This window comes from Xenopus laevis, chromosome 2L, assembly GCF_017654675.1.
Source record: "Xenopus laevis strain J_2021 chromosome 2L, Xenopus_laevis_v10.1, whole genome shotgun sequence".
Taxonomy (NCBI): Eukaryota; Metazoa; Chordata; class Amphibia; order Anura; family Pipidae; genus Xenopus; species Xenopus laevis.
In genome coordinates this window covers 142,188,884-142,260,972 of record NC_054373.1, presented here as the reverse complement: position 1 = coordinate 142,260,972, position 72,089 = coordinate 142,188,884, and the positions used below count along the sequence as shown (strand labels likewise).

General features: G+C 40.6%; 3 protein-coding genes and 2 non-coding genes across 8 annotated transcripts; all 5 read left to right on the top strand.

Annotated features, from left to right (window-relative positions):
- Window positions 1–5,713: 5,713 nt before the first annotated feature.
- Window positions 5,714–22,588, top strand: ccnt1.L (cyclin T1 L homeolog). 3 transcript variants are annotated; one of them, XM_018245344.2, is made up of 9 exons: window positions 5,714–5,896; window positions 8,104–8,185; window positions 8,673–8,801; window positions 10,490–10,550; window positions 11,392–11,454; window positions 11,875–11,920; window positions 12,052–12,215; window positions 14,810–14,880; window positions 15,166–15,496. In XM_018245344.2, the coding sequence occupies exons 1-9, from the start codon at window positions 5,751–5,753 to the stop codon at window positions 15,256–15,258; spliced, it is 855 nt and encodes a 284-aa protein (XP_018100833.1). In that variant the 5' UTR covers window positions 5,714–5,750; the 3' UTR covers window positions 15,259–15,496.
- An 8,829-nt stretch (window positions 22,589–31,417) lies between these two features.
- kansl2.L (KAT8 regulatory NSL complex subunit 2 L homeolog) lies at window positions 31,418–51,124 on the top strand. 2 transcript variants are annotated; one of them, NM_001096903.1, is given in 10 exon segments: window positions 31,418–31,480; window positions 39,100–39,352; window positions 42,152–42,330; window positions 42,763–42,877; window positions 43,911–44,074; window positions 44,718–44,884; window positions 45,530–45,626; window positions 47,490–47,743; window positions 47,847–48,017; window positions 50,790–51,124. In NM_001096903.1, coding segments are annotated over 9 exon segments (1,482 nt in total). In that variant the 5' UTR covers window positions 31,418–31,480; window positions 39,100–39,101; the 3' UTR covers window positions 50,874–51,124.
- Window positions 31,674–34,409, top strand: LOC121399733 (lamina-associated polypeptide 2-like). Its single transcript, XM_041581289.1, has 2 exons — window positions 31,674–33,033; window positions 33,107–34,409. Exons 1-2 carry the CDS (start codon window positions 32,999–33,001, stop codon window positions 34,407–34,409), a joined length of 1,338 nt encoding a protein of 445 aa, XP_041437223.1. The 5' UTR covers window positions 31,674–32,998.
- LOC121400252 lies at window positions 45,712–45,845 on the top strand. The gene has a single exon (XR_005965659.1). It is a non-coding gene; the product is annotated as a small nucleolar RNA SNORA2/SNORA34 family (small nucleolar RNA).
- On the top strand, window positions 50,606–50,742 carry LOC121400251. Its single transcript, XR_005965658.1, has one exon. It is a non-coding gene; the product is annotated as a small nucleolar RNA SNORA2/SNORA34 family (small nucleolar RNA).
- Window positions 51,125–72,089: the final 20,965 nt, after the last annotated feature.

The window sequence follows — 72,089 nt, the reverse complement described above, 5'->3', positions numbered from 1 at the left end:
ATCATGTTTTACATACTGTTTGATAGACATTTTTTAAGGGTATATTCTGTCTGTTGGTAGAAGTGTATAGTGTAAAGACAGGTATTTGTTCTTGACACGTTATACTCCCTTTAAGTAGTTGCTTTTGACTGGATGTATAATTTATGATTATATTTGATTTTGTGCAAATTGTGCATTAGACCTGTTTACAGAGCCAGGCAACCTGGCTGGTGGCGTTCTCTTTGGCTGTTTGTGGATTAACAGATTTGCCTGCTACCCGTTAATTGTCAGCTCTTGTGCACCAACATATTTTCTAGCGATCCTCCTACAGCAAATGGGGTATGGTTACCCCAGGGACACTTATAATGTCTGCCGGCTGCTTGAATTACTTGTAAATGAAATGTCGCCAATTCTAGTCGGGTTTTCTAAAAGTGTGCCTGAAATTCATAGCAGGGCCCAACTCTGTGTCTCATGTGTGGCTTGTGCTGCTCCTTAGACTGCCATTCCTAGGGAGAACCCCAATTTATTTGTCGCACATCTGCTTTAGTGATATCTATAAAAAAAACTTATTTCCAACACAAAAATTACATAGTGCCTAAACTCCTAAATAAAAAGCAAGCGAAAAAATAGTTAGTCTAGATCCAATTGATCTTTTGGTTTCAGGCTCATGTAGTTCAGGAAGATGGCTTTAGATGTATTTCCTTTTTCTGCCTGGCTTATACATTTCTTTTTTCAGCCTACAAGCAACTATATATTAAGGTAACCAGAGTTTTGTGTGGGAAAGTACACATTTAAAAAAGGTGGTGTGCTAGGGTTGCCCCCTTTCCCCCCCGGTGAACTCGAAGGAAGGCGGGGTCATGACATAGCAGGACGGGGCAGTGATGTGGTGGGGGCGTGACTGTGACGTGGCGATTGGCTGCTCACCGTGTCAGTCTCAGGAAATCCTGCCCGGATTTCCTAATTCGGACCTGAAGAGCCCTTCAAACAAACCAGGCTGTCCGGGTCAGACAGATGGCAACCCTATTGTTCCTGTCCCCATAAACCACTCTCCATTCTTCAGCTAAACATAAATAAACTTGGTGATCCGTACAGATCACTGATCAACAGCCCTTATATAGTGAATAAAGTACCCCCTCTTGTAAAATATAAGGATATTATAAGTTACCGAGGAGTTTCATGACCATATAAAAACACGAGGCCGAAGGCCATGAAATTATGGCTGCATAGGTATCCCCCTGTACTAAGCACAATTCAGCAAAAACAGCCCCTAAGTTTGCTAATAGCATGTACAGAGAGATACCATCAAACTATGACTGCAAAGGTATTCCCCTGTACTAAGCACAATACAGAAGGAACAACCCCTAAGTTTGCGCATAGCCTGTACAGAGAGATACCATAAAACTATGGCAGCATAGGTATTCCCCTATACTAAGCACAATTCAGCAGGAACAGCCCCTAAGTTTGCTAATAGCATGTACAGAGAGATACCATCAAACTATGACTGCATAGGTATTCCCCTGTACTAAGCACAATTCAGCAAAAACAGCCCATAAGTTTGCTCATAGCTTGTACAGAGAGCTACCATAAAAATATGGCAGCATAGGTATTCCCCTGTACTAAGCACAATTCAGCAGGGACAGCCACTAAGTTTGCTCATAACCTGTACAGAGAGATACCATCAAACTATGACAGAATAGGTATTCCCCTGTACTAAACACAATTCAGCAGGAACAATTTCCTAAGTATGTTCATAGTCTGTACAGAGAGATCCCATAAAACTATGGCAGCATAGGTATTCCCCTGTACTAAGTACAATTCAGCAGGATCAGTTCCTAAACTTGCTCATAACCTGTACAGAGAGATACCATCAAACTATGACAGAATAGGTATTCCCCTGTACTAATCACAATTCAGCAGGAACAATTTCCTAAGTATGTTCATAGTCTGTACAGAGAGATCCCATCTAACTATGACAGCATAGGTATTCCCCTGTACTTAGCACAATTAAGCAGGAATAGCCCCTAAGTTTGCTTATAGCCTGTTCAATATGTATAGGTTTACTTAAGCATGTGGCATATAGGGGCCCCAAAATGTAGACTCCCCATTTGAGCTTCTTTCTGTAATTCCCCATACTGCAAAACACATTTACATCATTTTGGGGTAGGAAAAAGTAGAAAATAGTACGTACACCCCAGAAAACCATATATTTTCGGAAAGAACACATTCCAATCCAAATTGGGTATGCATGGCTTTCTACTCCAAAGCACCAAGCAGCAAACCTTTTAAATTTGGCGATTTTGGGGACATTTCCAAAAATCACCTCAATATTTGCACCCTGCAGCGTCATATTTCCACACATATTTTAGGTATCAAGATAAACCACCCTAAATATGAAAGTCTGGGGTCCTCTGAACAGTTTTATGCCTAAAACGTATAGGTTTACCTAAGCACATGGCATATAGGGGCCTCAAAATAAAGACCCCCATATGGTCTGTCATTTCAGGTACTGCAAAATCAACACATTTACATAGTTTTGTGGGGGCAAAGGTAGAAAATGTACGTTCACCCCAGAAAACCATATATTTTCTGAAAGTACACATTCCCCTGAATCCAAATTGGGTATGCATGTCTTTCTACTCCAAAACATCAACCTTTACTAAATTTGGCGATAAAGGCAGCTTAAAATCGCCTAAAAATATTGCAATTGGTCAGATTTATCTCACCCAATTTCTTATATACAATTGGAAAACACCCTAAATATTGAAGCCAAGGGTCTACTGAACAGTTTGATGCCCAATATGCATAGATATACCAAAGCAGCTGACATGTGTGGACCCCAAATAAAAATAGTACATGAATTTTCTCAGCTGCCGATTCGCCTTTTGTGAACAAAGGCCCCTGACTCTGTATTATGTGCCACAAGACCACCTAACAGCACAAAGGCCCCCCAAAACCATATATTTTTTTTATAAAGTACACATTCTGACGAATCAAAAATAGATAATTATGTCTTTCTACTCCAAACTACCATACTGCAAAATGCAGCAGATTTTATGACATTTCTGAAAATCGCCTAAAAATATTGCAATTGGCCGCATTTATCCGCATCATACTATTGTAAAACACTGAACATTTTTTGCCCAATATGCATAGAAATACCAAAGCAGCTGACATGTGTGGACCCCAAATAAAAATAGTGCATATGAATTGTCTCGGCTGACAGCCCCCCAGTCTCGTTGCCCAGGGGGCTGTCAATCCTGCGAAGGCTCTGCAGAGGTGGCTACAGCCGCCGATGCAGAGTACATCGCTGACTTTGCCCAGTATGTACGGCGTACATGCTGGGCAGGCAAAGGGTTTAAGAATGCACTATGTTTACGTATACTATGAAATGGAATAAATGTTCTGTCTACGCACTTGAACTCCATAAGCGTAAAACTGAGTAAAGAGAGTAATGTATTCATTTCTTATGTATAATAATCCATAGTGCTGTGCACACATTTTTACACTGGTCAACGAAGTAAAAATATTTTGTAGTGTAGGACATCGTTCCTAGTCTGCCCACCAACCTCGATTGGCAGCAGCGATAGAGGGTATGGCAGGCACCCAGCCCTATTGTTTTTATAGTCAGCACTCCACCTCTTATTGTCAGGCGGTGTACGTGTCCAGCAGTCCACTCTCCGACCGTTTTAGTCAAACTACAACATATGACACAGCTCTGTTCAATTGTGAAAGTTTAAAAAGCCTTTATTGTATACATGGCCCTCTTGATCCGCACAATACAACGTTTCAGGCCTGCTTCCAGCCCTGTTTTCACCCAGCCCTGAAACCCTGTGCAAGACAGCAAAACTCCCAGTTGTTCATGAAGGAAAGGCCTAGTAGAACTGTTTACATGGCTTCACAATCAGCAAGGAAACAGATCCGCGTATCTGCCATGCTAGAAGTTTTATTTGTAATCTGCCTGGTGTCTGCAGTCATGTGTTGATTGTCAATTATTAAAATCATGGAGGTTAGAGAGTCTCTTATTCGAATCAGTGCATGGTTACTAGGTTAATTTGTACACTAGCAACCAGACTGCTAAAATTACTGTAGAGCTGCTGAATAAAAAGCTAAATAACTCAAAAAACACAAATAAAAAATGAAAACCAATTGCAAATTGTCTCAGAATATTACTCTCTACAATCATACTAACATTACCTCAAAGGTGAACAATCCCTTTAGGGGGGGGGCCCATTTGTAAATTGCTGTACCAGGGCCCTTAGCGGTCTAGTTACGCCACTGTGTATCATCCTTGAGAAAGGTCCTAATGAGGACCAAAACGTTGGACTCTTGTACTAGGCCCAAACTGGCATTCTGTAGGTGCTGGCAAATGCCAGAGGGGCTGCTGTAAGTTGCCATATACAGTCACTATTTCATACCTCCCAACTGTCCCTTTTTGACAGCTGGAGTCCTGGATTGTTGAAAATGTCCTGACTTTCTCTTTCATCTCCTTCACTGAACAGATATAAAAAGATACAGTTTCTGAAAAGTTTCTGAAACGTAATTGTCTACAATAGTGGCAGGGGCACATGGATAATTTTGTAAAAATTTTAGATAAGCAAAGAAGCAATTGTAACAATTTCAGATAAACAGGTCTCTTGGGGGAAACTGTGACTTGCAACTGAAAGGGCGATTCACCTTCATTAACAAAACTGTAATAACACATAAAAACCACAGAAATGTGTTCAAACTTCCATAATCTGCCAAGTTTTGTAAAATGAACATGGTAATTAGGGGGTGTGGCCATACCTCACAACTGTCCCGTTTTGAGCAGGACAGTCCCGCTTTTGACAGCTCAGCCCGCTGTCACGGATTTGTACTGATAAGTTTCTCTTTGATCTACTGCACTGAACAGCCAGAAACAGATACAAAGTTCTAACTTAATTGCATCTTGGCAGACAGCCCAGAATAGATACTTGACATACTTTTCTGACAGTTTGCTAAGATAAGAATGAAGACTCACAGCTGAAAGGGCAATTCACGTTCATTTGCAAAGCAGTAATAACATATAAAAACACAGAAATTAGGGATGCACCGAATCCACTATTTTGGATTTGGCCGAACCCCCGAATCCTCCGCGAAAGATTCAGCCGAATACCGAACCCTAATTTGCATATTCCTTGTTTTGTGACAAAAAGTCATGCAATTTCCCTCCCCGCCCCTAATTTGCATATGCAAATTAGGATTTGGATTTGATTCGTCCATATCCGAATCTTGCTGAAAGAGGCCGAATCCCGAACCGAATCCTGGATTTGGTGCATCCCTAACAGAAATGTGTTGAAACTTCCATAACCTGCCAAATGATGTAAAATGAACATGGTATTTAGGGGGTGTGGCCACAAAAATGGGCATGTCCGAAAAAAATTCGCCACTACGCACGCCAAATCTTTGTCTCTCTTTCTGTTTCCTAAATGTTGAGAGGTATGCTATTTATTGGGCTGGTAGGGGCTGCAGGGTCTCTGTTAGGGTTGCCTTTACCTGGCTGGTAAAAATGATGGCTGATCCCAATGTTATTAATAGGGAAAAAAAGATAAATATATATCTTTTAGCCCTCAAAATACAGTTTATATCCTTTGAAATGGTGCTTGCTATTTGGACTTCATAAACACTCGGAAAAAAAAAAATAAACATTCTATAAACGCTACTACGCATGCGCCAAACCGAATTCGCTCCCCACGCAAACGTGCTTTACGCCATTACGTTTGTCATGCGTACTGCTCCTTGCCCGTACAGTCATGGCGCCACTGAGCCGCTGGTATTTCACCCGGGAGCAACTAGAACGGAGTCCGTCCCGGCGAGCTGGACTGGATGCCGATAAGGAGCTCTCGTATCGGCAGCAGGCGGCAAACCTCCTGCAAGATATGGGCCAGCGGCTCAACGTGTATCCTTCCCCAGTCCGCAGCGACGGCCTAGGCGGAAGGGAGGCCTAGAATACATGGGCTTCCTGCTACATGAGGGAGATAAAGCAAGACCCCGGCGGGAGCTATTTGGGTCACGTGTCATGAAGTAGATTATGTGCAGAGCCTTAGTAGGGAGAGAGGAGTGTTTTCATCCACTTCTTTTTCTTGCGTGTGTTTTCGGCATTGGTGTGTCGTATGCTTCAGTCGTTTGTCACGAATAGTTTATTACAGACACGCCAGGTGAATCAGCAACGCCAAGTCAAGGGCACATGAAATAATGAAGTATGTTTGTATTAGGCGAGTTCAGTGAGCCAGTGCAATTCTGCTTAGAAGCCCTATAGGAAGGATCTACTAGACTACTGCTTACTGTCACATCTCATAAGTCCTATCAACGTGCTTTTTAAAACATATTGCTGCCTTCATACCCTGGACCTAATGCTTCACTAGAAAAGAAGCAGCAGGACTAGTTGTTCATGTATTACCTGTGGTTCAACTCCTGTGTTCGGCCTGGTCTCCTTTCTTCTTGAATATTGAAATAATGTTAAGAAATATGTCACGTATAATATATGCAATGTTACACAAGGACTTTGACTAGTTTATGTATTAGACATATAAAGTGGCCGTTACGAGGAACCATATTACTTCATGCAAGTACAAAAACGAAACAAAATGTTGTTGATACATTAATGCATGCCGGATATATTTCTAGTAGCAGAAAATAAATCCACTTTATGTGGTGCCTATAGGGCTTGTGTAATAGTTCAGGTGCTAAATTGCATAAATGCAGTTACTAATGGCAGCCATGCAGGTCTCTGCTTTTACTTTAGTGTTCAAAACTATTTCCTGGTTAGTTGCTTTTGGACTCTGCGCTTGTTCAGTTTAGCACCTATCTTTGTAAATTAGAGCCTATATCATTGAAATAGAGCAGTGATCCCCAACCAGTAGCTCGTGAGCGACATGTTGCTCCCCAACCCCTTGGATGTTGCTCTCAGTGGCCACAGAGCAGGTGCTTATTTTTGAATTCCAGGCTTGGAGGCAAATTTTGGTTGCATAAAAACAGGTGTTCTACCAAACAGCGGCTCCTGTAGGCAGCCAGTCCACATAGGAGCTACCAATAGTCAATCACAACCCTTACTTGGCACTAACTAGGAACATTTTTCATGCTTGTGTTGCTCCCCAACTCTTTTTACATCTGAATGTTGCTCACGGGTGGAAAAAGGTTGGGGACCCCTGAAATAGAGGATCTAAACCTAAATCACTTAACTTATTACGCTTGATACCTTCAAATTTGCACTCTAAAAACACCCCATAGAAGGATTTGTTGTCACCTTTGTGGAGATTGTGCTTTAGCATTAAAAACAAGAGTGTCTTCTAAGCGTACAAGGCATCCTTGAATAATCTGAGACAAATAAAATTGGGCTCTGCGGTGCATTGTGTATTTTATTCAATAAAGCATGTTTTTTGGTGTTTCCTGTGTTTTTGAAGAGATTTCATGTTTTTGTGTCGGCACATAGATGTGGAGCATCTAACCATATAACATATTGCTTTATAATTTGTTCATATCTTTCTGCATGGGTGGCTGTCTAGGTCCTGTTAAACTAAAACTTCCTCTGACAGCTGGAGACTGGGGTATTTGGGAGTCACACACATTAACAGAACATGGAAGTCTCTAGGTTGAGCATACATGATTTTAAGTACAATGTCAATGAAGTACATGCTGAAGATATAATCTTGTGTTTTGCAGTCTTGTTTACAGCAAGCATCTTAAAAATGATACAAAACATGCAATATAGTCAAGGGTGGAAGTTTCCATCTGGTTTGTTATCTTAAACTGGGACTGATTTACTTACATAAGTACTAGTTATACCAGAATGCTAGCAATGTTAGTAGATCAGTCCAAGGGTCTCATTTTAAATATCAGTTGATGTAAAACCATATAATATAGCTATCAATTTTTTTCATAACTCCAAGAGGGATTATGGGGGAATATTTGCGGTATAGTGGAGTTAATTTACAATCTAGTAAAAGAAAAAAAAAGCTGTTCTTGCAATCTACCATGTTGCACTAGCAAATCCGTAACATAATTAGACAGCAAGCAATGTAATTTGCAGGCATATGTGTTAGAAAATGTTCTGCATTTACTTTACCTCTATGCTAAGTTAATGTTTCCTTAGCCTCAATCATACAGATCACAGCTGACCATCAATACAGCTATTGTATACATGCATCGTTTCTATATGGTTCAATCCTTCACTCGATTTCACCGTAACGTAAGTGTAAACTTTCCATTATTCCTTCGCTATTCGTTCCTGCTTTGATAAATTATTTGTTGAGTAACCAGAAGTTTGTCATACAAATTACTCTCCATCAAAATATTACATGTCTTTAGAAACATTATACTTTACTTCAGTTGTATTCTCAAATTGAGCTGCCATTAGTGATTGGCTGGAAATCAGAAAGAATAAATGGAGTTTTTGCAAATTAGATGAATTTATCATCAACCTATTTAATAGTAAAGTGACTTTTCCTAAAATTATCTCAAAGTTATCCTGTAAGGAATTTTGGTTGTCTATTCAAAACACATTAGCAGTCAAAAAGGCATAAACTACTTACAAACTCAAATTTAGGAAACCTTTAGGGATACTATGTTATGACCCTACTATAATTGTATTTTCTCACCTCTTGGTGGAAAAAAAATACAAGATTCTAAAAGTTTAGTGGATTTGTGTGTTTATAACTTTATTTTGTCTTTTGTAGTCTGTGGCACCAGCTGCACTTTTTTTGGCAGCAAAGGTGGAAGAGCAGCCTCGGAAGTTGGAGCATGTAATCAGGGTGGCACATGCATGTCTGAATCCACTAGAACCTGCACCTGATACCCGAAGTGAGGTAAGTTGCTTTACACTTGCTTAGTTCACAACAAAGCCTAAAGTGTGAGTTCCTCCAAAAATAGATCAAGCAGCAGATAAAAAAATACAAAAAGTTTGACATATTAGGACATGGCCTAACGCGTTTTGTGCCTGTTAGGGCACTTACTCATAGGCTAAATGGCACACCCATGTACAAGGCTTTATATAGGGGTTGTAACCAATCAACAGCATCACATGTATCGACCAATCACAATCAGTAAAGACAAATTGCCTATTAAAGGGCTGATTTACAAACAGGCTACTTACTGATGGATTGCAGTATATTTACACAAGAGCTACAAAAACACAACACTCAAAAGAAAATGAAAAAACCCCAAAACTATAATTAACAAAATAAAAATTAATAAATAAAGAATGGGAAATAAAGCAAATTTAGTTCCTTTTTTTTTTTTCATATAGTACCGGACAGAGTGTCTTTTTACTTTGAGATTTTTCTCCTTCCAAAACGGTTTCATGTCAGAAAACTTTAGGTTCTGATGTCAGCCATAATTATACTTCTATCTAACAATCCATATGGTATTGAAGTTGTGTTAATGTAATAGTTTAGTAAGTTCTGTCATGGAATCATTTGCCCAAACTGATCAGACTAGCTAAATTGGCAATAACTCTCAACTAACCATGTTCAAACTAAGGGTTTGTAGGAATCATCTTAGCAAATCTGAATTCTGGTTTCCGCTGATTTTATTTCCCAAGTCACATGGACTCCAACAATACTCCCTTCTCATAGCCGAATAAACAGATCACTACATTTTGGTTTTGATAGTTTAGCTGAATCACTAACCTGTTTGACATTTCTAGAGGATTTGGAATCCACCAAACCCTAAACTGTGGATCTTGTGTACTCAAGGCAAAGTTACATTATAAAAACACATTAACCCTCCGTGTGCTGAATGGGATTATATTATATACACCAAGTCTCAACATTTAAAAAGGTTATAACACAAATCTGGTACTTATGGTTCTGTTGGTGATTTAAATGTTTATGGAAAGTTGTTCCATGTGTTCTTAACTCATTTATTTATATATATATATATATATATATATAAAGTTGCTTTGTAGAATATGGAGGGGCAGGAGATCTGTAGTGTACTCCTATCGTATTGCATATTATTGACCATCCCTTAAAATAACCTAATATATTTGCAGTTTGTAAATAATAGATAAGTAAATTAAATTGCATAACAGTGGATATAACTGGATTTATCACACCAGATGTTTACAGCAAGAATCCAGTAGCTGCATGCTCTGTTTGCATTACTGGCATTAGCTATATTTATGCCTGCAGTTTTTTTAATTAGTATATATAAAATCAAGAGTTTGTTTCAAGGGAATCATGTATATTTTTCTCATCAAAGGGTACATTAACTTTTTTGCATTTTTTTTCTTGTTTTTTTTTTACTATGTGTGGATTTTTTTGCTTCTGCTAAATTTGAATGTAGCAAGGTTGCTAATCTGTGCAGATTAGTGTATCAAGTATTTTTGTTTTGCAAATGTTCATAATTAAATGAAGTGGCACATATGCTACAAGAAACCAGGCATGCAGATCTGTGGCCAGATCATTGCCAAAATGGCAAGAACACATTGGTTTCTTAAAACATTGTACCGAGAGCCTCACAGTGAGTAATTTGCCTGTCCTCTCAACAACAGGCATACCTGCAACAAGCCCAAGACTTGGTCATTCTTGAGAGCATTATACTGCAGACCCTGGGTAAGTCTTCCACATCAGCTGCAAAAGGGAAAGAGTGGACAGCTTTTTAAAAAAGATTTACAGCTGTGGAACATGACTGACCTGAAGGAAGAGTCTGCAAAATAACGCTGTGTGCTGTTGGAATATGTCAACTTCATATGTATTTTAAGCTATATGTTTTCTAACAATGTCCATCTTTACTCAGGACCCACTAATGTTGTATTGTTTTGTTTAAAGAACATTTATAAAACACTGACTGTCTTTTGCTGCTGTGTTTGCAATGGTTTATAACACTGCATAAAACTGTGTTTTATTAAAATAATCACTATATAAAAACAAAATAGCTGGATCACATTTGGGGCCTTTTTTTTTTAGACCTCAAATTTTTTGTGATACATTATACCCCAAAGCTGCTAAAAATTTGAATCCGAAAACACTCCAACTAAAACCTGTCGAGGTCTTGTAGAAGTCAATGGCAGATGTCCCTGAAGATGTAACTTGACATGGCTATCTGATCTGTTTTTCATACGATAATCAGAAAAAGCGGGGTTTTCTTGATAAATAGGTTACATTCGTGGATGGTTGTTAGATTTATACAATTAACAATTTTGTATTAATAAAAAAAAATTAGATAAATTTGAGTTTTAGTAAATACCACATTAAATGTAAAAAAAAAATATTGATCGGCAGACAATTTCAGACTAGTAGAAGCAGAATTTTTTTAGGGAGAATAAATTACAGGGATGTGGTAAATGTGTTTTTTTTTTTTGTTTTAAAGAAAAAACTTTTTTTTTTAACAAAGTATTTTCTTTTTTGGATTACATAGTAATGGACAGGTTATAACAACGTATTTCTTTTTCAGGCTTTGAAATTACAATTGATCATCCACACACACATGTTGTAAAGTGTACCCAGCTTGTAAGAGGTAAGACTTTTATTTAGCTTATAATTAATGTCTAGTTATTATGTATGATTGTGAATTTATACAAAACTTACTCTCCCAAGAAATAACTGACCTTTGTAAACCTTACTTGAGCTCTGTCACTTAGGTAGAGGCTATTGATTTCAGGTACAGTATTGTGTTTTGGTCCTGAAAGAAGCCTTTTGAGCCATGGAAGTATTGAACAATTCAGTCCCGATGGAAGTGACCGAAAAACAATATATTTTGTAAGGAAGATACACTGATCATGTAATCATTTTCAGCACATTTATATATGTGTTTACCTTTTTCCTGTTATTCAGTTATTTATCTTGTTTTCAAGCATTACACATGGTGAGGATGCATTTCTGCATGCTATTATAAAAAATTATGGTAACTTATTCAGAGTTTTGTGCTTCTCTACAGCAAGCAAGGACTTGGCACAGACATCATACTTTATGGCAACAAACAGGTTAGTAAAGTAATTTGCCAGGATTTGTGTACATAGATTGGAATCATTAAATGGGGATGATCAGATATTGGCAAGTATATGTCTAGGATCTTGAATAAACAGCTGCTGAAATGTATTCTGTTTTCTTTTAGCTTACATTTGACCACTTTCAGCCTCCAATACACTCCACCTGTGGTGGCTTGTGTCTGTATTCACCTGGCATGTAAGTGGTCTAATTGGGAGATCCCTGTATCGACCGATGGGAAGCCTTGGTGGGAGTATGTTGATGTGACAGTCGATTTAAAGCTGCTGGATGGTAAGCATCTAACTTACATTTGTGGTTTTTGGATGTGAACCTTTATCTTTAACACTCTGTAGCACCGAATACAGTTTTCTGTGTTTATTTTATTCTGGGATACATGCAGTTAAAGGGGAAGGAAAAACTTGGCCAAAAACTACAAGGGATACTAACTTTCTTTATTACCAGATTTCCTGGAGAAATTGTTTGTTTCCACCTCCAGTAGCTGTCCTCAGGTTGTGGAAAATACAGTGACTTAGGGCTAAACTACAGGGGAGATTTTGTAGGATGGTGCATTTACAAAATGCATCCTACATGTTGGTAGTAATTTAATGGGCCAAAATATATATTTTACTGATACAAAAATGTGTAAATTGCATGGAAGGTTTGCCAAAATACATGATGCAGGTGTCTCATTCAATGAGAGAAATTTTTTTCCCCTCATTGAAATACATAGTGTCGGATGTAGATGCATGAACAAAACACACTATTATCTGATCTGACGTAAAATTACGGCTATGGGGATCCGATTTTGTTTTATTGCGTGCTGCATAACAAGATCAGATAAAATCTGGCCCACAAAATCTGAGCTAAATCTCCCATGTAGTTTTGCCCTGACAGGTTACTTCCCTATGTGGGAGATCTATCCAAGCGCTCTTCTAAGCCTGGTATGTCATCCCAAGGACATAAATGTCCTGGATTAAGTTTTCTTTGACTCCTCCAGTGACTATCCACAGATTGCTGCAGGGACAGTGACTTTTCCCTATGCAGGGGACCTGTCAAAGAACTGTGCTGGGCCTGTGGACTATGGTTCTTCTCTCCAGAGGTCAGCACTGTGATCAGTCAGCTGTGGGACACCATATGCAGGAGGCTTGTTCCTATTTGTTCTTCTGGTATTTACTGTATTTCTGAATACTTGGTGCAGCTGGCCCAGGTCTTGCACGTGACTTTGTGTTTTTAGCCTCTGATTCCATATGTTGCTTATTATTCTCTTTCTGACATAGCCAATCTGGTATTGTGTGTGCCAGACTCATAGCCAGAGACCTCATTCTCTGAGTTTGGACCCACATGTATGCCTTATTGTAGTCTTTAAGTGGGCTTAAAGACTACGCAGGTTCTATAGAGAAAGTTTTAGACTTGTAGCCCTTAATAGGATGCACAGAACCCAAAGGAAGGATCCCCTCTCATCTGTATTGAATGTGCCAGGACATCAATAGAAAAATAGTAAAGGCGGTAATTCGCTGAGTAGAATTAACCTGAAAACAGTATTCACCTGCATGTATCCGAACAATGGAATTCAAAGCCTTCTGCATATGGTGTCCTATCTATCAGCTGCTAAACAGGTTATTATCTGCATTTCTTGCTCTGTAATCTTTCAATGTCAGTGTGACCGACTTCTGCAGTGCTACCTTGCAATTGCTGCTTCCTGTGTTATGCAGTACGGGTATGGGACCTGTTATCCAGAATGCTTGGGATCTGTGGTTTTATGGATAATGCATCTTTCTGTTATATGGATCTTCAAACCTTAAGTCTACTATAAAATCATGTAAACATGATAAGGTACAATTTACTATTTTATTACATAGAAAAAGGAAATCATTTTTAAAAATGTGGATTATTTGGATAAAAAGTCTATGGGAGATGGCCTTTCCGTAATTTGCAGCTTTCTGGATAACTGGTTCCAGATAAAGGATCCCATACCTGTAGAACCTGGCAAGTAACCCACCACTCTTCCTAAGGATCAATTCTTGAGGCCAATCTGTGTGCTGGTAATGTGGTCATTGATACATTTAAGCTCAGTGACATCTTCTGCTCTGTCTTACAGCTTGCAAACTGTGTGTGCATTTTTCTTAAGACCGAATAATACTATTATCAGTGTCTTTTGCATATTAAACATTTATTATTTCAAGGTAAAGAGAAAAACTGCAATGACCAATCTTCCAAAAACACAGTAAATAAATGACTTTTAACGCTGTCTATATGTTTGTGTGATTTTAAGCCGTGCATCACTAGAGTTTTAAATGGCTTAATACGAAGCTATGGCGAACCAAACACCATTTTTAAACTGCATTTTTCAAGCAGCAGCTGCTTTTTTCACCAGAATATCACACTGGGCTTCACAGTTGACAGAAATCGATACAAAGCTTTATAAACTCTGAATTGTGTGCAGTGATGCCTGCTGTTTAGATGCCATTTTGTAAAAATTTCCCATGTAGTTCTACTCTTTCTAAATAGGTCTCATAGAACTGGCATGATGATTTTAAGAATGACTGGTGTGATTGTGAAGTTGAGTATAGTTCAGTGTTGATAATGACAGTATTTTAGCCATGGATTAGTACAGTTATAAATCTGTTAACCTTGCTGTCACCTTACTATCAGTTATCTACTCTATAATTAAGGAAGTTTTAAATTTCTGAAGATATGTACAGGGTTTTATAGGGAACATTGCCTCTCCAATCCTTGTTACAGTTTTTCACTTTGCCCAGATTGCCCTGGTGCCGATATTCTAGCTACTATTCTTTTCTTAATATAAATGTATTCGGTACAGCAGTGTGGTTTTGCAATTATATTACTGCCATGTTTCATATCCAGTATCTTCTTTATTATTGCAGAGTTAACCCATGAATTTCTTCAAATCTTAGAGAAAACTCCTAATCGCCTGAAACGAATCAGAAATTGGAGGGTAAGTTTTTTTTTTTGTAGACACAAGTAGATTCCCTTGTACTGCCCATTAATGATTGCATTTTGCCGGTGATTTAATTTTTATTAGTAGGCATGTGTTGCTAGCAGATGTTTTTAGGCCCAGATGTGGCTGAAATCAGCCTGCTGAAGTCCGCAGGTTGATTTCAGTCCCCTACTGCGCGCAGTATCCTCCTCTTCCTTCATTCACATCCAGAACCCTTGTATAGGCTCCAGCGTACTTGACTGATTTAGTCGCGAAATGTAAAGTCTCACATTTCTCCGGTAGGGGCTGAGACCAGCCTGGGGATTTCAGCAGAGCTGTGGAGTCGGAAACAATTTTGGGTATCGGGTTAGTCGCCAAAAAGGTGCTGACTCATAATCGGATTTGAGAGCTTCTATGAAGGAGGATATGGCAGAAGCAATTCTGTTTCTAAGAACAATACTTTTAACTTTGGGATTGTATTTAGCAGCTATTCTATATAATTAATATATAAGTTGTTTAAGGTTTTCCAATTGTCTTTGGTTTATGTAGTTTAACTTTGATTTTGTTTTAGAATTACCAACGAATGTGGTTTATATGTTTGAGCTTTGGCAATGATAAAATGGCTTGTATGTTGTGTACTTAATTTCTTTCAATCAACATGGAAAATATATATTAAAGGAACAGTAACTCCAAAAATGAAAGGGTTTTAAAGTAATTAACATATATACTGTTAGTATGCACTGGTATAAATTATAGTTTATATAAATAAGCTGCAGTGTAGCCATGGGGCAGTTTTACCAGTGTAGAGCAACAGTACATTAGATTTGAATTATTTTGATGCTCTTTCAGTTTTTGGTGTTACTGTTCCTTTAAAAACAGAAGTTGGGGGGAGTGGCCTGACGCTAGATGTAAGCAGACGCTTTGAGTGTTCCTCTCTCTGGACCAAAAGTATTCTGATTTAAGACCACTCTAAATCATTCAAGACGGCCTCAGACAAACCTGCCTGGCAACAACTACCCCAGAGGATATTAATAGGACAGAATAGAGCACAAAAAAGAGCCTCAATAACTGCTAGTAGGCTTGAGAAGTTTGCCCGGGAGGGCAAACAAGATGGCGCCCATGCCTTGGCAAACAGCCATCCCTCCTCTCCTATGGAGCAATGTATGCCAGAACCCACGCTGCAGGAGATCAGAGAGTCTAAAAAATCCTGCACCCGCCTCATCAGTGCCAAAACTGACCAAATAAAGCTAAACCTATAGATCATTAAGCAAGACTTACAAAAACTGAGGGAGCGGACAACGGAGGTAGAGCAACGAGTGGCCTGGAGGACACATCTGCTCCGATACCTGGATGCATAAGGGAGGCGCATCGGCTAACAGCAAGCAGCATCGCTAAAGTCAACGATCTTGAAAACCGCCTCCGCAGAAATAACATTCGCTTCGTGGGCTTCCCAGAAAGACACAAGCACAAGGGGCACAAGCCGGAGCACATTTTTGAGGACTGGCTGGCAATAAAGTTTGATCGGGCTAACCTTTCTCCCACCTTCGCTGTAGAAAGGGCCCACATGATCCCAACGCAGCCTGGTCCTTCTGGAATGCCACCGTGGCCTTGTCCTCCTGGAACGCCACCGCTGCCATTAATTGCCAGGCTGCTGAACGTGTGAGACACCCTAAAATTCCAAGCGACAACGATTTCCATCTACGCTGACTATTCGGCAGAGGTCCAGCGTCAACGCGCCAAGTTCTTCGTGGCGAAGAAAAGATTGTAAGCGGCAAAGCTAATCTACGCTATGCTTTGCCCGCCTGTGGATCATCTTAAATGGGGCCTCATATTTCTTCACTTCAGCACAAGAACCCAACAGCTGGATGGATTCCCAGAATGTTCCAGCACTGTAACAAGAGGCATTGGGGTGGTAAAGGTAACCCCTAAATGACCTAGATAATCTCACAGGTACTTTCTTGTCATACCTCAAGGGATATTGACATAATGGCGATTAATACCCGCTCTGCAACACTAAGTCAAATTACCTTCCAACACCGCAGAGTCAGAGTGGTCCTGAGGATTCACAGACATGGGCCAGGGAGAGGGGACAATACAACCTTTTCTTGTTTTACAGTAAATTTAACTGTTCACGGTCGGAGTATTGGTCTAGTTTAATGGCCAGTACCGTGTGCACCGAATTGTTTTCTGGGTATAGTTCTATCCCCGGTTGGGGACGGGGTGGAAAGAGAGGGGTTGCCCGGATGGGAATGTTGAAAGTTTTGTTAAATGTTTTGCAATTGTTAGCGCTCAAGCAAAAGTTATGCAGTGGGGTCATTTTCACTGTAGACAGCTGTCATGCAAAAACGGATGTAAAATGGCTACCAAACTAATCAGCTGGAATGTCAGAGGCCTCAACTGTCCTATTAAAATTAGGCTATTTTTGGAGTATCTCAAACAACAAGTTAAGATAGCATTCCTCCAGGAGGAAAAAGTTATGGCTCTTAAGAAGCCATGGGTGGGATCACCACATCACTCCACCTTCTCAAACCATTCCTCCAGGGTAACTGTTAATTCACAAAACAGTCCCATTTGTACTAGAAGCAAAAAAGTCTGATATTAAAGGAATATATATCTTTGTGCACTGCCAAGTAAACAACAAGGAGTTAATTCTTGCAAATATCTATATCCCTCCTCCCTATAAGCGGGACTGCTTAATTGCACTGGAACAATTTATGGCTCAATACCCGCAAGCAAATACAGTTGTAATGGGTGTCTTCTACACATTGCTTAACGCAGACCTTGATAAGATGACCATATCAGGTCAAAGATTGGGGCAAAAAATGAATGATCTAAAACAGTTGCTTGACGGTATAGGACTGGTGGAAATCTGGAGGTACCTACATCCAACCACCAGACGATACTCCTGTTTTTCGCAATCGCACATGTCCCCCTCTAGAATTGATTATGCCATGGTTGATGACCGTATGCTGCCACTGGTTAAAACAATGTGGTACCTCCCTTCACTGCATTATGAGAGTTCAGAGATGGTCCCTGAATCCCATTTGGCTAAAAATCCTAGACAATGAAACCATGCTTGATACCACAATCCTAGAGGTTTTTTTTAAATAAATAGAGGGTCAGCAGATAGTCTTAACAGTGTGGGGTGCATTTAAGGCATATCTGAGAGCAGCTGGGGGCAGAGATAGTTGCATTCAAAAAAACAAAGCTATATGAAGCAAGGTGGCCTAGACAGAGAGGTAGTGGCAGCTGAACAACTGGCGGCCTCACACCCCACAGGGGAAAAGCTTTCAACCCTTAGGATTAAACAGCAGGAGTACAACCAGTATATGACGCAACAGGTCCAAAGAGGTCTGTCGTTTATCAAGGCAAAGGTATATGAGCAAGGGGAAAGAGCTGGTAAAATGCTAGCTGACCTCATGAAGCAGCACACCACCCCTCCTACAAAACCATCATAACTGACTCAGAGGAAGTCAATGACACCCTTGTCCAATTTTACACTGACCTGTATTCCTCCAAGTTGTCAAAGCCCTTGGATGAAATAGACCCCCCCCACCCCAATATAGAGACTTCCTTGAGTGTAGCATCACCAAGGAAGAGATGATAGAGGCTACTGAATCTTTCCCTAATGGAAAGGCCCCAGGAGCAGATGGGCTACCAATTGAGAGGCATGTCACAGCCCTCTCCCCTTCTCTCCTGGAAACCTATAACGCAGCTCTTGTACAGGGCAGGCTGCCTGGCTCGATGTACGAAGTGGCCATTGCCTTGCTCCCTAAACCAGGCAAAGACCAAATGTTATGTGAATCATACAGGCCCATATCTCTCCTAATAGCCGATGTTAACATTCTTGCCAGAATCCTGGCCAAAAGACTTGGTAAAGTGGTTACCAGGGAAAACTGTAGCTCTTAACACGAGGAGGCTGTTTGTCAATTTAACTACAGAACACAATAACAAAGGTCAAACAGCCATTGCAAAAGCCTTCAACACAGTCGAGTGGCCCAATCTTTGGAAAGTGCTCACGCACTTTCGGATAGGCCCAACTTTCCAAAATCTGATTAAACACTCTCCTCGGGCCTTGCTTAGGGTCAGCTCTAGGTTAACGCACCATTCTCCTTGTCACGAGGGACCAGGCAGGGCTGTCCCCCTTGCTCTTTGCATTGGCCATCAAACCCTTTGCTCAAGCAGTCCGACAATCTTTCGGCATCACAGTTCAAAATCCAAAACCTAGAGTAAAAAATACCTACTGTGTATGATGATGACACGCTCTTGTACCTAGGGGACAGGGGACCCTCTCTGCGACGCCTCTTGGAGATCACTAACCAATTTGGGGAGCTCTCAGGTATAAAGATGAGCCCTACAAAATCAGTTTTATTTCTGGTGGACCCTCTGGGAAATGAGTCAGGAAGGTGTAGGTGTGCCCATTATTGAGAAATTTACGTACTTAGATGTAGAAATAACCAGTAACCTCCGGCAGTACAGTAAACCTAATATAGATAAGCAGATAAGATGGTTAATGGAAAAAATTAGGGTATGGGAGCACTTGCCACTGGGTCCGGTTGGACGGATACAGCTAATTAAAATGCTAGCTATGCCCAAACTGCGGAACTCACTATGGCACTCCCCTACCTGGGTACCTATGAAAGTGTTTGAAACCATAAACAAATTGATATGAAAATTTATCTGGGGAAAATCCAGGTCTAGGTTGGGTTTCCTGATCCTTATGAGACCAGTTAAAGAAGGAGGGGTGACTCTACCCAACATGTTCCACTATTTCCTAGCAGCCCAGCTCACACATCTAATTACTATACTACAACCTTACAACTACCAGCCTCTGCAAAAGTTGTGGGTAGAGGTGACACACAACTAATTTTCTCTGGGACATAATACTGGTGACCAAAGCACAAACTCTGAACCCTATTTTGCTCACACAACGGAGTGCTCTGGTAAAAGTCCATTTGTTGGTAGCCTTCACACAATTTGACCCACGGACACCTCTCTGGGCAATGCAAAATTTCCATATATGGCCCATATAGTTCCCCCAAAATGGTGGCAAAGGGAAAAGGGATAAAAAACATTGTAGACGTATGGGAAACTGATGCCATAAAAACATTTGCTGAACTGAAAATATAATATACCTAACACACAGTGGCTAATTTATCAGCAAATCAGAAGTGCCTTACCCAGGCAAAATAAGACAAAGCCTATCAGGCTAACTGCCTCTAAGCTACTAGAAACCCTCCTAAAACAAAACCAAAAAGGAATCCTCTCTGGAATAATGCAGGACTCCCTAGTTAGAAGTAACCCAATGCACAGCAGGGAGGCATGGGAAAGACACCAAAACTATATAGCCGATAACCAATGGGTAGAGGCCATAAGAGCATGTATCTTATAACTACAATGACAGACGGTTGCAATTATACATGGTGCATAGAGCATACCATGCCAGGGAAAAGTTCAGCAAAATGTACCCTAATGTCTCACCAGAATGCCTAAGGTGTTATACACCTCAAGCTACTCTGCTGCACACTGTTTGGCAGTGATCTCAGCTACAGAAGTACTGGGCAAAGATTTTGGAGCATCTATTCAAATTAATAGGCACTAACCTACCAAGTCTGTGTCTCCTTGGTAATGGTATTAGAGAGTACACTCCAGCAGCACATAGGCAATTAGTAGCCAAGGTCATATTCTACGACAGGCGACAAATTACACTGTACTGGCAGAATAGTCCCCCCCCCCACAATAGAGCACTGGCACCAGGCAGTTATCTCAATGTGTATTAAAGAGAAAGTTGTACTTATCCAAGAAAAATGGAGTAGCTGGCAGCAATGGCTAGACACACCATTGAGTAATGCTGCAACTAAAGTCTGTTTAGTCTGCCATATTTGCACACTGTAATGTATGATACTCTTGGCAATAACATGTGTACATGAAATTGTTTTTGTGTATCAGATCTCCAATAAACTTGTCAATTTGTCAATAAAAAAAAGTCAAATGTATGTACACAGTCCTGGATTTCAGCAGGCTGATTTTGGCCCTAGCCTTAGAGAGATTCTACCGACCTCCGTTTTATAAGTCTATGGGAAACTCTGGCAACTTGAAAAAAAATCACTTCTTTTCACTCACAAGTTGTGTGCCATCCAATTGCCCTAAGTGCCCCATGAGTTTCATAATATCCATAAACACGTTCAGTATTTTAAACTGGCATATGCCAGAAATGCAAAGTTAATTAGCCCTTTATGTCAATGGGTAACACCAGGTCCAGGATCATCAATTTGATGATTATGGGTTATACACACATGAACTAATCTCCTGAGTTGCCCTTTAAATTGGATGGAAAACACTGAAAGCACCAGAAGCAGTGCTTTTCTGTCCACAATTGCTGTAAAGTTTTCCTGTATCATAAAGTTAAATCGCCTGTAAGGGCTACAACGTTTTGTAAACATGTTTTTTTCTTTTTCATTATATTTATATTATTTTAAGGCTGAAATATTAAATAACACTTTTGTTTTTGCAGATTAGTCAAGCAACCAAGAAACCTAAAGAAGAAGAATGTGAAGAAGAGTCAGATAATATCTTTTGTGAACAGACACTTCTTCAAATGTTCTCTCAAAGTGGAATGCTAAATTCTGCTTCCCTTTCTGATTCATCATCTCAGACACTTTCAGTTACAGAAAATGATGGGGGAATGTCTGAAGGGCAGTGGGGGTGCCAGCTACAGAGCGAGAGGGATCAACATAGAACTGGTGAGCATGTAACATCTACAGAACAGTCCCAAGCACTTGGTTCCAAACCAGTGCCCCTCGCTAAAATGTCTCTGAAAGAGTACCGAGCAAAGCATGCAGATGAATTGGCAGCACAAAAACGCCAGTTGGAGCAATTGGGTACCAGCCTAAAAGAGCAATATGCTTGTGCTGCTCAGAATCTGTTACAGCAGCAGAAAGAACGTGAGAAAGAGGCCCATGCCTCCCCTATTATACTGAAGATTCCATTGCATGAAGTAAGTCACAAACGCTCTGAGAAATCTTCCAGTCTCAAGCTTCGTATTCCTGTCACTAACCGGGAAAAGTCAGAGGAGGGAAAGGTACGAATTAAGTTGCCAAATGAGGACAGCAGCAAGAGTAGAGATAAGCACAGAAGTAGTTATTCATCTTCACATCACAATAACCAGTCACATCGTCAGCACCACCAAGAACCTTCCGGAAGTAACGGCAGCAAACGTTCTCTACCTCCCCCGGTAGTTTCAACACACAAATCTTCATCAAGTTCCCGAAAACGTCCTGCCACAGAGGAAGCCACAGGACACGAACCCCCTTCTCACAAAGTCAGTAGGACCTCCAAACCTTCTTCACAGGAACCTGCTGTTCCACTCTTGTTAAACAGAGTGAGGGGGACCCATAGCAAAACAGAAAGGGAATCTTCTGGAACCAATGGTCACAGCATAACTAAAGTAATTGATTATCAGGACACCGTGAACATGTTACATTCACTTCTTAGTGCACAGGGAGTACAGCCCATGCAGCCCCCTCAATATTTGAATCAGTTTGGGGAGTTTCGCAGGACACGGCCTGGTAACACTGATGATTCCAGGCGTCCCCCACTTCCAGCTGAGCCGCCTCCCCCTCTTCCACCACTGCCAAAGTGATATAAGTTTTAAACCTATGGGTTAATGTCTAGAAAGGTGAATTTATTTCTATATTGTCTAAATAATCCTAACCAGCACACTCTATTTCTTTATCTTTTTTCTTCCATTTTTTTTTACCAACTATAACTTGTTGTTTTGTTCCTTCCAAAACAGTCTTACCCCATTGTGTTTTCCTACTTTTTTGTGCACGTCTAAAAATATTGATGTCACTTTGTAGGATTTCAATCACTTTACCTTTCATTGTAATTTGAGATTTTGTTTGTGTTGCTGTTCTATCTACTTCTATCAAACGGGTCATAATTTTAAAAATGTGCTATTAGAAAGAAATTCAGAAATGTTACAAAAGTGTTGATACTAAGCTTTTACAAGTTGAGCGGTTCTGGTACATTTTATAAATATATCTATATCTATATATATATCTATATATATATCTATATATATATCTATATATATATCTATATATATATATATCTATATATCTATATCTATATATCTATATCTATATATATATATATATATATATATATATATATATATATATATATATATATATATATATATATATATATATTCGTACAAAGTGGAGTGGAGCAGTAAATCCGTCTAGGTCTCAGTCTGTGACTTAGTCCACTTCCGCAGACAAATAATATATATTTCAAAAAAGTCCAGACACAAATTTTCTGTGAAGCAAATTCAAATTTTACCAATAGAGGCAAAACTAACAAACGTGCAACGTTTCAGGGGCTCCCGCTTGAAAAAGGGGCGGGAGCGCCGAAACGTTGCATGTTTGTTTTGCCTGTATTGTTAAAATTTGATTTTGCTTCACAGAAAATTTGTCTGGACTATATATATATATATATATATGCTTTTTTTTGTTTTTCATTGTCAGTGTCAATCTTTCATCTCTGTTATCTATGAAGGGAGGATGAGTATTTTTCTAGTGGAATTCTTATTTACGGCTAATCAAGGTTGCACAGTGTGGCCAAAACTACTGGTGTCAGCCAGGGGAGCTATCTGCAGCAAGTGAATATTAGAGTTTACTGAGAGGCAGTCATATCTCGGCTGACGCACAGATCCTATAGAGCTCTTCTAAAGAAAGTCTTGGCCCCTTTTAAAATTATAGACGCTAATCGGTTTGCTAGTCATTTGTACAATATATTTGACTACATGACAGTCCCATTTTAACTTTTATTATCCCACAAACTTAATTCTCTCCCTTTTTTAAAGGAGCATTTCACCTTCAAGTTAACTTTAAGAATGGTTAATTCTAAGCAAATTTTCAATTGGTCTTCATTTGTAATAGTTTTTGATTTATTTTCCTTCTTCTTCTGACTCTTTCCAGTTTTCAAACAGGGGGTCACTGACCACATAAAAAAATGCTCTGTACGGCTACAACTTTATACAACTTTTTATAGTTATTGCTACGGTCTATTACTCCTTTCTATTCAGTGCATCGCCTATTCATGTTCCAGTCTCTAATTCAAATTAGTGCATGGTTGCTAGGGTAATTTGGACCATATCAATCAGATTGCTGAAATTGTTGGAGAGCTGCTGAATAAAAAGCTAAATAACTCAAACCACAAATAATTAAAAAAAAGAAAACAAATTCAAACTGTCTCAGAATATCACTCTCTACATTATAATAAGAGTTTATTTAAAGGTGAACAACCCCTTTAAGATGCTTACCAAATATTGCCCAGTTACACCAGAGTTTTTTTTATATTATGTTTTTTTTTAAGATGTCAAAGCAATGTTAAAAATGCTCAAAAACATTATTGCCTCCTTCGATGCTCTGAGGAACGTGCAGAGTTTCTATTTTTCCTTTGCTTAGTATTTAAATGGGTGAACTTTGTCATTGCTAGTCTGGTGAGTAGCTTTGATTGACCAGCATTCACCTACCTGCTGTTAAAATGGTTATAACCAATTGGCTGTTACCATTTGCTTGTGAGAGTGTCTACAAAGGAGGCTTATAGTCTGCAGAGCAGATATGTGCTCCCATGAAGGGGCAATTCTTGTTGATAGTACTAGAAATCAAGCAAAGCTCACAAGCCCTTATCTTAGCAGACATCCACTTATGTGCCTTATTGTTTGGGCTCTATGTGAATTCTGGTTTTATTTCTTCTGCATTTAAATAGCAACTAGCTGGTTACATTATACTACTACAATAGCAGGGAATATTTCTTACACCTTTGCAAACATATTATATCAAATATTCAAGTTTTGGTTGCTTTTGAATGCTTTGTGTATAATAGTGTTCCTGTGTAGTTGTTCATCCAGCCCTTTGTACAGTGAACTTTGTTTTTCAGATCCTCATATGAGGCCTTCAAATGGCATCTTTCTTTGTACTGCTGTTTAATCATAGTATTTTGTTGCTTGTACCAACAATTCAAGAAGTAACTTTTGTTTGACAACGTTTCCTGGGTTCCTTATATTATACCCTAAGAAAGAAATACTTCAACAACAGTGAACTTAAAGCATTAGTGCAATAAGAAAAGTTTTAGGGCAATGGCACACAGGTCGGTTTGACACCAGAACGGATTTGGCTGTTGCTTGGGTGAAAGGAAAAATACATTTCTGTTTGGGATCATGGAAATCACGTTTGAATCTGAAACAAAATGCAGAATGAAGCATTTTTGTGCAATTACTCGATGGACTGATTTGGAACAGGTGTTTTTTTATATATATAGTGATCGGCAGTACTAAAGGTATTTTCTGCTACTGTATTTTGTCACTCATGATACAATATGCCCCAAGTACCATTGCACATAGGGCATGTGCTCGTTGTACATTTCCTTTAACAAGTTGGAGGCCCAACCTTCTGAGACTTTAGCTTTGGGGTTTCTTACAGTATGTGCAAATTGCCAGTATCTTATCTCCGCTGTAGGGTTTCACACTGCAAGGTAACATCTTCTTCCTATAGACTTATGCTTCTGTATTACATGGAATAGTTGGTGCTTACTTGTCAGTATGACGCTTATTTTGAAATACCAAGTAAAATCCTGATGAATAAATTTATATCGAAGAATATATCAATTATTATTATTACTTGAAGACCCCACTGAAAATGGGACAGCCATGTTTCTCTGCAATGTTACATGTACATAGCACGGGGTCCTGTGTGCATGATTTGGATTTGGCTGCTTTCATCATTACTGAAATCCAGATAGACTTCCCCAGGATCCTAAAGCCCACAGGGCTCCTTAGCAACTCAACACATTGTATGTCCGCACTTGTTTATCTATCCTCTTTATATTCCTAAATACAATTAGGCCTGGTTTCTTTCACCATTAAAGCAGAAATGGAAATCATTTGGGCCACCGGATATTACAGTTGTTGCCATTGTCAGACAGTAGCTGGCGAACATTTCACTGCGTGTCTTGCAGTGTTTTCACTATGGTTAAAGTAATTTTAAAGGGACTTTATTATGCAAAAAAAAATGTATTTACTGGTGAAATGAAAAATTATTTTATTTACAAGTTAAATTAATTAAAAAAAAAATAAGATTTTAATTATAACCACTTTTACTATTTGCATAGGGAAATATATTTTAGCCTGCAACCTTCTAGCAGTATGTATAGCAGACAATAAGGCATGATGAGTGGTCTTCATCCAGACCAATAATGTTTGCTCTATAGACTGAAAAGAAAAGGCATCCTATATATTATATATTTATTTTTTTCCCTCTTCTTTTCTAATGCAAACCAATCACTAGGCTGCATGGTTGTGATGTTTGAAAACAAATGCATTTCAGACTAGCATTGCAGCACATGTGTACAGTACCTTAATGCTGGCCATATACATACCAATAAAATTGTGCAAAATGTCTTCCTCTGTGTATGGAGTCCCAATGCTCCTGACCAATATCCATAGTAGATTGGGCAGGTGTGAACAACTAATCTGATGAGGTACAGTATCTGCCAATTTATGGTGCATCAGCAGATGAGAAAGTGAAGAGGCGTCTACAAAAGCTTTGTAAATTATATCACCAAATTAAAAATGATCGCTTTCGGTCTTACCAAAGCATTTTTTCTTAAAATTTCCTCTGCTTTTTCACCATTATCCTATAAAAAATAAATGACCACATTTAGTGGAAACTGGTAATTTTTATGAGCAATTTTTTTTTATTCTAATAGATGTCTATGTGAAAGTTTCACTGGGGGGAGAAAATGTTTTAAAATTTGAAAATAAATTGTGAGAAAAGGAAATTACACCCCCACATAAAAGAGTGAAAAAGGTTGAGAGATTTTCTAATAATAATAATCATGCCCCTTATGCACATTTAATTCACCCTATATCCTTTGTGGGGGGCGGGCGGTGTTTCTTCCACTGAAAGAAACACACAAGGGGGGGAGATTTTTATGAAACGGGAAGGAGAATCAGCAATACAATACTGTGAAATGCACTTGTGCATAGTAAGTAAAGGACACATTTATCATAGTTCACTCTGGAACACCTGGGACATTCAAACGTGTATAGAATTATTTGGTATCAATCCAAATTGATGTTTTGATAGGCTCAAATAGTCTGATTCTGCAGGATCTATTATCTGTCTGGAATATGAAAGCCCTTAGACCTTGTGTCTATCTTTAATACTTGCCTTCAAGCCAGGAATTCAAAAATAAGCACCTGCTTTAAGGCAACTGGGAACAACATCAAAGTGGCGTTGAAAACAGTTGTGCCTGTTGGCTAAGGCGGTAGCAGACTTAAATGCCAATGGATCGGACCACAACATTTTGTGAATGTAGCCCCCCCTCTCATATGTTTAACATTAGTATTTGTTTGGATAGCATCAATATCTCACACAACAGTTTAAGAGAAACAAATACAAGATATTTTAGAAATTACATTGCAGCAAGACAGTAGAATAACCATTACATGGCATGGAGGTTCCTGCTTGAAAGAGCTTGAGTTTTTATACCTTTTAGATTATATAAAAGACAATAGTTGCCTCTTGTATGCCTAATATTTTAAAGCAGGGGTCCCCAACTCTTTTTACCTGTGAGACACATTCAAATGTAAAAAGAGTTGGGAAGCAACACAAGCATGAAACAATTTCTGGGGGTACCAAATAAGGGTTACCAAATAAGATTTGGTAGTTCCTATTTGGACTGGCAGCCTACAGAACGATCTGCTTAGCAGTACACCTGTTTTGTTATGCAACCAAAACTTACCTCCAAGCCAGGAATTCAAATATAAGCACCTGCTTTGAGGCCACTGAGCGCAACATCCAAGGGGTTGGAGAGCAACATGTTGCTCACGAGCTACTGGTTGGGGATCACTATTTTAAATGCTTCCAGGTTGCTGTCAGTCGTAGAGTACACTTTGAAGCCCTTCTCATCTTCTGCTCTTTCACTCAAACCACTTCTTGTTTACTCTGGTTAGTTGGACTTCAACATTCAGATACCAGTTTGAATTCCAATATAGAGGAGTAAAGACAAAATTAAAAAAAAAAAGTGATTTTTAAATAGAAACCTTATGAGAATTGTCTGAAAACTGTTGGCTTTATTAAATGTAACCATGAGCATTACCTTCACGTTGATCCCCCACCCCAGTGTAAAAATATTGCAATTCAATTGGTGCTTTCAGACAGGGAAACAGTAAATCACCCATTTTAAAAATGCTGAATTCTCTTGAGTGTGGCAATGACTACTTGCTTCCTTACTCGTGCTGTTCTCTGGATTGTAGCAGCAGGTGTGTTTCTTTAAAAACATGTTGATTATGTTTTCCAAACTTAACATGAAAAATGAGATTAAAAAGGGAGTGTGTGTATAAGTAAATATGTATATATTAATGTATGGGTATATATGTGCATATGTTAAATATTTATCAACAAAAGTGGACCGGACAGTGCACAGTGTAAATTATATTTTTAAATACATGTAGTTAAAGGATGTCTATGCAAAGTGCAAGTGGATTCAATGAGACTGAAACAAAGTGACTGTACAGGTTTCAATAACTGTTTAAGAGAGGATAGGAGTCTGCCTGCAGCAACATCTGTCTAATGCAAATAAAGATCATTTGATTGTAGCCTTGCTTTTCAGCTTTGTGAGTCCAGCCATAAATATCGCTCTGCATAGTTCTAGTGAAACTATAGTCTAAGTATAGGCAATGGCACACATGGTCATTTGGGGATTTTTATATACAGGTATGGGACCGGTTATCCAGACTGGGGGTTTCTGGATAATGGATCTTTCTGTAATTTGGATCTTCATACATTGTTTGCTAGAAAATCATGTAAATATTAAATAAACCCAATAGGCTGGCTTTGCTTCCAATACTCGGTTATATCTCAGTTTGGATCAAGTACAAGCTACTGTTTTAATATTACAGAGAAAAAGGAAATCATTTTACAAAAATTTGGATAAAATCGTGTCTATGGGAGACAGCCTTCCTGTAATTCGAAGCTTTCTGGATAATGGGTTTCCGGATAATAGATCCCATACCGGTATTTATTTCCTGGTATTTATAAAGCACAGTCTCTGTCTCAGTGAAATTCACCTCACACACTATCTTCAGTTTTATTACTTCACCCCTCTGTATGCCTTTGGAGTTGCCTGACAATTCTTTCCTAACTAAAACATGTAGTCAGATCAGCCGTCATTGCTCTGTGTTATTATCAAGTGAATGCTCCTGTACAAATGCTTGTTGCGCCACTGACTCCAGAAAGCACATTAAAGCTCATTTTCAGCATATGCCAAGTGCTTGTACCTAAGCTTTCAGGCTGTTGTCAGGGAGCGGGAATTTGAGGTTTCATTTATTAGCAAGGGAAAAACGTATGGCCCCCATGTGTAAATGCCTTTTATTTGTTCATGCATCTACATCCAACTTACAATCTATTTCAATGAGGAAAACAAAGTTGGCCAGACACCATCCGATTTTACTTTGTCAGATGAAGATGCAGCATGCAGCCTTCTCTTCCAACAGCCATTTTGCATCACAGCAAAGCTTCCATGCAGTTTACACTTCAGATTTTTATATCACTCCTATTATATTGTGACCTATGTGACTACATCTGATTTGTAGGATACAGATACAATTACTGAATATATATATAGATATAGATAGATATATATAGAGATATATATAGATATATATATACACATATATACATACATACATACATACACACACACCCACCCACATACACCTGCTTGGAAAATCCATTATAAGAATGGTGCTTGGGTTAACTAAAACGTATAAATATGTAGGATTCAACACCATCCTACAAAATCTCCTGTGTGGTTATGCCCTAAAGTTTACATATTAATATATAAATGATTGATATCACTGAATAGTGGCACTCATGTTGTAGAACAAACAAAAACTTGCTGCAGTCCATCAGTGATTTATCAATATAAGATGTATGGTCTAGTACCAAGAAGTAGCCCATAACACAGCACTCTATAAGTAGTCACTTAAAATTCATGTCAATTTTTATTCGTAAAAGCGCATGTAGATTTACCTCATTATTCAATTGCACACCAGATACGCTGCAAAGACTTTTATGCAGCATCATACAAGTCCCAGCATACTCTCTCAATAAACTTGTAAATTATTCAGTCATTACATGTCAGAAAATTATAAGCCAGGAAGAAGCCCCTGTTTGTGATGAGGGTGAAATGCGTTTCACCCTTTCAGACAGAGGCAACACTGCCACAATTAACTTTAAAGGGTAACATTAAGGGCTCTTACACACGGCCGTTCCGACCTGCGCTCCCCTGCGTTCCGTTTGTTGGCGTTCAGCCGCAGGGGAGCGCAGGAATAGACGCAAGTAATGATTTGAAATGGGGCTGTACTCACTCAGGCGCGTGTAGGCGCCGAACGCAGGAAAAATGCGGCATGTTGCGTCTACTATTTATTAATATTATACTTTTATTTAGGTGGTTCTTCCCTTATCCAACCTTTCAAAACCACCCTTTGCATATAGCTGAATGGAGCCTATCGAAAGCAGGGTTGCCAGGTCTAATTTTCAAAACCAGTCAAAATCAGCCCAAAACTAGCCAATATGCACTTCAACAGAAGCCCAAAAAGAGCACAATTTGTGCAGTGAAAAAAATTCTAAAAACAATATATGTTAAAATATACTGTTTTAAAGTTTTCACTGTTTCACAAATTTTCTCATGAAGCAAAATAGCATAGATTAGTACGTCACCAGGGGTGTAACTACAAAGGGGGGCCCAGGAGTAGGGTTGCCAGCTTTTCCGGAAAAAAATACAAGTCTTCCTATATATTTATTATTTTTCCCTATTAATAACATTGGGATCAACCATAATTTTTACCAGCCAGGTGGCAACCCTATAGGGGCCCCCATAAGGCCCTAATACATATACAATTTCAATAAATATTGGTAAAACAAGTCAACCTATAGACTTTGGGGGCCAGCAGATTTGTCCCAAAATTGTCTGAAATTGAGTAAAGTCCCTGGATAACGTGAGAATGCTTCAGATGGATGGGAGACTGGATTACAGAGCCCAAAATCTGGTAACTCCCGACTTCTACACAAGTCAGTCCCATTGAATGATGGGTATTGTAGTCTTACATTAAACTTGGCAGTTGGCAAATTGTAAAACAAAAACTACATTACCCAACATGCATTGGGAGTCACAGGCTTGGCATTTTAGGGCAAGAAAAAACTGTGGCTGGTTTCCAAAATACAAACCAACCAAAGGCCCAAAAGTAGCCCAAATCCGTACCTTGGCTAGTTTGCCCTTTCAAAACCCGCCTGGTCTTAAAATTAGTAGCCCAATCTTGCTGGAAAACCGCCAACCTGGCAAACCTGAAACAAGTCTCGCGAGACTTTAAAAGAAACTATGGAACGCGAGAGATTGCGAATAGGCGATTGTAGTAGTGACGTGTTTTCAAGAAGGACAATCTGCCAATGGGAATTCGTGTTACGATGAGTGGGCGGGCGTGGCCTTTAGAGCGCTGTATCCGCTTCCAGCGTTGCAGAACACAGAGAAAGGAGCGGCCAGGCAGGTAAAATGGCGGCTTGGGAATGTAATCTGTTTAGTCATGCTGTGTGATGGGGTAGCGAGGGTGTTAGTGAAAGAGAAGTGATATTATATAGCATGGATATAGTCTGTTCGTCTTAGAGAGATCTGCTAAGCCTTATACAACGTTGTAACGCGGTTTCACCTTCGAGAATGCAGCGGTGCATCACGAGGTGCGGCGCACATTGTATTCTCATTTAAACTTGTAAAGCACAAAGGAGGCCGCCTTACCCTTACATTAGTGACTAAGAAGCATCAGGTAGCCCAGCAGCCGTGCTGTATATGGGTTTGTAGAACTCCACTGGGGAGTAGTGCCTCGTACATCTGCCCTCAGACCCTCCCTAATACTCACATAGTGTCCTACTGGGGGTTTGTCACACACACAATGGACTCGACCATTATGTGCCCATTGCTTCTGTGTTTCACCAGCGAAGCTACTGTTCCCTTGCTCTGCTAGCACACAGGGTGTTGGGCTTTCTGCTGAACTATCCAATAGATCTATAATATATTCCATATACAGGCACTGGTTCATCATATCAATGATGTTCAACCTACAGCCATATTGCTCTTGTTGGCATGCCCTGGATGCAAATGGGACCTGCTATTCAGCTGCTGCAGGGACAATATGCTAAGGGGATGATTTAGCAAAATTTGAAAGGCAGTAGTGTCCATTAGTAGTATCATTCCCATGGATTCTTGTTCATTCCATGTATTTATTTACTTGGCTGCAGGAAAGGAAAGTCACACTTTTTTTGCTGCCATTAGAAGCACTCACTTAAAGGAATAGTAACACCAAAAAATGAACGTGATTTAAAATAATAAAAATATAATGTACTGCTGCTCTGGTCTCTTTACTTCAGGAAGTCAACTTTCCTGTTCCTTTCACATGGCAGTGGGCAACAATGGGTTAATCCCTCCTGCCATGCAAATGGGACAGGAAATACCAAATAAATTCCTGACTTCCTCCCCCGGCCGCCATCTTTTTTTCTCCTGTCGCTCCCCCCAGATGTGCCAGAGAAAGTACCTCTCCTTTCCTGAAGTCCCAGGCCGAGGTTCCAAACCCTCTTGTGTGCTCAGGGAAGTCCGTATGTGGACTAAGGCCAAATGGTGCCGTTTGACGCTGTCAGCCGCAATGCTGGAGATCCGGCGCATGCGCAATAAGACGTCAGTGTTTCTCCGGTTCCAAGATGGCGCAGGGGATCTGCGCATGCGCGAACTTACGCGAACCCGGAAGTGGCGCGAAAAGTTGAAAAAAACAGCGCGAAAAGGAACCGAGAGCCATTTAAACTTCAATATAGTGGCGGTTTGTATCCCCTATGCTGCCTGGTGTTGGTAAGGCTGTTGTAAGCTGCTTGTGCCGTTTGTGCTTTCAGAAGGGTGCTGTGTAAGTAACAGATGGTTACCTTCTGAACCAAACAGTTGTGAGCCTGTATGATACTAATATGCCATAAAAAATGTTTTTTTTTCTTAGGCTGGCATTGCAGGTAGAAAACCTGCCTTCATCATGAGCTCCAGACGCTCGCATTCAGGCTCAAGGGGGTGAGTTTTGAGAGGCTATGGGATGATCTGCAAGGATAAAAGAAAGATACTAATGTTTATATATTTATTTTAGGAGTTCTCCTTCTGGACAAAGGAAAAAGACAAGGAGACAGTGTGCATCTTGTCAGGAATCTGCTATGCCGGATAAAAGGCTATGTGAAAAATGCTTTTCTGATGCTTCAGGGATAGCACCGACGCAATTCACTGAATTCATGTCATGGATGAAGAACACTTTCAACCAATCTATGGCCAATATGGTGTCGCAAGTAACTGATAACGTTATGAGAAACTTAGATGGAGGCAGTAGTCTAGGGCAAATAGCCCACAACCCTGTGGAGCAGACAGAGACACAAGGGGACACCCTCGATAGAATCAATTTACCAGAAACAGAATCTGAAGGTGAACTATCTGACATGGAATCTGAAGAAGAGGGGGAATCAGAATTCAATACAGACATGATTGAGTCTTTAGTTAAAGCAGTCAGGAAAACTCTGGATCTGGAAGACAAAATTCAGAACACAGAGAAGCAGGATAAGATGTTTAAGAAAGTATCTAAGAAAAACCACCTTTTCCCTATACACGAAGTCATTCAATCCACAATTGTAGGGGAATGGGAATTCCCAGACAAAAAACAGATATTATCAAGAAGATTCAAAAAAATGTTCCCTTTTGCTACAGAAGATACCAAAACATGGGATACCCCTCCTAAAGTAGATGCAGCTATTACCAGGGTGGCCAGGCGTACCACCTTACCAGTAGATGAAGGGGTCTCTTTAAAGGACACTATGGAAAGGAGGCAGGATGGAGCTCTTAAAAGAGCTTATATGACAGGGGGTGCTTTATGTAAGGCATCCGTGGCTACAACCTCAGTAATGAGAGCCAATAAAATCTGGATACAGGAACTTGAGTCTGCAATCAAGTCGGGAACAGAAAGAGAAAAACTATTAGAGATGATACAAGACATCAAGATGGCAAATGAATACGCATCGGAGGCTTCAATGGATTCCATAAAACTGGCTGGAAAATCCATGGGGCTTTCTGTAGTAGCCAGAAGAAGTTTGTGGCTCAGACACTGGAATGCGGATTCACAATCCAAGCACAATTTATGCTCTCTCCCATTCAAGGGAAACCATTTATTCGGGCCAGAACTAGATCAGATAATATCTAAAGCCTCAGCAGGAAAATCATCTTTTTTGCCTCAGGAGCGTAGAGACAGAAGATTTCAAAATAAAAATCCGAGGAATTCCCTCAAGGACGCGAAACAATACAAACCGGGAAAACCATTCTCCAGGCAATGGAGGCCCAAGAATCAATTTTTTTCCTCCAAAAGAAATGATCAAAAAACACCCTGGAATAACACAGACAAAAAGGCATGAAGGTGTTGGAGCCCCATCACTGGTTGGAGGAAGATTAAAAAATTATACAGAGGTGTGGGCTCGGGAAATTTCGGATCAATGGGTCCTGAACACTATTTCAACAGGATACAAATTAGAGCTAACACAAAATCCCCTCAGAAAGTTCGTATCCTCGGACAGAATGAGACCTGCGGGAGAGAGAAAAAATTTGAAGCGAGTCATAAAGGAATTGGAAAGAAACAAAGTAATTGTTCCAGTACCAAGAAATCAAAGGTTTCTAGGAACCTATTCACACCTATTTCTGAGACAAAAGCCAAACGGAGAGTTCAGAGTAATCTTGAATCTAAAAAATATAAACGAAAAATTGGCAGTTCCGCCATTCAGAATGGAAACAATAAGCTCTATTTCACAGGCATTGTCACAAGGGGATTGGTTAGCAAAGTTGGATATCAAGGATGCCTATTTACACATTCCTGTAAAAAACAGTCACAGAAAGTATCTCAGGTTCAAAATCCTAAATCGACACTACCAATATCGAACACTTCCATTCGGATTAGCCACGGCACCGAGAATCTTCACCAAAATTCTGGCACCCATAGTAGCAAACTTGAGATTAAAAGGCATCCAGATATTCGCCTATCTGGACGATATACTGATAAAAGCTCCATCAAAAGGAAGACTTACAGAGCATCTTGCAATTACCATAAATTATCTTCAGAAGCTAGGATGGCTTATAAACTACGAAAAAAGTGTCATATTGCCAACACAAAGGCTAGAATTTCTAGGAGTCATGATAGACACCGTAAATTTCAAACTATACCTTCCAGAAAGAAGAATCAGAGACGTTCTGGAAACGGTAAAACAGGTATTATCGAAACCTACGCACTCGGCAATGACTTGCCAGCAAGCTCTGGGGAAATTAATATCCACCACAACTTGTGTGAAGTGGGCAATGTCACATGTAAGAAGCTTTCAGATGGACTTCTTACAAAAGTGGGACAAAGACTACAAAATTCCATTACAACCAATCAGGCTACACCCAATGACAATGGAATCTTTGAAATGGTGGAAGAGGAAGAACAACCTGTTGCAGCCGGTATGTTTACACCAAGTAAATTGGTTAATCATGACAACAGATGCCAGCAAGTGGGGCTGGGGAGCCCATGCCCAAAACTTAAAAACACAAGGATTATGGTCACAGGAAGAGAGGAAGAAATCCTCCAATTGGAAAGAGCTGAAAGCTATATTCCTGGGTCTGCTTGCATTCAGTCACCTAGTCAAAGGGAAGTCAGTGCTGGTGAGATCAGACAACATAACAGCTGTGACATACGTCAACAAACAAGGGGGAACAAAATCAAAAACCCTATTGAACTTGACCATAATTATGTTTGCATGGGCGGAGAAAAACCTGATGAACTTAACAGCAGAATACATTCCGGGCATAACAAATACATTGGCGGACAAATTGAGCAGGTCCAAACCACAGAATGGAGAGTGGGAACTGCATCAGCAAGTTTTCCAACAAATACTCAGGAAATGGGGTCCATTTTCTATAGACCTAATGGCAACACATCTCAACGCAAAGATACCGATATATGCGTCTTGGACACAGGAGAGGGAATCCAGGGTGGCGAATGCCTTTTCAATTTCCTGGAGAATCCCCAGACCATATGTGTTTCCTCCAATCAGCCTGATCCCAAGAACTTTGAAAAAAATCAAAGAAGACAAAGCGGAGGTAGTCTTAGTAGCGCCTTGGTGGCCAAGAAGGCCATGGTTTTCACAAATACAACTCATGGCCATAGATCACCCATTCAGACTACCACAGAGGATAGATCTATTATCACAAGGAGAAATCATCCATCCGCAACCAGCAAAATGGGCTCTGACGGCCTGGCTTTTGAGAGGATAAACCTGGCAGCATCAGGCCTCTCAGCAGCTTCTATATCTACACTTATAGCTGCAAAAAAACCCAACACCATCCAAAAATATTTCACTATCTGGGAAAAATTTAACAATTGGCGTGAAACTAATGGAATCAATTTCCAAGAAATTTCAGAAATCCAGATTGTAGAGTTCCTGCAGAAAGGCATGGACTTGAAGTTAAGCGCTTCTACGCTTAAAGGACAAATTACGGCTATATCACATTTCACTGAGATATCCTGGGCAAACAAACCTTTGATCAAAAGATTTTTCCTGGGACTTAAAAAAATCTTTCCTATTTCTAGGCCACAAGTCCCTCCCTGGGACCTGAGTATTGTCTTAGAAGCACTAACAAAGGAACCATTTGAACCTATAGAAGAAATTCCTTTGAAAATGTTAAACCTAAAAATGTGTTTTCTACTTGCAATCACATCGGCAAGAAGAGTGGGTGAACTGCATGCGTTATCTGTTAGTCCAGGAAAGATTTTATTTTTTCAGGACAAAGTAGTACTAAGAACAGCAGACAAGTTTATACCAAAAGTGGTGTCGGATTTCCATATGACGCAAGAGATAACGTTACCTTCTTTTTTTCCCAATCCGGAAAACAGTGAGGAAGAAAAATGGCACACATTGGACGTAGTCAGATGTATCACAACTTACCTGGACAGAGTGAGCAGCTTTAGAAAAACAGACTCCCTCTTGGTTATACCTGAAGGAAAAAAACGGGGCGAGCATCCAGCAAAATCCACTATTGCGGTTTGGATAAAAGAATGCATCAGATCAGCATACTCTGTAAATGCCAGCACAGTACCTGTTAACATCAGGGCACACTCAACAAGAGGAATTGCAGCATCCTGGGCTTTTCAAGCCAGAACCTCATCTGAAGACATCTGCAAAGCTGCAGTATGGTCCTCGTTTCACACTTTCCTTAAGCATTACAAATTTGATGTGTTTATGAGCAAATCTACGGCTTTTGGAACAGCCGTTCTGAAATCTGTTATGGGTCAAAAATAAAAAGAATACCCTCCCTTGCATTATGTAGTTCTTGCTTTTGTACATCCCATTGTTGCCCACTGCCATGTGAAAGGAACAGGAAAAGCGAAAATCATATCATACTTACCGAGATTTTCCTTTCCTGGACTGGAACATGGCAGTGGGCATGGCTTCCCACCCTCGTTAGGGGAGACTCCAAGAGAATCAAGATGGCGGCCGGGGGAGGAAGTCAGGAATTTATTTGGTATTTCCTGTCCCATTTGCATGGCAGGAGGGATTAACCCATTGTTGCCCACTGCCATGTTCCAGTCCAGGAAAGGAAAATCTCGGTAAGTATGATATGATTTTCGCTTATAGTTGATATAAACAAGCTGCTGTGTAGCCATGAGGGCAACCATTTAAAGCTGAAAAGGGATAAAAGGCACAGGATAATAGATAAGCTGTGTAGTATACCATGGGATTCTTCAGAACTTATCTGTTTCCTACTGTGTATCCTGTGATTGAATGGCTTCCCCCATGACTAAACCGCAACTTGTTTATATAAATTATAGTAGTGTTTTTGTAGCAGACACCTAAGTTTTACCAGTGCAGGCAATGTGCATTTTATTGTCAGTTTAAAGATTTTGGAAAGCCGAAGCGAGGTGCCATCGAGCTGGCAATTTACATTCTAGCCTGCAGGAAGGCAGTTCAGGGAGATTAGTCGCCCGAAGAAGAAGCGATTTGCCCCTGGCCAACTAATCTCCCGAAATAGCAGCGTGTGTCTCAGCCCTTAAAGTGGTTGTTCACCTTCCAAACACTTTTTTCAGTTGTTATTAGATTGTTCCCCAGAAATAAAGACTTTTTTCAATTACTTTCCATTATTTATTTTTTACTGTTTTCCAAAATCTAACCTGTCTCTGGTGTTTGAGTCTGGCAGCTCAGTAATTCAGGTTCAGACTCTAAACTGTTACAATTTTGCAACATTTAGTTGATACATTTCTCAGCAGCATCTCTGGAGTATTAGCAACTATTGTATCAATTCTAACAGCTGCCTTTAATGAAACCCAGAGATTCTGCTCAGCAGGGACAAAAATAAGAAATGTATCAACTAAATGTATCCATTTAGACCAGTTTACAGGGTCGGCGACCTCCCCCCCCAGAGCTGCTTCATAAGGTGAATATATACACTTCAATATTAGAAAAATGGTCACACATAGAAAATAGAAAGTAATTGAAAAAAGTCTTTATTTCTTGTGATCTATCTGAAAACAACTAGTTGTTTGAAGGTGAACAACCCATTTAAGCAACCTGAGATGGTATTGTTGAAAAAGTGCACTCAACTGTGCCCAGTGAAGAGGAGGGGCTGCTCTTCACTTCATCTATCAATGAACCACAATGGTGCATCAGTAAATTACAATTTTATGGCTGCCTCATTTCTAGATTGACTGGAAATCCTAGTATGTGGGTATCCATCTGGATCAGTGGGCCATAAAGCGCAGACCATTAATTGTATCAAACGTGCATGTGATATTATTAAGTGTCAAATGCAGATAGATTCCAGTATCTGCATCTGAGACTAGGGTCCCTACCAGTCTTTACTATCTTTGCTATATCCCTGCCTCTTTGGTGTATTGATAGTTATAGTTTTTACCCAATAAGTGACCACTCTAGCTGACACTTGTATGTCTTGTGTATAGGGCCCCCAAATGCTCTGTGTGCGTGTAAAACTGCAGATTTCTAATGATGACATTTTGGTTTTGTCACTTTTATATACCCCCAAACAACTGTTAAGGTCTTTTTTTCTTTTTTTTTCTCGTAGAAATGAACAGGATTCGAATACACGTTTTGCCCACAAGCCGGGGACGATTGACTCCAGTCCCCAAAACCCATGAAGCATTATCCTGCTCTTTTACACACCGACCATGCTCCCAGCCTCGCATTGAGGGTTACGACTTCTGCATCAAACATATCCTGGAAGATAGAAATGCTCCTTACAAGCAGTGCAGTTATATATCTACCAATAATGGTCGTCGATGTTCCAATGCAGCCCCTAAACCTGATAAAAAGGATGGGTAAGTGACGTTCTTTTTGGCAGTATGATAGTTGTTGGTACTTGTAATGGTATTGTTTGCAACAGCTCAGGTTACTTACTATAGAAATAAATTGGGTCACTGTTCCTTGCTGCCTGTGACTCAGGTAAAACAGGTATATTTTGATCACACACTTAACTAGTTGCTCTTTCATAAACAGCATCTAGGTAGGTTTAGTAATACAGTAGAACCCCTATTTTACGTTTTTCAGGGGAACACAAAAAAATGGTGTAAAATCCAGGAAAATGTAAAATCAGTGAAATGTATTATGCATAATATACAGGTGGGACCACAAAAAACAATGTAAAATGAGGGAAACTTAAAATCAGGGAATGTAAAATTGAGGTTCTACTGTAATTTAAAGGAGAACTATACCTTCTAAATGAATATAACAGATTTTCTATCTTAATATTTGCTGAAGGAAAGGTTAAAACTAAGTAAGCCTTATCAGAAAGGTCCATCTAAATATACCAGTAAACCCCAAAGTAGTGTTGCTCTGAGTCCCCTGTCAAAAGAAACACTGCGTTTCTTTCCTTCTATTGTGTACACATGGGCTTCTGTATCAGAATTCCTGCCTTCAGCTTAAACCTCATTGCCCTGGGCAAGAGCATGCTCAGTTTGTTCCTCTTCCCCCACCCCCTCTTCTCTGCTGTAATCTGAGCCCAGAGCAGGGAGAGACTCAGGCAGGAAGTGATGTCACACCACATTAATACTGCAGCTCCTATCCTAAACAAACAGTTTTTAGAGCTGTTACTAAGGTATGGTAAAACATTCTACAGAATAAATATAGCATTCTAGCTTGCACTATTGCAGCTAATCTATTGGCAATAAAATGCCTCCGTAGCTTTCCTTCTCCTTTAATAGATATGTTGCCTTTTTACCTCAAACCACCATATTTTGATGTTATGTGAGACACATCTCTATTCATTAATGGTTAATGTATTCATGCTAGTTTTTGTGTGTTTACACAATGCTTCATATGACCCAAAGTGATGGACTTTAGTGCTTAAAGTGGGACATACAGGGTGTTTGAGGATCACCCCCATCATGTATTCAGTGACATATAATGCTTCCTGCTTTCAATTTAAGCAAACACGGAACATTGTCTTGAAAATGGGTGCCTTAATTCTAGTTTCCCATAGATCCTCTCTGATTTGAGAGGAGGCTGTGTCATGAAGGCCCTCCCTGCAACACCACAGTAGGATGGTGCCCTTCAGATCCAGATAACACATTCATGTTACTATACTCCTTCTGCACCAATTATGTAGAGACTTAAGAAACTTCCTATACTGCCATCCCTGCCCTAAATATTACTTTTAAGATCTCTTAACTGACTATACTGCCACCTTCAGGTTTATAGAGACCATGACTATTCGGATGGGTTGTTTCACAAAGCTAATGTTTCTCAAAACATAAATGCATAAATATAAAATATGTGACTAGGATAGTTCATAGTCTACCCAGTGTGACCCAGTAACATGAGGACAAGCACCTTTTAGTAGAGGATTACAGTAGTGCTGTAGAAGGTGTTAAGAAGTTTGAGTTAAATACAGTGGAGTCACGTGCAAGACTTAAAAAAAAAAAAAACGGTTACCATGCTTAACATCTTGCTCATAGCTAAATGTGGAACAAAGCAAGAGAAAAATTAGGAGATGGTTGTTGACTTTAGGAAGACTAGGAGTGACCACCTGCCACTGTACATCGATGGCTCTAATGTGGAGATCGTCAAAAGCACCAAATTCCTTGGTGTCCACCTGGCGGAGAACCTCACCTGGTCCCACAACACCAGCTACTTAGCCAAGAAAGCCCAACAGCGCCTCTACTTCCTGCGCAAGCTGAGGAAATCCCACCATCCATATTTAAAACCTTCTACAGAGGGACTATCGAGAGCATCCTGAGCAGCTGTATCACTGTCTGGGCTGGGAACTGCACTGTCATGGAGCGCAAGACCCTACAGAGGATAGTGAAGACAGCAGAGAAGAGCATAGGTGTCTCTCTTCCTTCCATCACGGACATTTACGCTGCATCCGTAAAGCCACCAGCATTGTGGCTGATCCAACACACCCCTCACACTCACTGTTCACACTCCTGCTATCTGGAAAAAGGTACCGAAGCATTAGGGCCCTCACCACCAGACTGTGTAACAGTTTCTTCCCCCAAGCCATAAGGCTCCTGAATACTCAGGGACTGGACAGATCTCTCTCACACACACGCTGACCTTACTATATACCACAAAGTTACACAGCCATTGTATGGATGAATAGCAATTGGATACAGTTGTTCCCTATGAGCACATCTGCACTTTGTAATGTTCTTTATCATGTTCTTGCTACTGTCATGTCACAATGATACAACCATCATGTCTGACGTTTAGCATTATTTACTTAACATATTACATCTGCTGAGTGTGCTAAACAGGAAAACTGAAGCTTCTCCATGTTTGGCTCTTGCAAGATAGATTACTGAATTACCAGTGCACTGGTAACATTATGCACAGGGTTCTCTGCACATGTGGGATTTTAATTATCTATCTGGCAAGGGTCAAACACAAGTAGCTTTGGTTTCCATGTTTAGCTCATGAAACAACAAAAACGTATAATTTTTCTGTTTAAAACAATAGGCAAAAAGTATGTTCAGCACAATCTCTATTCATCACACTTCTGTTAAAAAGGCATACACTGTTTTAAGGTATAAATATTATCTGTTGCTTTAGTTGTTGTATGCTATTTAACAACTACTTGCCTTCATAATTATTCATTTGGTGTCTTTTTATATTTGCAGGGTTGCATTTTGTGCAGAGCATGCACGCCGGAATGCATTAGCCCTCCAAGCTCAAATAAAAAAATCGAACCCAGGGCCAACCAGTGAGTCTCTGTTGTATCAGCTGAGTACGTATGCCCGGAGTGAGCTGGGATCTCAAATACAGGAAAACAGCAGGAGCGAAGCCTGCAGAATTCTTGGTGTGTGAACCTTGTTTGGTGTTTTGCTGTGTGCATTAAAACACAACTGTCTATGTTCTCCTCTGTGCTGTTTTTTTAGGACCATAGTAGACCGTTGATCTGAATAAGGAAATTCAGCTACATAAATGTTTTGTAACTGAACTTTGAAGGCTGTCTTAATTTTAATAGTATTTAATAAAAATGTAGAATGTGGGCAGCCCATGCACATAGGCACCCAATGTTTATTTGAGCCTGTAATGCACCCACATACAGCCCAGTCTCGTCCGCAGAGGCCCAAATATATTATTGGTTTTTAAAGTTCAGTAATATAAGAATCAAAAATGGTTCCAACTTCGCTTTAATGCTGCAGTATGCAGTGTAAAATTGTGTAATTCTAAAATTCTGTATTGATTTTAGGCAAACACACATAATAATTTTATTATTTTTGACCAGATGAAGACAGCTTGAGTGAAAGTGACCAAGACACCGTAACAGTTGATCAGACATGGAGGGGAGATCTTGACAGTGAGGCTGACAGTCTGGACAGTGACCAGGAGGATCCGTTAAAGTAAGCAAAATATCTTAGTGAAGGCTATTAACTTGTTAAGACTGTAATAAAATGTCTCTTTCACATCTGTATATTGACTGTCGCTCACAACTACACTGCAATGTGCATGCATGTAGTCCTGTATCACAGTTTTCGCCACCTGTGAAATAGCCCTTAATGGTAAATGTTTTATTACCCCTGTGGATTTGCCTACTGGAAACCTGCAGTTACGGGCAGTAGCTCCTCTTCCGTTCCTGCTCTCACCCCCGAATGAGTGTAACACTAGCAAGGTGTCAATACTGTTCTGCAAGGATATGGTGATTCCAATTCTCTTTAATGCAAAGGTGTTTCCCTATGTGCCATTAACCCGAACATTATACTGGCCGATCTCCTACACTCTCTGGCCCGACAGCCAAATGGATGGAGATTTTACAAGGTGACGCAGTATGGTCGCCTTTTGTTTAGATCATTTATGCAAAGCACCCAAATGAGCGAAACCGCAAAAGTGAAGTGGAGCTCTGGCTTTTTGTAGGTTTTTTTTGTGTGTGTGTGTATGCCAACTTAAGGCGCACTGTCATCCTGGAAAACATTTGTTATTTAGTAAGTAAATGCCGAACATTGTACATGTGTACTGTTGCATCACTGTATTTCCTATAATACTGACAACAAGCATGTGTAATTTAGCATGTGTGAATAGTCACTTGTCAAATATACTGCGGTATATTTTACTGCCCTTGCTGCTAAGTCTACTGAGTTTCAAAATTAATATAACTAATTTGGGCATTTTTGTTGTGTTTCAATAAGATTTGAATACATAACCCTAGAAAATAGGAAGTAAATAAAAACTGGTTGACCCTTAGATGAAAGTACATAGAATACCATTTGCTTCTGCAAAGCCATAAACAACATGGGGTATTTTGGTTTCATGCTGCATCCTCCTGCAACCTATCATGTAGTAAACCATTCATCATTCTAGCCAAACCACCAAATAGTACACGGCCTTACTTTGATATGGTAGGCATTCAGGTTCTGATCATTCATGCATTGATTCCAGACATGCTGGAGTATACACAGCTGAAGAGGTAACGTTGATCATGCGGGAAAAGCTAATTCGCCTGCAGTCCCTGTATATTGATCAGTTCAAGAGATTGCAGCACTTACTGAAGGAGAAAAAAAGAAACTACTTGCACACACTTAAAACAGAACATGAAACTGTTGGTATGTATATGTTTTGTAAGCCAGGTAACATATCTTTTTACGTTTCAATTTGTAATGAAAATACTTTTTTCCCTAACCTATACACCTTATTGTCTGGCAAGGTTATATCCATACTGAACAGCTTCTAGGAGTTCTGAAAGTCACATTGGGGTGGGGGTCATTACTTTTTGGCAGCAGCTTTTGCACACTTTTGCATTAATAAGTTTTCAAGTATTCGTTTACATTCATTTATTCCCTTGTTTGAGATACCTCCGTTATAAAATACTCATGTTTATGCAGCGGTGCTGCAGCTGTCTTTTTTTTTTTCTTTCTTATATAATATTGCTTGAGCAGGAAGATAGGATAAAAAAAAATTCATCTTTTTTTTCTTCAACGTTGTTAAAATATGAATTGGTAAAAAATGCCCAACACCAAGGTTTACACTAAACCCCCTTTACTTTTTTCTATTCTTTGTGTGTTTTTCCCTTTGTAATATTTATGAAGATATCATTCTTAGTAGAATCTGGGTTTCACATTTTGTTTTAATTTTAGAAGCGTTGACTAAATGACAAGATTGCTTACGTAAACCAATATGACTAACTGAACTAACCTTGGAATGAAGGTTTCTTTCCCTTTCTGATCAGTTGTATTATCCTTCTGTCAGGGAGCAGTCTCCTCACTGGTCCAGAGGGACTTACATTTAAGGAGCGGGAGTGTCTTAAAAGGTTAAAAGCTTTGCGCCGATACCGAAAACGTTATGGGGTAGAGGCTCTTCTACATCGCCAGTTAAAAGAGAGGCGCATGTTGGCTTCCGAAGGTGCATCTCAGCAGGTGCGTAGTTTTTACATGTGGTAAATGTTCTCAAATGTTGTAGGTCAAGCAACCTTACTAGGAAAAGTCATGATCACAAATCAATATTGCAAAACATTTGCAGCATGTGCCTTCTATCATAAAATAATCTAGTAAATTAAGGTTTGGAATTTTATTGTAGCCTGTGTGTGATTTACAGCACAGGTTTTTTTTTTTCCAGTAACAGCAGGAAGATTAAGAGAAGTGTAATCTTACGGCCATATTTTTAGATTTCTAAATACACCACACCCCTCGATCTGTGTAATAAATTTTAGCAAATAGTGTATTATAGCCTAGTGTAAATTCTGGTGTAACCAGAAGTGTTAACTAAGGAAAAGAAACTGCATAGAGCTTCCACCGCTTTTTTGCAGCTCTTCACTACCAATTGAGCTTCTATGTTTGACGTTAGTAATTTTTGAGCCAGGTTTGATGTAGGAAAATGTGTATTTTGTTTGGTTAAATCACAGGAAACAAATCAAAATAAGATACATTTTTTTTTTTTTTTGCAAATGTTGATAAATAGGCCCCAAAGTGTAACTGCTTGTCTTTAAAATTTTATGATGCTCTTTTGGAAAAATGTTTTTGAAAATACATGAGCTGGGAATAATTTTAACATCTAACATACAGGCTCACACAACCCGCTCCAGTCAGAGATGCATGGCATTCATTGATGATGTGCGCTGCTCTAACCCGTGTCTCCCCATGACAAGGCACTGCGTTTCTCGTATCCTTTGGTGGAAAAGTCTATTAAACTGGTCTGTTTTTTAATTGTATAGCCCCATGACATGAGATTGCTCTCGTTGTTAACAATGGCCCTGAATCAAGGCTGACTGCTTGCTGTAGCTGTGAGTTTCAAACAGGAGCCCAAATCATGTTCTTCCTGTGGTCTGTTGGCTGTGCCATTGCTCTTAGGGCTCATCCTATTCAGTTGGAAGAAACAAGCTGAGATAAAAAAAGGCTAAAAGGACATGTCAACCCAAAACATATTTTTTTTCGTAATAAAAGAAAACAATTCTAAGCGATTTTGCAATATTCATTGATTACACATTTTCTATGGTTTTTAAATTATTTGTATATGTATTGCTATTGAAAGCAGTGTCTGTTCTCTGATGGCTCTGGCTTTTGAAACAATGTAACATAAGCAAACATATTAACATACATGTCTTGCTGAAGGAGACTGGCTTTTGTAACATTATTTTTAAAAAGTTGCAACCGGGAGTTAAGCAAATGCTGCTTTCAGTACCGACTACATTTACCATTAACTTTTAAAGCGCCAACAATTTTTTTTTTTTTTTTGTTTAAATGTTTTTATTTGTAATTAATAGATTCATATTGAAAAGTTGCTTATAATTGTTTTTTCTTTCATTAGGCAAAACAATGTTTTGGTTTGAAATGTCTTTTAAAAAACGATGCACAAAAAATTACTGCTGTGAGCCCTTTGTATTAAGTCAAATTTTAATTGAGAGTTTTCATTTCCTCTTAAATACATGGCATAAACAAAAATACAAACCACCATCCATGTAATCATCAGAATGAGAGGGAAGATGTAGTATTTAATAAAACCAACGTTTATCACGGTATGATTGCTCTAAAACAGGTGAAAAAGGGTGAATAAACTTATAATTGGAGTATATGGAAGCACATCACTTGTAAGCCCCAGTCAATCAGTATGATTAACTAATAGCATAAGGCGCATGTTTTGTGCCTAATGGGTTATAAGCTAAGTATCTGTTCCATTAGGCACAAAATGCTTTTGTTTAATTATGTTCTAATAAGTATTTAGATTTTTGTGCAGTTACTCCTTTTCTTCGCACTTTGTGAGGTTTATGTGAATGTAATGCTTCTTGTAGTGTGTAATAGCCAAGCCCACATTGTTCATAGTTATTGCTATGCAGCACTTCAGACAGTAGAGGGCTCTAGTCTGTCTCTAGTCTAGTCAGTGTGAGTAGTAAAATCAAGTATCAGAGGGCATTGTCCTCCCACAAAAAAATCCTGCATTAGAAGTAGGTGTATCAGAGGCCTCAGCAATGGCAGCCACGTTTCTCATATTACGCTGCAGTTGTAGAGCCGTTTGGGCACCTCCTCAACACAACTTTTTATATATCAACATGCTGCTGTCTCTTTCCTTGTGAAGCAGTGTGTTTGGTTCATGTAGTGTATGCATGGTCTCACTTGTTGGGACACTTCATAAAGAATAGTAATGTGCTGTGTGTTATCTACACTTTGAACTCCCCAAATCACACCGTTGTGGGAGACTTAATTGTTATAATGTAGCAGTCTCAATATTCACCATGGAAATAATGCCACAAACTCCGTATTGTGCAAGACATCTGCATCCTTCTGTGTTGCCGAGCAGTAAATCCAATTCTTTGGGTGTCCTTTGATATTTAGAATGGCAATTCTGCATCTTCTAGAGAACTAAAGCCGCTTTATAAAGCAGTGGAGGAAATCTAGGGCAGGTTTTTCAGTCAAAGTGCATCTTTTCTGACTCTTGCGGTGAATATATTTTTAACTATATTTATTTTTATTAAAATAATACTTTCATGGTCCAGGTTCCAAAAGTTTTCTTTATCTTGCACATAATCAGATATATGTCAGGACAGCAGTCAGGTTCTGTTCAAGCTGTGCTCAGGATCAGAAGATGTACCCTGTAATAAGCCAGTTCCTTTAAGCCTTTCTGAAGACCCCTGCTGTCTGTTGCATTACCGCTTACCCTCCCCTATGTACAAGGCAGAACCAGTACTGCCCGAGCCAGAGCAGATGGATGTGACTCCTGTAGAACTCTACCTTAGCACTGCGGAGCTGCAGCCCACTGAAAATTTACCCTTAGAATTCAGTGATGTAAGTCTCAATGGCTTCCATATTTTTTGCTGATCTTTCCTATCTCTCTTCCCCTAATTTCATGCACAATATTCTTCTTTCAAACCTTTCCATCTTCCCCTAGGACCTTGATGTTGTAGGGGACGGGATGCAGTTCCCACCATCTCCTCTGCTTTTTGACCCTTCTGCTGACATTTTAAGGTCACTAGATGTACAGGAGTCTGATGAGGAACACACTACCACGACAAGCCACTCTCTTCTAACCGCAGAGTCTTTAATGGGGTCTGCAGGACAGGTAAACATCTCATATATATATATATATATTCATATTCCATTGAAAAGCCAGCACTCAAGATAAAAAGTTTCAATTGCCTGGGTGCAGTATCTTCAATTATAAATCTATAGCATACAAGTAGGATCCGTACTCTCAGGTCTTATAAATATTATGAAAGTTTTATTAAAAAGGAGTCTGACGTTTCGGTCTCCTCCTCTTTTGAAAAAGGTGTGTATGTATATGTATATATGTGTATATATATATATATATATATATATATATATATATATATATATATATATATATATATATATATATATATAATTTCAGTTTTGACTTTTCATCTCCTAGCATCCTGCAATAGGTAGCATAAGGACTGAAAGTAGCATCCATAGAATGTCTGTTGGAAGAACTGGATAGGGAACAGAATGTAAAAATCAGTAAACGGAGTGGTCCGTGAATGTGCCTATCATTTGTGTTCTGTTGTGGCATTCAGTTGATCTGCACATGTGGTGAACACAAATTTAATTTCAGGACAACAAAGCTAGTGGACCACAGTGGAAAGCATTAGGTTTATGCAGGTCCAGGGAGTGTCTGCAAAAAGGCAGTAATTATGCACTTCAACCAGGATCTGTTCTCCAGTGATTTCATCATTAAAGCAACTATGGTGAATAAAACTTACCAAGCATAAATTAGTTTACATAGCTATTCCCCACATTGTTCTAAGAGTATTTTAAACTTCAAAGACCCAGATTTATTTTTTCCCTGGACTGCTTCTCCGTAGGAAAGAAATGTACCACCCTGGGGAAAAAAGCAATGGTGTGCTGCCATCTTACTTACCTTTCCTAGTTGTGCTAAGTACAGGCTTAGATTAAGTCTTACATTTATATATGGCTAGTCTGGCCTGCCTTAACAGATCTTTCTGAAGTCTGAGTGTCCATGATCCAAACTGTATATTCACTGTATATGCAGTTCCTGGATTCAGTTAAGCCAGCCTGCTATTAGCTGTGTGAAAATAGCAAATTAACTTAAATTGCAAAAGAAACCACCCTGAGTAAGTTTTTTGGGTTTAGATCCTCTTTAATATTAATCATAATTTCAGGATTCCAATTTGTGTAAACCTGGACATACCCAGCCCCATCATTTTATATTATTCAGACTCAAAAGTCCAAGCTATTCGGGTCTGCCAACATTCCAGCTACAAAGAAAGATGTCCGGTCATTTAGTGGGCTTGCAGGATACACTTGGCGCTTTATACCTGAATTTGCTGCCATAGTTGCCCCACTGACTGACAACTAAAAAGATAACTATTCATTTACTCCTGTCAGTCTGTATTTGGGTCTCAGTGATAAGCCACATGGAGATCAATGGAAATGGTGCTGCTTGAGTACTGATCAGCCAAAGAGATCCAGGCTCATCCTTAACACTTATTGTAACAAAAATGGTTCCGTGGTAGTTCTGCTTCTTTGAATTTGGTTTTAACTGTACCTTACGTATTTTGAGTTGTAAAGGAGAACTAAACCCTAACAACGAATATGGTTAAAAATGCCATATTTTATATACTGAAAGTATTGCACCAGCCTAAAGTTTCCTCTTCTCAATGACAGCAATGATCCAGGACTTCAAACTTGTCTGGGGGGGGTCACCATCTTGGAAAGTGTCTGTGACACTCAGTGGGCTCTGAGCAACTGTTGAGAAGCTAAACTTAGGGGTCGTCACAAATTATCAAGCAGAAAATTAAGGGCTGTTATATAAGCTGATGCTACAGGGCTGATTATTAAATTCTGATGCTAATTGCACTGGTTTCTGTGCTGCCATGTAGTAATTATCTGTATTAATTACTAATCAACCTTATATTGTGACATTTCTATTCTATGTGTACTGTATATTGTGAGTGGTGGGTCCCTAAGCTCAGTAAGTGACAGCAGCACAGAGCATGTGCAGTGAATCAGCAGATAAGAAGATGGGGAGCTACTGGGGCATCTTTGGGGACACAGATCTTTACTGCTAAAGGGCTGTGGTTGCCTTGGGCTGGTATAGAAGCATAATGTACAACATTTCTACCCTACTTAGTTAAGCTTTAGTTATCCTTTAATCATTTAGGAGCTAGTTACTTTTATAAATACATAGACTAGCCCAGAAAATAGGACTTGTGTTCTTCCTGCCCTTTTTTTGTTTTAAAGGGCTGCTATAGCATCTGTAAAGCTAATGTCACATGGGGTATTGTTTGGCTGGCTGACAGCTCTTATTGTTTGGCTCACGTGGCTCCTATTCACTTCAGAGACAAAGTTGTGGAAGTCCATTTGTGAGCTCTTATTTGCTTGAATGCCTCAGTGAGCATTTTTGGACAAAAATCGCTTACATCTGCACTTGTTTTCAATTCAGGTGAACTAGAGGCTGTCACGGGGGTATTTCATTCAGTCGAAATGTTGTTTAAAAGTGACATTGGCTTAAAGGTTAAAAGAAAAAAAAAAACACTTGGGGTTGTCCCTGTTGTGGAGGGTGCAATTTAGAGCTCTGCTCCCTTGGCCAAGTGATACAGGTTTTACCCAGTTACATGCCTACTGATATCTGATTTTACTAGCCATGCTTTTCTTCCCATGAATGTTTTGGCCCTAAATCAAGGCTGGTGGCTTGTTGTGGCTACTGGCTTCAAGCAGGTGCCTAAATAAATCTCTTCCTGTGGTCTGTTGGCTGCTCATGTGTTTGCTCTGTGACCCAGTCAATTCAGTTGGAAGATACATTGGTGTGAGTGATGATGGATCTGTACTAAACTGGATTTTTCTGTTTCAGGGTCAGGTTCAGACCACAGCGGCTTCTTGCACAGAAAATGTGTTGTCTACACCCAATGGAAATGCAGATGCCTCGCTGATCTAAATTTTACAACAGTTTTAATCTTTTTTTTTTTATTTGATTACGTTTGTTACCGTTGTGAAAGGAAAGACTGCCAGGCTGCCTCTACATTGCCTTATTCCTTCTGAAGCTTTGTTTGCTCTAATATTGCTTCCGAAACATGTGCTGTGCATGTATTTAACATGGAACGTTACTGTTACTTGGTCATAAAAAGGATAACAAACAACAAGAATCTGCTCTTGTGTGTAAATAAATATAATGTGTGTATAAGCTTACATTGTGTCTGTATTTTTACATTTTCTGGTTAGGTATTTAATCACCCTACTGGCCAATAGGCTGGAACTGAAGTTCTCCAAGGTATCGGGCATTTTCTCACCGCCGATCTTCGTCGGAGAAGATGATTACCGCTGAACAACAAAGTAGTGATGTGCAGGTTGACAAAAATACGACCTGCTTCCAACCCGAACCCGGCCGGCACCTTCATCTATAGACCCGCCCATCTATGATGTCACAAAAAGCGGAGGGGGCACACCCCTATAAATGAGGCTGCCAGAGCCGAAAGCCGGCAGAGTAAGGTTGTGGGCGGGGAGAGCGGGAGAAGAGCTCAACCTGAACCCACCCGTGACCCTCAAAATGTGTGTAGAAGTTGGACCAACCCCGCCCGACTGCGGGTCCCGTAGGTATTGGGCTGGCCCACACATCACTACAACAAAAGTAGCAAGTGAGGGATAAAAAAACAAATTGGGACATTTGATGCAAGAAAATAACAATACTATTAAAAAGAGATTTTTTTTTGCCCATGTGGTTTAAGAACCAAAAATGGGTCCCCTTAAGGGTAAGGGCACACTAAGATTTAGGCGGCCAGTGACAAATCACCTCTTCTGGCGACTAGAATCTGAATCGTGGGCGGGATAGAACTTGGAGCTATTTGTTTTCCAAATTTGCCTCCAGAGGAAAGTTCGGGTGACATTGCTAAGGCAAATGCCAAACTGTATTCTTAGATTTACCTGTAAAGCCTATAAAATATTCACTAAATAATTCATTTGTTAAGCAGTTTAATCCTCTCGCTGCTAAACTGAGACTCCACCTCCAAAATGGAAGTTACTAGACATTTGTACTTGTTTTATTTAAATATTTATACAGTTCTAATGTTTACCTATGTCTGTATAATGCAATAGGCATAGTGTAAAGCAGCTGATGATTATTAGACATGCTGAGGTTAAATTGCTTCTTCTATAATCCTGATATTGGCAAATGAAAAATGCAGCAACACCTGGTACATGTGCCCAGGCCAGGACCCAGAGGGAGGCTCAGTTTGTCCTGACAAACATAAAATTGCTATCCCTGATACTTATAGTAAAGAACGTTTCAGCTGGGCTTTACTTGCCCTTTAAGTAAGGCCTTTGTTTTGTGAAAAATCTTCACTTTTATTCCTAGTTGTATTTTTGTTCAAGTATTTACCATGGAAGGCTTATGAAGAGCTTAGAGGCCTCTCACATCTGGATAGTAAGAGTTTGCCGTATAGGATACAAAAAAAAAAGACAGATTTGACCTATCTAAGCAAACTGACATGGGGGCAATCTGTTATTAGAGCTTGTGACAGTCAAAAAACAGATGCAGGACTTTGGAAGTAGAATTACAACACAGAACATGTGCACAACAGAAACTTTTGCCCACAGGTTACATATAATAGACACATGAACCCATTGATCTTTCTTTCATAGAAACTGCAGGACAGGTCTGTACTTAATTGACCGATAGATATTGCCCTGGGGGGAATTGTCCCATCGTTTTTGCAGTTGGCCAATAAAGTTTACAGCTTGCCATCAAACACAAAGATGTGCGCTGGAGCTTGGAGCTAGAGTCTGCTCATGAAAACTTTTTAATTAAATGTAAAACCAAAGCTTACATGTTTAAATAAAATCCTCCCAGAGACTGCAGATATATGGGCATAATGATTGTAGTTTACACATAAAGAGATTGAGGCTGCTCTTGTCATTTAATGCAGTAACTGCTTTGCTTTCAGAGCTGGAACACTCTGGGCTATAAGTGATGCCACTGCTCTGCTGTCATTCTTTTAGTGAAGGAATAATATTTCTATTATCCATAATCAAGGCAGATTAAGATAATTACCAAGCAGCAGCTGATGATAAAATAGCAACTTCTGGGGGTTGTGACTCCCATCTTTGAGGTCTGACTTTTGGTCCATTGCTGTATGAACCATTCGGCCATTGTTCCATCTAGGAGCATAAATTAATTCATCCAAAATCTCTTGCTAAATGGAAATGAGATTGGATTGGCCTTGGCTACGGGTCTGGATGTTAGCTGGGGCAGGTCTGCAGTTTGGAAATTGCTGTTCTAGGAGAACTGTCGATGATCAAGAAATGACAGCTGGCCGTGTGTACAAGTACATTGGCGTCTCATGCACTTAAAGAGAAACTGACACCAGAATTATTTTTATATCTATCATAACATTGTCTTTTCATGCTATGTATTATTTTGCCATAAAAGTATTTGCCAGATGCATTTACTTTACCTGTCTGATTCCCCATGCCTCTATGGAGGGGGCTGGTATATTTGTGCAGCAGTAGTCCATTAGCTTTAGAAGCTCTAACTGACCTGTTTGGAAGGGACATTTAGGATGGAAAAACAGTCCGTTTTAGGAACTTCAATAACAATTACTTACAAAAGCAGACATAACCGCAAAAAATGATCAACATGACCTATAGGTAACTTGTATTGTACGTTAATATTTTACAGATTAGTTTTTTAGTGTCCGTATCCCTTTAAACGGTTTTCAAAAACCTTAACATTATATATTTCTGTCTCCCAAGGAGAGATGGATAAAGTAAAATGGAAGAACTCCATTTGCCAAACTGTATTATTGCTAAGGGACAAACACCATTAGCTGAATCAAAGTTATCCTGTTCTATGACCCCTTAAAAGAAAGAGTGGGGGGGGGGTATGTGTCTTAGCTAATCCAATGTTGTGATAAATAGTAATAGTTGTGGCCCACTATCATACAAGCACATGTGATATAAAGCGTATTCAGTCTTTGTGTGAGATAACAATGTTTTTCTGCCTTGCAACATATTCTTAAGATTTTTTTAGTGGATATACTATGTTCACCAAAAACCTTTCTTGATTTACATTTTTTCTATGAAATTAGCTCAGCGTGGAAACATTTGTTTTTGAAATGTGGATCTACAGCTTTCTCTGGACTCTTCCTCTGGGGATATACAGGTAGGCTATAGGTTGGAACCTTCTGGTAAAGAATCAGAATTGTTCCTTTATAAATAGTGACATGGAGGATATGTGAGGGTTGATTTATGACCATAGAACTGCAACTAGGTGAGCAGTATACTACGATCTAGAGAGAGTTGCTAATGGCGACTGCACTTGTGCAATTTAGCACCTATGTTCATTGGTCAGCCCTATGGTATCAAGATATACCTGCACAGCTTCTATCAGCCTTTTCTGCAACATAATAAATGCACCTTACTTCAGGAGTCTTTTTGTGGCATCACCCTCATGCAAAGGGTCTCGATGATTCCTTCAGAAGATGATTGACAAAGGGGCGTGACCCCGAAACGTTGCTCACTTCCGCATTAAACGTGCAAGGGGTTCCTTGCTTGCAGCAGCCTGTGTCCCGTGGATTTCTTCTCTATTGATTCAATTGTGAGGTGGCCGAACCTCTACCACTGAGCACCAGACTTCGCATCTTACACTGGGTCTGCGAGAGCCAGCTTTTGTCCTTCAGAAGATGAGCCACTCTTGCATACCCCTTCAGAAATCGCCTGAAACAGCTAGAGTGACATCTTTGAGTCTCAAAAAAGGTTCTTATTGCTTCATGGTCAAATGAGTCCAAATATGGAGCCACAGTGCAGCTCCATTCCTTACTAGTGGTAGGAGCGGGTTGCTTGCAGGTGGGATGTAAGTAGGGTTGCCATCAGGCCGGTATTTCTCTGGCCTAGCCGGTAAAATTCCAGCAAAGACCGGGGCCGGTATTACAAATTTATGTAGCTGCAGGTAAATTTGTGATCACCAGTCAAAACTGCTCCCAGCCTGCCTCTGGTCCACCCCCAGCCCAGCCCTTTCTAACTACAATACTTACCGATTCCACACTCCTCGGCCCTGCCCCCTCAATGACATGATCCCGCCCCTGTGACATCACTGTTCTGTCCATTTATGTCACAATCCTCCCCCTCGTGGACCCACCCCCACCATGGCCGGTAAAGTTTTCCCAAAAAGTTGGCAACCCTAGATGTGAGGTGGTCACCATTTGAAAAAAAATAATTCCACCTTAAAAGGAGGTGGAGAGACCATGAGAAAGTGGGGAAAGTCACAAAAGGGTCCATGAAAATGTGATGGCTACTGATGGGAGTGGCAGGCTGGAAGTGGGGATTGGGCTTGGGGCGAAACAGGTTGTCAGGCTTGGCCACAGGTGAGTGGCTGGTAGTTAGGAGCCTTGGTGCTGTATAACACGAGTACAGCGGGTATTTGAGGTTTTGATAGGCCGGAAACATGTTATGCAGAATAGTATTTTAATAATGAAAAGTGGCAAAATAACAGATGAACAAAAGATAAATAATATAAGTTCTTACACCAGGTTGGTGGTCAAGGGCAGGCAACAATAAAGCAAGTCCGAGAAACAGGCTGAGGTCGGGGGCAGGCTGAAGGCAATAACAAATCCGTATGGCAGGCCGAGGTCGGAGGCAGGCTGATGGCAGAGGGTAGTCCAGTAAACAAGCCGAGGTCAATTACCAGGAGATCCAACAGAGAGCAGGTGAGGGGAACAGTAGCAGAGAACACAGGCACAGGGAACAAGGCAGGAATCAAAGCAGGAATCAGGAGTCACAGAAACAAGGAGTATGCAGGATCTAGCTTGGGAGCTTCAATGATCAAGCACTGGGGTATCATTAGTAACAGGCTTATAAAGGCCCTTAATTAACATATTACCAACACCTGGTAGAGCAAAAAGGAGGAGGAGGAGGTGAGCAAACGTAAAAGGTAGAACGTCTTTAATCATACCAATAGAAGCAGAATCTAAGGGCTAGTCCACACGGGGAGATAGCCCTGCGTTTGCGGTCGCGGCAACAAAGCGCCGCGCCAGTCGCCGCGACCGGCGCAGGCGACAGTTTTGTATGGGCGCCTATGTAAAAACGCCTGTGCTAACCACACGAGGCGATGCGCTTTTCAACAGTCGCCTGAAAAAGCCTGGCGAGGCATTTTCAGGCGACTGTTGAAAAGCGCATCGCCTCGTGTGGTTAGCACAGGCGTTTTTACATAGGCGCCCATACAAAACTGTCGCCTGCGCCGGTCGCGGCGACTGGCGCGGCGCTTTGTCGCCGCGACCGCAAACGCAAGGCTATCTCCCCGTGTGGAATAGCCCTAAAGGTCTCCAGTGGCTCAATGAAATAATGCAGAAGCTTGTAAGTGTAAAGTTCAGAGTTCGATCCCAGGTAGCTCCTGACATTACCCCCCCCCCCTCAAGGATTGACCACCGGGCGATCCCAGGATCTGGTGGAACCTCCCTTATAGCAGAGTTCTTGATTATAGTCCACATATTGTCCAACAGAATATTATAGTTAAGATTAGTAGAGTACATAGTGAATAAAGCAAGGAAACATGAACATTGTGGCATGTGGATAAATTGAAATAAAGAAAAAGCACATATGAAAAAACTCAATCTTAGAACAAAACAGACAAAAAGAAAGAGTTGCTCCAAAAATAACCCAAGTGGAGGAAATGGCAAAACTTGTTGAACATCAAAATCAGGGGCCAGGACCAGGACCGGTAGAATGGCAGAAACATGAGCCACTGCAGGAGCGTCGCCAGGAACTTGAACCGCTGCCAAGAAAAGGAACCACAACAGATGGGCTGACAGGAACATGAGCCAGAGTGGCAGAGTTGCCAGGAACTGGTACCACAGCAACGGATGGACAGAGCCAGGAGACAGGATAAATAAATTACCAGAAATGGGAGCCAGAGCAGGAACATCAGCCAGGTTGGAAGCTGTAACAGAAGAGTCGCCAGGGTCGGAAGCCAAATCAGAAGAGTCGCCAGGGTCGGAAGCCAAATCAGAAGAGTCGCCAAAGTCAGCCAGCAGAGCAGAAGAATCAGCCAAGGCACCCATTACAGGTGGCGGACCAGCAGAGGCACCCATTACAGGTGGTGGCTTGCCAACAGGAAGACCATCATGAACAGCAACAAGACTGGTAGACTCTGCAGCACCAGAACTATCAGATCTCGTAGCAGGTACGGCCGGTCTAGAAGTGGATTTGTCCTTGGGCCCAGAGGCCACAGTACACAGGTCCTCACCGACTGAAGCCGGCAAGGCTGCTGGCTCGGAGGCTGGAAGCGGCAAGGCTGCTGGCTCGGAGGCTGGAAGCGGCAAGGCTGCTGGCTCGGAGGCTGGAAGCGGCAAGGCTGCTGGCTCGGAGGCTGGAAGCGGCAAGGCTGCTGGCTCGGAGGCTGGAAGCGGCAAGGCTGCTGGCTCGGAGGCTGGAAGCGGCAAGGCTGCTGGCACAGGAGCTGCAGACGGAACCGCTGGCACAGGAGCTGCAGACGGGACCGCTGGCACAGGAGCTGCAGACGGGACCGCTGGCACAGGAGCTGCAGACGGGACCGCTGGCACAGGAGCTGCAGACGGGACCGCTGGCACAGGAGCTGCAGACGGGACCGCTGGCACAGGAGCTGCAGACGGGAGGGCTGGCACCGGGGCTGCAGACGGGAGGGCTGGCACCGGGGCTGCAGACGGGAGGGCTGGCACCGGGGCTGCAGACGGGAGGGCTGGCACCGGGGCTGCAGACGGGAGGGCTGGCACCGGGGCTGCAGACTGGAGGGCTGGCACCGGGGCTGCAGACTGGAGGGCTGGCACCGGGGCTGCAGACTGGAGGGCTGGCACGAGAATGGACAGAGGCAGCTTTCGGGGAGCCGGCACGGGAACAGGCAGCTTTCGGGGAGCCGGCACGGGAACAGGCAGTGGCACAGGTTGAGGCAGCCGTTGGGATGCAGGCACAAAGGCTGGAAAAGGCTGGGGAGCTGGCACAGTTATATTAGAAAAAGAAACAAATTGAGGTTCAGGCCTGAGACTCAGAGAGGCTGATACAGGATCGGTAACGGACATGGTAGCAGACTGAGGAGTAGGTAGAGAGTGGAAGACAGGCTGACACTGGGAGACTGATCGGCCCTTGAACCTAGTGGTAAATGCGGTAGGTAATTCATCCTCATCCGATTCCACATCTTCCCAGTCTTCCTTATCAGAAAAATCTGTACAGTCCTCTTCAATAGAGAAATTCTCCCTCATCCGATATATTCCCCTCAATCAACTTGGAAAGAATCATCTACCTCTGAATCTTCATAGGAAAAGGTAGTAACAGGTTGACAGGTACTTGGTCTTTGTAACTTGGAGCAAAAATTAGAAAACCTTAGAACAGGAGGGGTGAGCTGGAAAGGCTTGGTTTGTTTAACAGAAGAAGAATCCTTGGAAGAAAATAAATTGGAAGCAACTGGCCACAAATCTTCGGTGAATGTTGCCTTTAGAAAAGATAGAAAGGAACAGGGGTCCTCTAAAAAATGAGCTTCTTCATCAATACATGCCTCAGCCCACTCCAAGGCCTTACCTCCCAAAAGAAACAGAATAATTAACTTGCTTATCATATTATCAGGGGCTTCTTTGACAAATGGAACCATGGAAAACTTCTTGCACAAATCAAGTAGATCATGAAAGGAATCATCTTCACCCTCATACCTTTTAATGGAGGAAAGCCATTCTGCAGATTGTTGTAGTTCAGACTGTACAGCAGAGGTGTCACCAGCAGGCTCCTGATTTAATGGCTTGATCATTCTGTCAGGCTTGGCCACAGGTGAGTGGCTGGTAGTTAGGAGCCTTGGTGCTGTATAACACGAGTACAGCGGATATTTGAGGTTTTGATAGGCCGGAAACATGTTATGCAGAATAGTATTTTAATAATGAAAAGTATGGCAAAATAACAGATGAACAAAAGATAAATAATATAAGTTCTTACACCAGGTTGGTGGTCAAGGGCACGCAACAATAAAGCAAGTCCGAGAAACAGGCTGAGGTCGGGGGCAGGCTGAAGGCAATAACAAATCCGTATGGCAGGCTGAGGTCGGAGGCAGGCTGATGGCAGAGGGTAGTCCAGTAAACAAGCCGAGGTCAATTACCAGGAGATCCAACAGAGAGCAGGTAAGGGGAACTGTAGCAGAGAACACAGGCACAGGGAACAAGGCAGGAGTCTCAGGAACAAGCAGGAATCTCAGGAATCAGGAGTCACAGGAACAAGGAGTATGCAGGATCTAGCTTGGGAGCTTCAATGATCAAGCACCGGGGTATCATTAGTAACAGGCTTATAAAGGCCCTTAATTAACATATTACCAACACCTGGTAGAGCAAGAAGGAGGAGGAGGAGGAGCAAACGTAAAAGGTAGAACGTCTTTAATCATACCAATAGAAGCAGAATCCAAAGGTCTCCAGTGGCTCAATGAAATAATGCAGGAGCTTGTGAGAGTATAGTTCAGAGTTCGATCCCAGGTAGCTCCTGACACAGGTATTTACAATTTACAGGCAAATACATTGTTGGTCAATAGATGTGAGTGGCCAACCTGGTCTAGGACTGGCAAAGGAACAAAAACACCAGTCATGTTAAATGAAGTTCTGTTTGCAAAGTCCAGTCCACTGCTAGAATATCTAATAAAGTACAACAAATTCTGGGTTTGCCAGTAGCATTTAACATCCCTTTGTCTGGAGAACTATTTATTTAAAGCTCAATCAGCTATATTTCAGCCAGTAAACATGCCACTGTCCTTAGCAATCCCTTTTTAAAGGGGATATTTTAATAAAGCTTTCAGCGGGTTCCCTAAGCAGCTTGTGCAGATAAGAGGCATTATCCATTCTGTTTCACCATCAGACTGCAGCACTGACATTGGCAGGCCCGGGCAGGCTTGTTTACTCTATGCAGTCATCTACAGACATCTGTATGAGGCATTAAAAACTAGTCAGGCATGACGTTCCAGTTGCAAGAGTTAAGGGAATCTCAAACATTCGTAATACCCCTAAATAATGCATACCTCCAACCACAGCCTTCATCTAATGTGCTCTGGGGACTCATTCATGAACATTCTTCTAGGAGAAGAGATAGCCAAAGGTCTCTGTGGGGGCAGTAATATTTTAGTTCCCTATGTAAGACCCCTATGCACAGTGCCTCCCCCCGTACAGTTAATAAAGACCCCTGGGAGGAAATAAAACCAGTGTTCAGTGCAAAGGGAATTTCCGCATTAACCCTGAGTAAAGACAGTTGTTATATTATCAAGGCAGAATCTGAAGGGCTATATAAAGGGATGGTTCACCTTTCCCTTACAAAGAGTTATTCCTTAGTCTGCTTCCATAGGGTAGTGTTGTGCTTTTTAGCCCCCAAACATCCATTTTCCCTTATTCTAAGACCCTGCTGTCAACCTGAAAGCTTGTGGTCTACATGTTGACTGCAATCTGTCACGTCAGAAAACCCAAGAGATCCATTCTCTCTATGATACAATGCTTTGTAATATAAATCTTTCCATGAACATTTGAACATTGAGCACAATGGATAGTTTGCATTTTATCTAAAAAAAAAAAAAAAAGCCCTGGACTCATTCTTAACAAACAGCAATAAGTTATAAGTAATGTAAGAAATGGTGCCGATGCTCAGTGGCAGTTACTGGAATCTCCCTCAAGCAGACTAGTGGGATCATGGCCCAAACACTCACTCTAGATTAGCCTTAGTGGTTTTGCAGCACTTAATGGTCGTGCACCCAGCCTTCCATAAATGAGACTGTTATACAAAAACATCATGCTGTAGCACTTAATAGTATTATTATTATTAACATGTATTTATAAATCACCAACATATTGAGCAGCGCTATACAACCCTGTTTCCAAAAAACTTGGGACACCGTGTAAAATATAAATGAAAAGAGAATGGGATGATTTACAAATCATTAAACCCCTATATTTAAATGCAAATAGTTCAATGGAAACATAGCAATTGTCGGAAATGTTCTGTATTCTGAGGTTGAAGCCAACAACACAGGTCTAAAAAGTTGGAAAGAGCAAAAAAAGACTGGAAGTTGTATAATGCTTAAAAAAAACAACCACCCGGTGGAACATCTCACCAACTGGCAACAGGTCAGTAACATGATTGTGTATAAAAAAAAGTTGGTCCCAACAGTGACGGACTGCCACCTCAGGGGCCCACACACACAAGGCAGCCCAAGTCACTGAGGTCCTCCACACGCTGATGATGCAACCTCTGCCCCGTTCGTGTACGTTGAATTTTTCATTTGCATTCGCAGTCAGGTGAGGCCAGGGTGAAGGATTTTTTGTCTCAGATGTGGATTGGGTCTGGGTCGGCCCTCTGGGTTTTTTCCTGGTGTCCCAATGGCCCAGTCCAACCCTGGATCCCAGAGAGGCTGAGTCTCTCAGAAGTAAAGATTGGGAGGGGTACACCACTTTGTGATACACAATTGTCAGTTACAACTAAACATGATATATATAAACATGATTCAGAAACACTGTTGCCTTCTCTGAGCTCAAGCTCATCTAAGATGGTCTGAGGCAAAGTGAGAAAGTGTCCTGTGGTCTGAAATTCTATTTCAACGTCAAATAATGGATGCTGTCACCTCTGGGAAATATGGAGAATGACCATCCAGATCGAAAAGCCAGCAGCATCCGTGATGGTATGGGGTGTATTAGTGCACATAGAATGGGTAGCTTGAGAATTGGGGAAGGCACCATTAATGCTGAACAGTATGTCCAGGGTTTGGAGCAACATATGCTGACATTTAGATTATGTCTTCTTCAGGGAAGGCCTTGCTAATTTCAGTAAGACATTGCCAACCCACATTCTGCACGTAACTAGAACAGCATGGGTCCATAATAAAAGCGCCCGGGCGCTAAACTGACCTGTCACCCATTGCAAACATTTGGCACATTACGAAACAAAAAAATACGACAAAGGAGACCCTGAACTGTTGAGCAACTGAAATTCTATATCAGGTAAAATTTCATGTACAGAACTCCAACCATTGGTCTCCTCAGCTCCCAAACAGAGAGCGTTGTTAAAAGAAGAGCTGATGCTTTAGGAAACATGCCCCTCGCCCAACGTTTTCAAAATATGTTGCTAACATTAAATGTTTAACAATAACATTTCTCAGTTTCAACTTTTGATATGTTGTCTTTGTTCTATTTGCAATTGAATATAGAGTTTAAATGGTTTGCACATCACCCCATTTACTTTTTATTGACATTTTACACAGTGTCTCAACTGTTTGATCAGCCATTTTTAGGGTGTCCATGCCTTGACTTGTAGATACTTGCTGGATTAAAAGATACCATGCATATTTTATCTCTATCTGCTTTGGAAGGAATGTGGTGGAAACAATATGGGGAAGTCATTTATCTCAGCGTTTATCACAAGCTGCTGTGTCCCGCCATAGGCCATTAGAGATTCTGAGCAGGAAGTGAGGAGTGCAAACTGTTTCCTGGAGCCATCTGGAATTCCTCATTTCTCTCTGTTTCTAGAATCCTTCAAATATTTGCCGATAATAGTGAACAACATGCAGTTTTAAATGAAACAACTTATATTTTAGAGGTTGCTCGTATTTCTGCAGAAAGAGCTGTATTCATTGATGATGGTCTAAATATTGAATGGCTTTTATAAATCACTAATAAATGATGTGTAAATTGCCACTGAGTTTAATGGTAAAGGTTTTTATTGGTCCTCAAGGATTTTTAGAGGTGAAGAGTCTAGGGGTGTTTCTATGAAGCTTAGGCCTTAGCAACAGGTACAGAAATGTTCAACAGACTGTCGTCAGTATGGACACTCCAAATTAATGCAATCCCTTAATGTTTCTTTAAAAAACATACTGACCTTGTTCTACAATCTCTTGAACTAGTCAAATGTTATACATTTGTTTTCCGACACATCCCAGCCAACCAGTACTATAAATACTAAATGCAGTTAATATTGTATATACAGGGGGTGGCCTGGTAGGTAGTTGGGTTAATGGGTGTTGAGAGACATTCAGAGGCTTGGGATTCTTCGCATGTAGATGGGATTTATATATGTTTCCATAAAGCCATCTTGTTTTATATTTTGCTTCAGACTTTTGTTTTTTTAGTTAAAACTCTAGGCAGTTTCCTGTTTTTACTTCTGTTGCTTCAGACCATGTTGTGGTTGGGAGAAGGTTGCTGTTTGTTTGGACAGTTTTTCAGTAATGCATTCAGCTATGCAATGAAAAGTTCTCTCTTTTATAGTATTTCATGCACAAGCTGGTGGGTACAAGGATTAGACATAAGCTCATACCTGGATAAGGCTTTGCCAAACAAATGATCATGAAGCAAGACCAGCCACAAGTAAGGGCTGTCACTACTGGTGAAGGAGCTACTAACTTAAATAATGTGTATGTGGTTATGCAGCTCCTTAGAAAAAGGTCACGGTGTAGTGACCAAAATGTTGAACTGAACATTCTTTTTTCAGTTCATGGTTCAGACAATTGAGTGCAGAACAGTTTGCATATTTTTGTAATTTATACAGTATATATATATCTATATATTTTTTTTATTTTGCATCCAGGCAGCTGTCAATCAACTGATTGGTGTGTACCTCTGTCTGTATGGCTATACAGTATAATTAGAAAGATAAACATTTGAAGAAACGCCTCTATTATTACTAGGATGTCAGCTTTAATTATAGTCACATACAAGATTCCTCTGCACTCAACCCATTATCAATATATTTAAGACAGCGACATTTTGTGCATACTGCTACTGAAAAATGCCTTACCCTTTAAACAAAACAGGGATTATTTGTCCATATATTGCAATATATTTAAGATGGCCAACTACATCAAAGTCATCCCATATCTGGCCAGTCCTATGCTCAATTTTATCTGATTCATTAAAAATTCTATTGCTTCATTTTACAAAAGGGACTATTTTTACCTGCAACTTACTTGCTGCTTTCAAAGTAAAACTCCCAAACTTGGCCGCCCTTTTATTAGACACCAGTGGGATCATCTGACTATAGTTGGAGAGGATGGGAGGTACAACATGGAGCTGGTCACTGCTCCTGTATAAACTATAACAAACAAGGGAAAGTTGTGCTCACCACTAATTTTTAAAACCATTAGGCGGGGGTGCAATGAGGCTGTGACCACAAAATACATATAGACACAAACAAGCGTCCTCTGCACTCATAAAATATGATGTTCAGTTAAATGACAATGAACATACATATACACATGCACTTCTTCTTATGAACTCGGGAAACACATTCATGAAACATTCACAGTGCAGGCTGTAAAAAAGGTATGTGAATAATTAGACGATTCCTCCTACCAAAACACTTTTTTTCTGCGATTTCTTGTTTGATTAATTAAGCAATAAAAAAGAAAATCCAGAATACTAAAGGATTCACATGCTAATTATTGACACTGCATATGTGTGCATGGTCATTTATACCTGTAAAATGTGGGTCATGCCCAGTTAAATGGGCCCTGCCAGCCAATAAAATGGGGCCTTGCAGTCACATGGCCACACCCTTAATTTGCCCAAATACTCCCCAGTTACATCCAAACTCCCCATCATCTGCACACACAGCCTGCACACAATCATTGCTTTTCCATCACAGGGCCCCATCTGCACGGTATATTCTAGATGGGTTTTACCAGTGTTTTGTATAGGGGAAGATTGAACCTGTCTTCTAGTGAATTTATATATATATATAATACATTGCTGGCCCTTCCTTTTGCTGCAGACTGGCATTGTTTGCTAGGACCCCTAAGTCCTTCTCCACCAAGGATTTGCATCTCATTAAGGGTATAAGTGGCCTGCATATTTTTACATCCATAAGTTTATATTTATCAACATTGAATCTCATCTGCCACTTATCCACTCAGATTTCCAGTATGGTAAGTTAGATTATCATGCATTGGCCAACATGGTGATATCACCTTTCTACATAAACCACAATAACCTGCACATAAATATCACTTAGCATATATTTCATATGAGATTATCAATACATGTATGGCCAGTTTAAGGCATATCATCTCTTGAATGAGTGACTTCCTGTGGTCAGTTTTATCAGTAGTGAGATCCTCTTAGGAAATCTCCTGTCCCTTTATCCTCTTGACTGTGTAATACTCTGGAGGAGGGTCAAGTGAAATACCTTTCTGTCCTTGCCCTTCCTGTCTGACTTACACTCTGACAGTTCTGGCACTTGCTAAACCTCTTTCATAGGGCTCCTGTTCCTCGATGTAACTTAGGGCTTTAAAATTCTCCTCTGATACTGAGTTCTCCTCTTGCCTCAAGCCCACCAGCACATCTACGTTTCTGCTAAGGTGGAGTCCAAAGAGGAACATCTCTAGGAGAGATCCTCAACCAGTGGCTCACAGGCAACACGTTGCTCCCAGTGGCCTCAAAGCAGGTGCTTATATTTGAATTCCAGGCTTGATGGCAAGCTTTAGATGCAAAAAACAATGTGTACTGCTAAACAGAGCCTTGTGTAGGCTGCCAGTCTACATAGAAGCTACCAAGAGCCAATCACAGTCCATATTTGGAACCCCCAGGAATTTTTTTCTCGATGTTACGAGTTTTTAAATAAGGGAAGCACAATTCAAACCTGTCAATAAATCACTTGCATTTATTATGTTTTAAGGAAAGTAGGGTTTTTCCAGACTTTCACAACACCTTTCTATGGCACTAGATGTCAGCCTCCCCGTCTCACCTTTCATGGTTTAGGAGTACATAGAAGTTTTGGGGGCTGGGGGAGGTTATGCAATGTTCTCATTGAAAAGCATTTTTGAAGTTCCTCTATTTGAAGATGTGCTTATTATAAGCTCAGACTAGAGTAAGTGAAGCTTCTCACAACAAGGATGTTTTCTTTCCAGAGATCAGTGTTTAATTGCCCCAGAAAGCCGTGATTGATGACAAGCTTTGAAGAGTGTCTAGGTGAGCTACATTTAGACACCAACAGAAAGCAGCTTGAAATGTTGTACATGGCTTCCTGGCTGCCGCCACCTCTCTGGATAACGTCACCAGAGACACCCAATGCTGCAGGCAGTACTTCCCTAATAATATTTACTGATCCACTGGAGACTCCGAGCTCTGAACTTGCTGTTCCTACACAGAATTCCTAGTGGGTTTCTTTTCTGTAAAGGATATTGGTGTGAGGCTATCGGTTATGGATACAAAATTGTACCTCTACGGCTGCCCAAAACAACCAGTCAAGCCTTTGCTTTCAATTTCTAACTTGTAGTAGACTGATCAAAAATAATTGCTGGATGTTGCTATTGGCCATTGTCAAACTATTAGTCTTTTAATTCCGTTAGACATTAATGGAATATAACAAGTAAACTAAAGCTCTTGACTTGGCACATAAATAAGACATTATAAGTTGCATGGTCTATAAACTTGCATGACCCAGATCTTGAAGGGTTCTGAGCATCAGGGTCCGCAGAAGGGGGTAGTTGCCCCACCCTGAATTCTTCAGCTATTCCAAAAAATTGTTTGTAAATTTATTTCCCAACAAAACAAAAAGTTTTTTATACTTCCCACCCCAAGATAGGCTTTAATTAGGTTATCTACTGCATTTCTCAGGAATAGGTTCATCTTCAGTGGGACGTTGCCCTATGTGAAATTAGCTTACTTACCGCTGGAAAATATTCTATGGACATCCATGGTTCTGAGACCTTGTTGTTCCTTTCAGCCTTCTTCTCTCCTCCTATTCTTAGGAATTGCCTACTATGGTTATTGCTGTCTGTCAGTACAATCTTGTACTGTATGTAGTAGGTGTTACTCCACCAATGAACTCCTTCATAGACTCCCTGAAATACTCTCATGCAGTACAATAGCTTGTAAGGATGGCTGATATCCTATTGTTTATTCCTGTTATAAGAATTTATTGATTTGTTTGCTTCTTGATAGGTTTTTTCTAATAATCAACTAGAGCATAAAACAAAATCAGAGGTAACACTAACATAAATATTCATATATAAATCTATGAAAAGGTTTATTAGTTTATTATAAACTCAGTCCTGCAAGAACACCATAAACTTCCCCAAATGCTCCCAGTGCTATAATTAAATCTTAACGAGAGAGAGGTTATACTGTATTACTGAGGTTATACTGGCTGGTAATTTTTATATAAGGTTACATAAAGCTCTGACTTCTGCATCCTAGGTAAACCTGACAGCTATATACTGTATATCTTCTTCCCCGATCTTTTTCTATCAGCTTAAAAGTACCACTCTGCCCTATCTTCCCTGTCTTCATGTGCCATTCCAGTAACAAGGGACACTGCTCACTGCACCCAAGGCAGACACCTTGCCAACCAGTGGCGACAATACTAGGGACACAGCATGTGAGACTGCCCAAGCCCCCCACATCTCCTGTAGGGCCTGCTGGAGATGCAGTGCACAAAAGATCTGGAGTGAGAGGGGGCACAGTGCTTTTCCTGCAGGGGGCATGGGTGCAGTTTTTACACCTAGGCCTGTGGTCTCCTAGTTACACAATTTTTGCCAACTCTTTGTTATGGCTCTGATTTTGACAACTCCATTGGTATAATTTAGCACCTATTTTAGTAAATCAGCCCATTTAATGCATTTATGTCTTCACTTAATGGAGCCATAGCCCAGGGGCAATGTAGCCTGTAATTATGTTAACCAACGCTCACCAACCAATAGTCTTCCAGCTGTTGTCAAACTACAACTTCAGTATGTCCAGTAGTGTTAAGATGGTATTGAATTGCTCCATGGCTACTGTTCCTTCTTCAAACACCACTGCTTTATTACACTCAAATACACACACTATGCCACATTTATATTCCCCCTTCCCCCATCTTGCCTTGCTATATACACTGTCTGATGGTTTTACCCTGACACCATTTTGCCTTACTACACTAGACTTGTTGTCCCTTCCTAGAAGAGATAAATCTGTAGGATCAGTAGGCCTGGCCGGTAAAAATGATGGTTGATCCCAATGTTATTAATAGTGAAAAAGGATGAATATATGGGAAGGCCGTTATTTTTTTCCAGAAAGGGTGGCAACCCTAGTAGGAAGGAATGGAGTCACTTTACTTCTTCTCTCTATATAACCCACAAATAACAAGGCCTGGCACAGCTGCCCCTGCTCGGAACCCAGTTATTCAATGGAGCAAAAAAAGCTTGTACTTCTTGCATTGTTAATCATTTTAACCCAACTTTGTTAAAGTGCATTTGAGCTTCCAGATATTGCTGAACTACATCGCTCAGCACACACATGCTTTGGAAGTGAGTAGGATGCTGGGAGTTGTATATCAAGAAACCAAAATGGCAACATCCTGGACATCCCTGAGTCTGATAAGATCATTTGCTGCTATCATATCTAGCACAGAATGCAGATTGTTGTATAAGAAAGAAATGTAGTGTAAGAAAGGGAGAGGCTGTGTAACAGGAGGGCTGTTATATGGAGTGCCAGCAGCAGCTAGTGTTCCGTGGGTACAATACACACAAACCAGGTACAGTACCAGAAAGGAGGGTGTGAGAGTGGAGACTTCCTGCTGCAGGAAATGAAAGCTGCAGTTTGAATCCCGCGGGAGGCTGCATAACAACACCTCTATGCCTGCAGCCCTCAGCTCAGGGGCTATTGCTAGCAAAGTCCTGCACATCGGATACTAGCCCACCCCTATTTACAATAAATAAATCTGCTGCTGCTTTTCTAAGTATGATGGATATCTGTGTATACTTATGGGCTCCTGCAGCCCTTACTTTCTAGACTAAATAGCACTTTAATGAACATAACTATTTGGCCGAATACATCACATTTTTCTTTCCATTTGTTGCCTATGCTAGTGATCTATCCCAGGGCAATCCTACAGAGCGCTTCTGTTGTTTTCAGCATTTACTCTGGCACCATGGACTTCTTCATTGCCAGGAACTTTCTACATTGCTAGGAACATGAATATCAGCTGCTGCCTGTTTCTGAACAAGAATGGTGTGAAAAATTGCCCGTGCTGTCATGGAATTTCCAAAGTGGGGTCTGATTGTATTAATATGATGTATGTTTAGTGTAGAAAATGTTCCCAATAATCCTCATTTTAAAAAATGTAGGATTTTAAGAAATATTGACATAAGGCTTGTGGGTGCCGCAGGAGTTGTCCATATAATGTTTGTTTGTATGTATTACACTGGCCTGCCAGAGGATCTTCTGGTGCGCCCCTACCAAGGATAGTTCATTAGGGCCCATCATTTTAACTACAGACTTATATAATACCTAGAATGTTCAACACAGTTATCAACTAATTGCTGTGAGAGTGGGCCATAAGAGGATCTGTTTATTTAAATACACCAACACGTTCCACAGTGCTTTACAGAGATTATACATTGTACAATCGAAGATCCCTGACCCTAACTCCCCCCCCTCCATGCCCAACCTGACCCAGCAAAGCACCCCTATTTATAGACCCACCACACCTGACCCACCACATCTCTGACATCACATAGAGGATGGGCTAGGCAAGTGCTTCTAAACAGAGGCCGCTGGAGGCCAGGCAGAGAAAGGTTGTGGGTGGGGAGGACAAGCTCATCCAAAACCACAACCCAGAACTCCTGTGCACATATTTGACCAAATCTGCCCAATCCAATGGTTCTGGAGCAGCCCACACAACACTTAGTCCCTATTGTATTTACTCACATTAAAGTCAGTTCTATGAGGAGCCAGTTAACCAGCTTGTGCATTTTTGGGCTGTAGTACCCCAGTGCTATACTAACCATACTAACCCCTTTGCCCCCGGGCTGCCCAACACTGTGTATGCCTTTTAAACCCATGTGATCATGCAAAAGTGAGAAATGATTGTCACTTCTGCATGATTGCATAATATGAAAAATACCAAATATCAATATCATGCTACTTTTCATCTGTGCCACAACATCAAGCCAACAGGCCCATCAGCTGGCTAATTGTTTTGATGGTTACAGGCCTGTCGTTTGGAAGCAGATTCAATTATCTGGCACAAGAGTAACATGTGTCTTCAGTGTTTTTGTTCCCTGAGAGGAAGTGCAAGATGAACTGAGAAGTTTCACCTCATTCTTCAGGACAATTCTAACAATTAGTCTGGGAGAGCCAAACCTCTCAAGTAGACATCTGCTGCTTTGTTGATCCATGCTTTGAACTAATTCCCTTTAAAGGAATGCTTACATAAAAGCAACAGAAATTAACTCATTTGTAAAAACGTCCTTGTTCCATACATTTATTATAAAGCCTTGCTCATCAGTGTGTATTCGCCCTCTCTTTCTCTTGATTGACTTGCCTAGGAATATGCTTCTATACAACCATGTTTGGGAAACTGGGCTTTATTATGGCACTCCCTGGTGGGTGAAGAATGCTGAATTATCAGCACTGTACATACAACAGCAAGAAGAATACAAAAGTAAAATGCAAGTGCATGAAGCATCTGTCCTCTGTGTTCTCTTCTGCTCAGGCACTGGGCCCAGAGACATTGGTAGCCAAAGTGCCAGCATATAACAGTCAAGGGCTTTTGACTTGGCACACAGAACCACTGATAGCTGCTGCCAGGACCTTGGATTAACAGGCATGAATCTCCCAATTGTATATGCTGGGGGTGCAACCCTCTGAATTCTCTCCAGCCCTAATCATATGATAACATATCATATTCAAAAGTACCCAGCATGTTTTTTCCTAACTGAACTACAAGGAACCCATTGACTGGAAGGATAAAGTCAAGATATGCAGGCCCGCATGGGATAATCTTTTCTTTTCATTTCAATAAACACAGTTGGTTTCCCGTTGGTGCTGACTTGTTCTCCTGCCGAAGCACAAATACTAAATCCACAGAGTTTCAGCTGCTGCAATCTACAATGACTGCAGTGTCCTGCCAAGAACCCTGGGCTCCATACAAAGACTAAGCGCATGGTCCCCCAACTCCTCTCGTTATCGGTTGGCTAATGTAGCAAGTACCTCAAGGGATCACTGTCACTGCAGAACTATACAGAGGGTTGTGAAAACAACACTATTTAAAGACTAATAAAAGTGCTAAACTTTATACCATGGCCAAAAGGTGTTTTGGCTCCACTGCTCTCAGCCTGCAAATATTTTCCAGGCTGAGGAAAACAGATCCACTCCATGCTCCAGCTCCATACAACTGAATTGTTTCTGCTTGCATGTAGGCACATGAATTTGAAAAACGCAAAAGCATGCATTTTCAGGCTAACCTGTGCCTACATAAAAGTGGAAGGAGTTCAAATGGATGGACCTGGGGCATGGAGCAGATACTATTCTGTCAGCCTGAAAAATATATAAAGGCTGAGAGGAGCTGAGCCAACACTCCATTTGCCCATGGCCTCACATCTCTGTCAGTGGTGTAACTAGGTGAAAATGGCCGCCCTACTGCAACATTTTCTGCCTTGGCCCCACCCATGACCTTTGACATGCAAAAAAAATCACAGGTCATCTGCAAAAAAAACAAAGATGACCTCTTATTTTATGCCAACTTATAAAAAAACTGACCAAGGCTAAATAGTTTACTTGAACACAGATATGGTGTCAGCAGTTTTATCTTAGCCTTTGCAGCCAACGCAAATGCCACATAGTCATGCTTTAGAGAGCATTGGCCATTACATCGGGTCCATTTCCCTTTTGCAACTGCAAAGAAAAATGCTGCATCGTGTGTAAAAAAAAAACATAGTAACTTGCACCCTACATTACATTTTGCACACTGCACTTGTGGTCATAAATTACCCCTAAAAGCTCCATGTACATGCTGTATGAAAGTCAGATTGTGGTCTTGACTAATAACAAGTGCAGATGGTGGATGCAGTAATATTATTTTGCACCTTTTCCTTAATGCGTAGGAACCCCTACCTCTTTTACTCTGTTTATAACTTATTTACAAAGTATTATAGAGCACCTTTCACAATCTTTATCATTACATACCTCCCAACATTTTGGAAGTAAAAAGAGGGATAAATAAAATTTTCCGTACGTAGCGCAGCAATTTTTTGACCACACCCCTTTCTGTGGCCACACCCCCTAATTACCATGTTCGTTTTACAAAATTTGGCAGGTTATGAAAGTTTGAAAATATTTCTCCTTATCTAAACTGTGTTTTTGTGTCTCAAAATTGTTACAAAGTATCTTATTTGCACCTGTTAGCTGTTCTGGGCTCTCTGCTAAAAGCCAAT

What these genes read in the sequence shown, in the direction of transcription:
- ccnt1.L (XM_018245343.2), top strand. Translation starts at nt 5,751, where the DNA reads ATGGCGCCACTGAGCCGCTGGTATTTCACCCGGGAGCAACTAGAACGG. An exon ending in TCACTCGATTTCACCGTAAC is followed by an intron (nt 8,186 to 8,672) that starts GTAAGTGTAAAC and finishes TGTCTTTTGTAG; the next exon opens with TCTGTGGCACCAGCTGCACT. An exon ending in CGATTTAAAGCTGCTGGATG is followed by an intron (nt 12,216 to 14,809) that starts GTAAGCATCTAA and finishes TTATTATTGCAG; the next exon opens with AGTTAACCCATGAATTTCTT.
- LOC121399733 (XM_041581289.1), top strand. Translation starts at nt 32,999, where the DNA reads ATGAGCTCCAGACGCTCGCATTCAGGCTCAAGGGG. An exon ending in TCGCATTCAGGCTCAAGGGG is followed by an intron (nt 33,034 to 33,106) that starts GTGAGTTTTGAG and finishes TATTTATTTTAG; the next exon opens with GAGTTCTCCTTCTGGACAAA.
- kansl2.L (XM_018245382.2), top strand. Translation starts at nt 39,102, where the DNA reads ATGAACAGGATTCGAATACACGTTTTGCCCACAAGCCGGGGACGATTG. An exon ending in GACAAGGCACTGCGTTTCTC is followed by an intron (nt 45,627 to 47,489) that starts GTATCCTTTGGT and finishes GCACATAATCAG; the next exon opens with ATATATGTCAGGACAGCAGT. An exon ending in TACCCTTAGAATTCAGTGAT is followed by an intron (nt 47,744 to 47,846) that starts GTAAGTCTCAAT and finishes ATCTTCCCCTAG; the next exon opens with GACCTTGATGTTGTAGGGGA.